Source organism: Xyrauchen texanus, chromosome 25 (assembly GCF_025860055.1).
Source record: "Xyrauchen texanus isolate HMW12.3.18 chromosome 25, RBS_HiC_50CHRs, whole genome shotgun sequence".
Taxonomy (NCBI): domain Eukaryota; kingdom Metazoa; phylum Chordata; class Actinopteri; order Cypriniformes; family Catostomidae; genus Xyrauchen; species Xyrauchen texanus.
In genome coordinates, this window is record NC_068300.1 from 26,343,953 (window position 1) to 26,416,041 (window position 72,089).

Below are 72,089 nucleotides of genomic sequence, written 5' to 3' on the forward strand. Positions count from 1 at the left end.
AGAAGCCTTGTCAGGAGGATGCAGTCGTCAGTGAATGAGAGTGAGAGATTGAGTCATTGATGAAAGCACACTGCTGGTTCAGTGAGGTGCAAACCAGTTTTATTTATGTTTAGGAAAGCTAAAATGAAAATTGTGTCAAAATGATTATTATTATTTTTAATAAGTTTACTGTATTATTATTCACCCTCATGTGTTTGTCTTTCCTGTAAAACAAAGTCTTAAGACTTGGCAGAATCCTCTGCCAGCTGGCTGCTTCTGTAGAGGGCGTAACTTTGCGCAAGCAGTGAGCGGTAAATGGTGAGCACTCACCAATAACCGTCCACGTTTTGTTCTCAGCAAATTAGTTTGGCCAAAGGCAGACAATATAAAGCCTCCAGGCATTAGTGCAAATGACACTGAGGTACTGACATTATGCAATCTACCTTAGGGAAGTTGTAAGCTTGTGAAAGTGTTTAGGAAAGGTCATATTTGAATAAGTGTTTTAAGCCTAAGAAAAAGTACACTTTAGGTAATTTGTTTTGATATTTTACAGATTAGAGTGCCTAATGACACAATTTTAGTCAAGCAGAAAGCAGACCGTAATGAAGATGATGACCAGGTGAGGATTGAAGATGACACTACAGTGCAGGTTAGCAAGAATGAGGATGAAATGTATGATTATAAAAAGCCATTTAAAACTGCGTGGTATTGTGAAAAGAAGCTGGCGAAATTTGAAGTGTTCCTAAACCCCTGGTTAAAACCATATATAAACATATATTTTATATATGTGTTTTGCATATATTGCCATAGCAGATTTCTGTGTTGGATAAATGAAATATCTAAAACTATAATGACTCTTGTCCAAACCTGTTTGAAGTGGTAGCATTATAAGAGCAGTGCACCTGGTGAGGCTGTTGAGGGGGACAGAGGAACGGTGTGGAAAAACAGACAGATGGTGGCAGAAATTCTTAGAGTGAGATAGATAAGAAGCCTTGGAGGGGGGATTGGAAAAACACCAGCTGTTTGGGGATGAAGAAAATGTACAACATGAGATCCTAAAATGACATTGCACAGTCTTTTCCTTATTTTTATATAGCTGATCTCACTCTTACAGTGAGATTGGAACTCTCGCACTCGCACTGTTATATTGCCATGGAAATACGCAGTGGCCCTTGTAAATTTTTGCTAAGGTATTGACCACCTCCTGGTACTGTTTCCATCATGGCTTAATCTGTTTGCTCAAGACTACTGATACTGATCTGGGATGACTGCAGGTCTTAAGGAGGGCAGCGGGTGTCTACATTAATTACTACGGCCCAGGACAACCTGAGCCAAGCAGCATGAAGGATGGATTGAGAGGAAAAGAGAAGGTTTGGATGGGGAGGTAGAGGGTTAGGGAGAAACAGAGGGAGAGAAAAAGAGGGATACATTGTGGAAGGAAAGGAATGAAGGATGAAGTGACTATAGATTTGAAAGACTAAAATCAGAGTGGTTACTTGAGCAGCTAGACCGTATCCCCATAGCACTAACTGGTTTCATTGGGCTTTGAACTGGTCTGCATTTTGATGACATTTAGGCCAATATATCTTACATTTTTGATTACATTAAGAAGCTGCATCTGTGAAAATGGAAGCATAGTGAAGGAAAGGTAAAAGGGATAGCAAAAAGAAAAGAGAAAACAAGAGAAAAGGAAGGGCAAGCTAGGATAACACAAACTAAATTGCCTCCCTTGACAGACAATGTAAAAAGGGCCATCGATTCCTTTTGTGTCCACTACGATGTATGAGAAAGAAAGGAATAGTTAAAGAGACTGGGGAGAAACAGACTCCTTTTAGATTTTGCTACTTTTAGAAAAACTGTTTTAAAACTATTTAGAAAGTCTAAACATGCTCTATGAAAAAAAAGATCAATATAAAATACTTCGTTAATGATACCAATGTTTAAAAACGTCATGTTACTGTTGTAACCTCCATTCCCAGATGGAAGGAACGAGACGTTGTGTCGATTGTAGTGACACAAGGGGTCTCTTCTGAGAGGTTTCCAGTCCACCTCGTGCACTGAGAACATGAACCATTCATAAAATGCCGCCTGTGTGTATTCGCAGCCCAGGCACATGAGGCAGTTTTTATGACCGTCATAAATGGAGAGAAATCGACTGCATCCAGGAATTACACAGAGGCGGAAAGGCATCTTGAAAAAGACGCGTCCTGAAAAGGACGTTCAACGCCTGCTGTGTATTGCTCTTTTATGAATGGAAACTCAAACTCTTTTAGAGGAAATAAACTCTTTTAGGAGGAGAAACCCTCTTTCAGACAATGAAAGCACTGTCGAAGCACTCAGTGGCATGGACTGCACAGCGTGCAGAGAGGAGAAAGCCGCTGGAATGCGCCGTAGATCCAACAGCAGTGCTTATCGCCAGTAGAGGTGAGTGGAACAGTGGTGAACTCAGCTTTGCAGTTGCACAACCGCTTGGCTCCGAAGAAAAAAATCTGTCTGACATTCGCTCCCCCGCTCCCCTTTATACCCCTATGTCCGGGGGCGGGGCATGCAAATTCTATCTGCCAAACTGACATTGGCCTTTTCTCAAGTTCAGAGGTATGCGAGGCTCTCAGAAGAGACCCCTTGTGTCACTACAATCGACACAACGTCGAGTGAGTGACAGAAGGGGAACCCTCGTTAGTTCATTGTGGGGCTGTCGCTATGAAGTGCCCAGGACAAATTTTATGGGTGGGTCCAGTGTCCATCTGGCCCAATGAGTAGGCGATATTAGTTCACGGGGCATCCGATCGCTGAAGTATCTTTTGGTGGCATGAGTTATGTTGTCATCATATAAAAATAGAAGGCTAAATGTACATAAATTTTTAGGTGTACATCTATAGTAATTCTCAGTATAGCTAAATTGCTGTTATAGAGGAAAAGAAACGGCAAAGAATGAATTGAATGAATACATGTTACATGAGTGCTGCGCTCCTTGATAGAGACAGTTTGTGTGTGCCACACTCACTCAAACATCAACGCTCTGAGTCTCTTTCACACCCGCTGAAAATGGTATAGCTGTAGGCAGAGCTCCAAAAAGGGGCGGGAGCTCCAAACCGACAGCAAAGATATAGGGAGCCCCTAATCCAACCCTTTCCCTAACCATAACCGTTTGTGGAAGCCCTGCACTTTTTTGGAGATTCAGCCTCCATTTGGAGATCTCCGGCCTGCAGTTATACCTACCTGAGTCAACGAGTGTTGGATAAGGTAACAAACCTGTTTCAAGAGCTCACCAAAAATATATGCCCGTTGGAATCAGTAATAATAGTTTTGTAAAAAAGTTTGGTTAACAATGTTGAAACGTCTTCTAAATGCTTCACTATGCCTATTAGTAATTTGTGTTACTAACCAACCAAACCCTAAATGAGGGTTTTCTTAGATAGAAATTATTTCAAAGTACACATTTTTTGAAAATGACAACAGAACAGAGCATATCTGCTTTGTATGGCAATCTTTTTTCTTTTTTTTTTTCATTTCTAGTGTGGGGCATTTTTGCTGCAGTATATGGCCTACTTGTAAAAGTGTGGATATTTGTGTCAAATAAAATAACATAATATATATATATATATATATATATATTAGTTGAAGACAGAAGTTTACATGCACATTAGCTACATATATTTAAGCTCAGTTTTTCACATTTCCTGGCATTTAATCGTAGAAAACATTCCCTGTCTTTATTTTAAGAATGTGAAATGTCAGAATAATAGAAGAGAATGATTTATTTCAGCTTTTATTTCTTTCATCACATTCCCAGTGGGTCAGAAGTTTACATACACTTTGTCAGTATTTGGTAGCATTGCCTTTGAATGCATTATTGACTTGTTGACAACTGAAGCATCTGTTGGTGTTGGGGGTATGGTTATATTCCCCGGTTATAACAATCCGACCCTGCCCATCCATGCAGCCATGCAGGGCTGTGTGTGTTTGTGTCTTTTGGTTTAAGTTCTTAATTAAATATTATTTATATTGTCAAGCCAGTTCTCGCCTCCTCCTTTCTCTTACAATATTATTTAGGTCACATGATCTACAGCTCTCCACAGGTTAACCAACGTCATAATAAACTAATTAATATGCATGAGCCACACCCCATTACACTTGCTCATTACCAAGAGAGTCACAAACCAAACATTGTGGGTAGCCTTCCACATGTTTCTCACAATATGTTACTGGAATTGTGGCCAATTCCTCCAGACAGAACTGGTGGCCTCCTTGCTCGCACATGCTTTTTCAGTTCTGCCCACAAATTTTCTATTGGATTGAGGTCAGGGCTTTGTGATGGCCACTCAAATACCTTGACTTTGTTGTCCTTTTTGCCACAAATTTGGAGGTATGCTTGTGGTCATTGTCCATTTGAAAGACCCATTTGCGACTGAGTTTTAACTTCCTGGCTGATGTCTTGAGATGTTGCTTCAATATATCCACATAAATTTCTTTCCTCATGATGGCATCTATTTTGTGAAATGTACCAGTCCCTCCTGTAGCAAAGCACCCCCACAACATGATGCTGGCACCCCCATGCTTCACGGTTGGGACGGTGTTCTTCGGCTTGCAAGCCTCTCCCTTTTTCCTCCAAACATAACAATGGTCATTATGGCCAAACAGTCAAATATTTGTTTAATCAGGCCAGAGGACATTTCTCAGAAAAGTAAGATCTTTGTCCCATGTGCACTTTTTATGGTGGTTTTGGAGCAGTGGCTTCCTCCTTGCTGGGCAACCTTTCAGGTTATGTCAATATAGGACTCGTTTTACTGTGGATATACTGTAGATATTTGTCAGCCTGTTTCCTCCAGCATCTTCACGCGGTCCTTTGCTGTTGTTCTAGGATTGATTTGCACTTTTCGCACTAAACTACGTTCATCTCTAGGAGACAGAATGCGTCTCCTTCGGTATGATGGCTGCATAGTCTCATGGTGTTTATACTTGCATAGTATTGTTAGTACAGATAAACGTGGTACCTTTAGGCATTTAGAAATTGCTCCCAAGGATGAACCGGACTTTGCTGATTTCTTTTGATTTTCCCATGATGTCAAGAAAAGAGGCACTGAGTTTGAAGGTAGGCCGTAAAATACATCCACAGGTACACCTCCAATTCAGTACACTTCATATCAGAAGCTAATTGGTTAATTGTTTAAAGGCTTGACATAATTTTCTGGAATTTTCCAAGCTGCTTAAAGGCACAGTTAACTTAGTTTATGTAAAATTTTGACCCACTGGAATTGTGATACAGTCAATTAAAAGTGAAACGATCTGTCTGTAAAACAAATTGTTGTAAAAATAAATTGTGTCATGCACAAAGTAGATGTCCTAAACGATTTGCCAAAACTATAGTTTGCTGAGATGATTTTCTTCTCACCACAATTGTACAGAGCGGTTATCTGAGTTACCATAGACATTGTCAGTTTGAACCAGCTTTGGCTGGTTTGAGTATTTCTGTAACTGCTGATCTTCGGGGATTTTCACACAAAACAGAATTTACTCAGAATGGTGCCTAAAACAAAAAACATCCAGTGAGTGGCAGTTCTGTGGATGGAAATGCCTTATTGATGAGAGAGAATCTTAATGCATGCTAAGAATTCTATTAGTCAACATCACCTTGCATTACAGGCGGTTGAAACAAGAGACAGAGCTGTGCATGCAGACCTCAACACTTGGTGCAAAAAAAAACAATGATGGTAACAATCAACCACTGATAGTATATATATATATATATATATATATATATATATATATATATATATATACACTCACCTAAAGGATTATTAGGAACACCTGTTCAATTTCTCATTAATGCAATTATCTAATCAACCAATCACATGGCAGTTGCTTCAATGCATTTAGGGGTGTAGTCCTGGTCAAGACAATCTCCTGAACTCCAAACTGAATGTCAGAATGGGAAAGAAAGGTGATTTAAGCAATTTTGAGCGTGGCATGATTGTTGGTGCCAGACGGGCCGGTCTGAGTATTTCACAATCTGCTCAGTTACTGGGATTTTCACGCACAACCATTTCTAGGGTTTACAAAGAATGGTGTGAAAAGGAAAAACATCCAGTATGCGGCAGTCCTGTGGGCTAAAAATGCCTTGTTGATGCTAGAGGTCAGAGGAGAATGGGCCGACTGATTCAAGCTGATAGAAGAGCAACTTTGCCTGAAATAACCACTGCTACAACCGAGGTATGCAGCAAAGCATTTGTGAAGCCACAACACGCACAACCTTGAGGCGGATGGGCTACAACAGCAGAAGACCCCACCGGTACCACTCATCTCCACTACAAATAGGAAAAAGAGGCTACAATTTGCAAGAGCTCACCAAAATTGGACAGTTGAAGACTGGAAAAATGTTGCCTGGTCTGATGAGTCTCGATTTCTGTTGAGACATTCAGATGGTAGAGTCAGAATTTGGCGTAAACAGAATGAGAACATGGATCCATCATGCCTTGTTACCACTGTGCAGGCTGGTGGTGGTGGTATAATGGTGTGGGGATGTTTTCTTGGCACACTTTAGGCCCCTTAGTGCCAATTGGGCATCGCTTAAATGCCACGGCCTACCTGAGCATTGTTTCTGACCATGTCCATCCCTTTATGGCCACCATGTACCCATCCTCTGATGGCTACTTCCAGCAGGATAATGCACCATGTCACAAAGCTCAAATCATTTCAAATTGGTTTCTTGAACATGACAATGAGTTCACTGTACTAAAATGGCCCCCACAGTCACCAGATCTCAGCCCAATAGAGCATCTTTGGGATGTGGTGGAACGGAGCTTCGTGCCCTGGATGTGCATCCCACAAATCTCCATCAACTGCAAGATGCTATCCTATCAATATGGGCCAACATTTCTAAAGAATGCTTTCAGCACCTTGTTGAATCAATGCCACGTAGAATTAAGGCAGTTCTGAAGGCTGAAAGGGGTCAAACACAGTATTAGTATGGTGTTCCTAATAATCCTTTAGGTGAGAGTGTGTGTGTGTGTATATGTGTGTGTGTGTATATATATATATATATATATATATATATATATATATATATATATATATATATATATATATATATATACATATATATATATATATATATATATATATATATATATATATACAGGGTTGGGAGGGTTTCTTTTGAAATATATTCCACTACAGATTACAGAATATATGCTGTAAAATGTCATTTGTAACGTATTCTGTTAGATTACTCAAGGTCAGTAACGTATTCTAAATACTTTGGATTACTTCTTCAGCACTGGTAGATTTTTTCACTTGTTTTGACTATACAAACTCTTGTTAATGTTGAAAATACATTATCTGAAAAACCTAAATATCTTATGCAGTGTTGTTTCTACAACAAGATAAATCAAATTGATCTTGTTTTAAGGATTTCTATATATTTTTACAGGAGAACCATACAAAAATATTATAAAGAATAAGATTATTGCCTTAATATCAAAGGTCTTATTAGAAAAAGAAATTATGATCTAAGGTTAATTTTCTTGATAATAAAATATGATTGTGTTTGGTAACGTGGATGTTTAATGTCTAGAAATAGCATTTTACGCTTACGCTTAGTGTAAAGCTGACAAATTACACAAGGTTTATTTCTATTTCTTCTGCTCCAAACTTACTTCAAACTTACTTCTCTGTCAGCTCGTATGAATGTAACACATCATAAGAAAGTGTTTCACCGCTGTTCAAATGCACTTTGGATCACATCATTTATATGGAGACATGTTTCCATCTGAAAGGACTAAATATTAAATTAATCAAATGACAATAAAATGCAAAGTAATCTCTTCAGTAATCAAAATACTTTTTGAATGTAACTGTATTCTAATTACCAATGATTTAAGTTGTAACTGTAGAGGAATTCAGTTACTTAAATTTTGTATTTTAAATACGTAATCCAATTACATGTATTCCGTTACTCCCCAACTCTGGCTAGTGTAACCCCTAACCCAAACCTAAACCTAACCATAAAGTCTAACCCCTTGCCCAAAGCCCAACCTTAATCCATTATTTGTATAGGGAAATAACTTTATCTACAACAGAAAAATAAGCTATCTGGGTTCAGAAATAGATGATGGAAACGTATTACATGTGTTTGACACACATCAGTCACAAATATGTGCTATACATCTCATAAAATTATTAGGAGTTGTCATGAAACTATGTTGGTATTTTCTATTTTATTGTCTGATTGATAAACACCAAGGCACACAACAGTGCAAACAATTGAACAGACTGTGCATCTATCCCTCACAACCTTGTTTTTGATTGCATACAATTAACATCTTTCCTGACCATACAGTAGAGGATGTTGGCGGGCACCCCTCATTACACCCACTGCAGAGGATGCTGTTTGTGTCCAGGCCATAGATGAAAGGAGTAAAACAGGTTCTTCTCTTGGAAATGTCATTACACTGCTCATTCATAACCAATTCTCTGAATACTGAACATTCTACAAAGCCTGTACCACGTAAAATGTAAGACCCACTGTCTCGAGAGCCTTCTCTTCTTGGAATAGGTAGTGTTTTTGAAAGAAAAATTAGAGACAAAAGAAAAATACTTTTGGCACTTCGATATCTAATAGAGGATTGCCTCTCTTTTAAGCTGCTTTTCTGAAGCGGAGACGTTTTTCTCGTTCTTGTTTCTCTGGCTCTGTGGCACTTCATGGTGATGTTCATTACTGGCAAAACAGCTGCACCAATCCATCTGTAACCCCCTCTCCCTCCCAGAGTAAATTCACTTTGGCTGGAACAAGGAGGGCCAAATATTTTGCCAATAACTCAAATCACATGAGAAAGAATGTACAGTGGAACTCAGAAGTCAGAGTACACTTGTGAAAATGCTTCAATATGGCAATTGTTCTCATTTAAGAAAACGTTTTACAAATTATGTCAGCATAACAATTTGAGTGAAAACTATTTAAACAACAGTATGTTTCTCTATTACCCTGCGATTTGTTTTTAATTTCTGCACAATTTCTTACCCTTTTCACATCCCATCAAAAAAAACACCCCTTTACAAAAATGATCAAATAGTTTTGTCCAACAGAAATTACATTAATTCTATAAATTTGAACAAATGTAAAATACATGCGAGACCTTGCCCCAATAAAAATGTGATATGTTCCACCATTTATTTAAAAAAAAAAAAAAAAAAGCACGATTAAATTTTAGTAAAATTTACCTGCATTGTTGAACCTTGTGTAAATGAAGAATACTAAATGCAGTTGTATTTTGTTTCCTTGTTTACCAAAGCACTATTACAAAAACATAATATTGGTATTTTAGTTTGGAGTATAAAATGTACTAGGTATTTAAAAAGTAGCATTCAAAACCACTGCTATAGAAAACAAGCATTTGTGTTCTTGGAATTTTGACCCCAGCATTTTATTTCTACACACAATTAGTGGTATTTTAGTGCCACCTATTGGAAAATGTTCCATCCATAAAACCATGACTTTATTTGACTGCACAAAATTGTAGGTCATTGAAAACATGAACAGCACAAAACTGGGTGAGGTAATAAGTAGGAATTTATTAATAAAAGTGCTTTGTGCATTGTCAGTTTACAGTTGGACAAAAAAAGATCATCAATAAATTAAGATGAAACTGAATGTCAGAGAAACCAATGTCACTCTTCATTATGATATAAACATTTTGGGATCAATATTAGCATGTCATGCATAATCTTGTTCTCCATGTTACAGTGAGCTAGGTGCAGTCTTTAGTCAAGCTGACCTAATAAGATTTATTGCATATAATGTATTCTAGTAAACAAAATTTATACTAAAGTAATTTAGTGAAATTCTTCACCAACATTTCAGCATTATTGCTATCAAAACAAATAGACTGCATGTGAAAAACAAATTTCAACTTCCTCATTTGACAGTCAAAGATGCTTTTGCGCACACACCCTTCAACCAACAGTTTCAAAAGGCATGCTTTTGATTGAAGAATTCACCCTAAAAAGGTTATAGAAAATGTGTTCAACTTCACTTAAAAAAAATTCAAATGATTCTTCTGTTTTACCAAGGCATTAATCTGTGTTACGTATTTAGATGGTTCTCTGGTGTCCATTAGTCAGATCTGTGAGAGGATAAAAAAAAAACATGTTGGCATGAAGTTCAGATCCGTTTTGATATGCGGGGACCCCCTCTTTGGATCTCCTGCATAATGGACTGGACCACCTCAGAGGTCGTGCCCTGACCTCCCAAGTCAGCTGTGTGCAACTGCAGGGATATAGTGAGTTATTCATACTGTATAATAAAAAAAAGGTATATAATATAAATCAAATACTTGAACACCATTTATATTGATAATGCATCATACCTGAGTTTCAGACAAAGTTTTCAGAACTGCATTTCGAATCATACTGGCATATGCATGAAGTCTAAAAACAGGAAAGATAGGTCAGAAATAAAAGCAAAACATGGATTTAACAAAAAGAGCCATTTGGAGAGGATGTGTGCACACTGTTCTGGTCCATTTAGTGTTGAAAATGCTTCCTGCAATGAAGTGAATGAAACAGAGTACAAACTTTTTATGCATGCATTATGTCCTACAATGCATTGGTGATACATTAAGAAGTGGAATTTCATAAGAACATATTTATACACGCACTTTAAGTGATCAAGCATCAGGCAGCTGGCCAGCAGTGTAGCGGTGGGGTTTGCAATATTTTTGTTTGCGATGCTTTTTCCAGTGTTCCTTGTGGCCTATAAAAGAGCAAAGGATGTGCTCTCTATTCAGCCTATCAGCGGTCATATTGTATAACTAATTTCTGCTCTTACTTACGGTCTCAAAAACAGAATAGTCCTTGCCGTAGTTTACTCCAGGTACCAAACCTGGACCTTCAACAAGTCCAGCACACACATTGCTCACTATGTTTCCATAGAGATTAGGCATCACCATAACATCAAACTGCTGGGGCTTAGAGACCAGCTATACAAACAGAAACATATAAAGTTTCTTTTTTTACAATGACTAATCCACTTTTAGCCCGTTTCTGTGGGCCATATGTGAAAATGTATCCCTAAATCCCTAGTGTTTACGACAGCATGAAATGTTCCTATACATAAAACAACTGTAGAGCAACATTCATACACCTGCATAGAGGTATTATCCACAATCATATTTTCAAATGTGATATCAGGATATCCAGCTGCCACCTCCTTACAGCATTGTAGGAAAAGACCATCACCAAGCTTCCTGTTTAAAATACATAACCAAGTGGTGATTTGCAAGTTATTACAAAAATGGCTAAGAGAAGTTAGTTCTACCAAAAGTTCTAGCATAATTTGTTTGCAGATGCCACTTGGTTTCAAAATAGTTTCGGTTTAAATGCATGTTATCTAATTGATCAAATTTTATAAAGTAATGTTTTGCCAGATGATTCAGTGCTTCAAATATAAAACAGGGGGAGTTTAAAGCCATTTATAAGTAAAGAGTTACTCACATGATGTTAGCTTTGTGCACAGCAGTGACCTTGCGGCGCCCTTCCTCCCTGGCTAAGTTAAAGGCGTATTCAGCAATCCGCAATGAATTCACACGAGTTATTATATTTAGACACTCCACCACCCCTGGAACATTCTGGAAGAGAGGAGACGAGATAAGACAAGTCCAGAAAAGATTATATTTATTCGAGCATAATTGGTGTCCTAAAACTGTAAGAGATACAAACACCCAGACCTCATGCTCCAAGCTGCTGTATTCTCCTTCAGTATTCTCCCTAATGATGATGATGTCAATGTCTTTGTGGTGGGTCGGGACTCCAGGAAGAGACTGACAATGCATCACATTAGCATACAGGTCCAAAGATGTTCTGTGGGAGTGCAAATTAAAACCATCAGGGTTACACGCCATTCAGAATTGAAATGAGATTGCCTTTTAAATTCCAGTTCAATTCCTATTTTTGAATTGAGGCAGCAAACAGAATTCTAGAAGAATTCAAATGGAATGAAATTTAAATACGTTCATATAGTGTTGTAAATTTCAATTTTCAGTATGAATTACCCATTAAAATGTTATCGTAAACAACAAATGGGACATTTCCAGACACATATAATAGTTAAATTAAGAATTTTGCCAAATGACCATGTTCAGGCATGCAACTTTGAATGACACAAGCTGATAAAATCTTTGAACTTGTTATCTGTTATCATATGTGAGCGAGCTGATTGGCTATGTCAAGCCAATCGGCTCACATGGTGTACGCTGGTAGGTCCTTCATCAGCTTGCTTTCTTTGAGTAATATGTAAATTGGTTGCACAGCAGTACGCTGCAAATTTTCTCTGAAACCCTCCACATGTCTAGAACTGCTACATGGGGATTGTATTAACAATATGTCTAATTGTGCAGCAGCATGTCTACATGCTTAATTTGTTTGTGTATGTTCTAGCAGCAGCATAGCAGACCTAGTCAGACAAGACATATATCCTATCAATATGCCATACCCACATTAACATGCTGAATCTTTCCTAAAGCCGTCATGACTGAACTCTGATTAATATGAATACACAGTCTGAATTGACCACAGATAATCAAAGCATCTTACCGAAGCACATGGTTCGTGGATTTATAAGATGGAGGAAGGTTGTGATTGGTCTCTGTTACCTGTAAAAACAGAGCTAGACTAATACCACATACATAAACATTTCTTTTGTTAACATTGACACAAATGCACTATATGCCCATGCCCACCCTTAAGTGCTACTCCATTCCGTTTGATTGCAGTAATAGCATACTTGATATCATCCTCTGTAGTAGTAGCTGAAGCTACCTTGACAATCTCAAAATTCACTGGGACACAGCAGAATCTGTGAATATCATTACATTCAGAACAAAAAGAACACTTTATTTTGACATTAAGGACAGAATACTTACAAAAGAGCTTTACAGAACACCTTATCTTCAAACCTGAAAAGTTCTCTGACGTGGTTCAGAAGTTCAGGCCCAATACCATCACCAGGGATCAAAGTCACAGTGTGTCTGCCTCCATATTTAGCAGGTGGCGGCTGATGAGCGGAAAGCAAATCAGAGACTTTACAAGAGAAATCCAAAGCTCTGATATAATGTATGGATAAATTTACATACTAGTGATTAGTTAATTGGGTTTTCAATTGTATGACATAATTGTCATACATATATTCAAGTTACCAGGCTGATCAGTGCATCAAAATGCATCTCTGCCATTTGATCTGATCCAAATACCTGAACATGATCTGCTTATTTATTTATTTTTTGTGACTGGCTAAGACTTTTTGTACTAAAACACCACAAATCTAACACACACGCTTTAAGCTCATATTACGCAGAAGCAGTACTCACAATAGTCTGGGCGTGGTTGGTTGTTGAGGTATGGGAGAATCAGAGAGAGTAAACAGGAGTAGAGAGTCAGTGAAAACCAATTTTGCTAGGCTAATGCTTACACAAATTAGCTTTTGTATTTAAGCAAGCAAAAGTAGAGAAGTTGTTGTAAACACAATGCTGAAAAAATGACATTACAAAAAACTGCTTGATAAGGAAATGTAGCCTTAATGCTAAACCTGTTAAACTACAATTTGATTGTGTAAGTTACACAATTTACAGAAACACTATACAGTAATAGTCCTTAAATTTGAAGAATTTCAGTTAGATGGACAGTTAATTTTAAGATAAGATAATAGGGTACCATGGGGCTAAAGGCACTTTTGATTTTGACACTGCAAAATATTCCAGATCCACGAGATTGTTGCGTGCAATGTCTAAAGTTTGATTTTAAGGTAATTTAATCTAATAATTTTTTTTTAAATGTTGAAAATACAGTATTTGTAGCTCATGAGAATCCCTGAAATGATCACATTTATTTTTAGACATAATACCTATTTGTCATTTTAAGTTTTGCTCAAGGTCATTAAATCAAACATTTTTAAAATGTTTCCAATAAATAGAAGGTAAAAAGCCCCACTGTTGCAGGAGCTAAAGGCCCCTATATAGATTTGTTATGAAGAATGTTCAGAGTGAGCTCACACGGAGTGATCCAATCACAATGAAGATTAATATGCATTTCTGGGTGGATTACTTGTGAATTTTAATTTGTAATCAGTACCTGGTTAGCTTTTGTAATCTAATCCAATTACTTTTGGATTACCTAATTACATTTTGTCAAAACCCTTTTCTGAAATGTTTATTTATTTGAATAAGCATTATGTACTACTGAAAAAGGCAACCTGCAGTCTCAAAAATATTTGCCTAAATCTTGCCCTATAACTTCTGTCCCTATATTTACACAATATCACTTTAAATGCCCAGTGGGCCTTTTACCCCAAATTAAAAACAATAAATAAATTATATAATAAAAACCTTCTGTTATTATTTCTTTTTAACTAATTATGTTGCTCCCTCATTCAGTGAAAAGGAGTATAGTATAATATATATATATACACTCACCTAAAGGATTATTAGGAACACCATACTAATACTGTGTTTGACCCCCTTTCGCCTTCAGAACTGCCTTAATTCTACGTGGCATTGATTCAACAAGGTGCTGAAAGCATTCTTTAGAAATGTTGGCCCATATTGATAGGATAGCATCTTGCAGTTGATGGAGATTTGTGGGATGCACATCCAGGGCACGCAAGCTCCCGTTCCACCACATCCCAAAGATGCTCTATTGGGTTGAGATCTGGTGACTGTGGGGGCCATTTTAGTACAGTGAACTCATTGTCATGTTCAAGAAACCAATTTGAAATGATTCGAGCTTTGTGACATGGTGCATTATCCTGCTGGAAGTAGCCATCAGAGGATGGGTACATGGTGGCCATAAAGGGATGGACATGGTCAGAAACAATGCTCAGGTAGGCCGTGGCATTTAAGCGATGCCCAATTGGCACTAAGGGGCCTAAAGTGTGCCAAGAAAACATCCCCCACACCATTACACCACCACCAGCCTGCACAGTGGTAACAAGGCATGATGGATCCATGTTCTCATTCTGTTTACGCCAAATTCTGACTCTACCATCTGAATGTCTCAACAGAAATCGAGACTCATCAGACCAGGCAACATTTTTCCAGTCTTCAACTGTCCAATTTTGGTGAGCTCTTGCAGATTGTAGCCTCTTTTTCCTATTTGTAGTGGAGATGAGTGGTACCCGGTGGGGTCTTCTGCTGTTGTAGCCCATCCGCCTCAAGGTTGTGCGTGTTGTGGCTTCACAAATACTTTGCTGCATACCTCGGTTGTAACGAGTGGTTATTTCAGGCAAAGTTGCTCTTCTATCAGCTTGAATCAGTTGGCCCATTCTCCTCTGACCTCTAGCATCAACAGGGCATTTTCGCCCACAGGACTGCCGCATACTGGATGTTTTTCCCTTTTCACACCATTCTTTGTAAACCCTAGAAATGGTTGTGCGTCAAAATCCCAGTAACTGAGAAGATTGTGAAATACTCAGACCGGCCCGTCTGGCACCAACAACCATGCCACGCTCAAAATTGCTTAAATCACCTTTCTTTCCCATTCTGACATTCAGTTTGGAGTTCAGGAGATTGTCTTGACCAGGACCACACCCTAAATTCATTGAAGCAACTGCCATGTGATTGGTTGATTAGATAATTGCATTAATGAGAAATTGAACAGGTGTTCCTAATAATCCTTTAGGTGAGTGTATATATATATATATATATATATATATATATATATATATATATATATATATATATATATATATATATATATATATATAAAATGTATTTATTTTTTCAATCATGATACACTTTGACCAGAAAGAAAAGCACATTTACCTTTAGATTTGCCATTAGCCCCAGTGTACCCCATAATAAAATGCTCCAAGCAGAGTGAAATTACAGTAATGGGTTGCAAGGAAGTATGTTATGCTTTAATTCGTGTTTAAGTTAATTAATGTTGAATGGGAATAAGAAACAAAATGATCATTAAGGAAGAGACTCCACATGTGTACAATGTCTGACTTCAGTACAAACTTACAGTATATGAAGACTTCTCCCTCTGGCAGCAAACTGCTGGTCTCATGAGCTGTCATTGTAACAGAAAAAGAAAATAAAAGCACTCATTCACAAAATAACACATTTTCAAAGTCCTTCTCAACTTGCATTAAATGAATCAATGTAATAAGCAGCTGTAGTACATTTAATGACAGTGATGGGCACAAATACATGAAAATATATTTAAAATAAAAATAAGAAATACCAAGATAAAATACCAAATACTGTGTGGAAACAATTTATCAAAATAAAATACAGTATTTTGTAAAATTGGCCATTCAATGAAGTATCACTATTAGGCTGAAATCTATCTGGACCTATTCTGAATGCAACAAACATTTAGACACTTTAGTTCTCTTTTCACCCACCTCTTCCCTTCCCCTGCCCAGTTGGAAATAAAAAAAATTATATATATTTTTTTTTCAAACATCTTTTTTATTGTGCTCTTTTACTCCATGTTAATGGCAGGCAAATCCGAATGATGTTCAATTTTAGCTTGCTAGCTAGCAATTTAGCAAACGATAGCTAGTCAACTCGTTAAATATAGTTAGACTAGCTCACTAGATGGCTGTTGACTAGTTTTGATTTCATTACTGTTTTGACACGCATTGCATTGGCTTGCAAAAATTATCCTAGTTACATTAATATTTGAATGGAAATCAAATAACAGTTCCCAGCAATTATTATGTTTTTTGCAACAAGTAGAATCCACCATCACATCTTCACCTTATCTTAAGAAAGGTGCACACTGATTTTGGCCACAATTCTGCTGTCTGGGACACATTTCTGGAATCCTAAAGGATTTCTGTCCTTGTAGGGCAAAACCTGCAATCATATAACATTTAGTGTGACATGCTCACCAACGCCCGATTAATAGCCTTTATGATGAACTTTAGCCTCTGACGAAGTTCTGTCAGTGTCAGAAATGTAGTATCGAGTTTGTATAGTGTGTTTATTTATAATAATTACTTGCTCATGTTTACACACTCTACTGATTGGTTAGGTTTAGATAAGGGGTTTGGGTAAGGGCATAATATCAACAAGCATGGCCTTAACGCTTCGTGCGTGAAAATCGTGCTTATTTCTGCATTACACATCCAGGTATTTGCATGAAAACGTTCAAATTTATACGAACAAACTCGTACGAAATAGCCAACTCGTAAAATATGTAGGAATTTTCATGAGACTGGGTTGGTTTTCAGAGAAACCCCGCCAACTATGCCCCTTGGGAAAAAAAACACACCATTCCGCTTGCATAAAAAAATTATAATAATATAAAGTAATTATGGGACGTTTTAATCCAAATCAGCAGATACAATTGGATACAATTATAGAAATCTATGTCATGTTTGTGCATTATCCATAGGGAATTTGCAAGCACAATATATTATTAGCCTGCATGAATTTTACAAATTTTGCATGGCCTAGGTTACTAATCTAAAAGAGGACAAAGAACCACTGATTCATAGATATAAAACTGGATTGCTCATGACGTCATAACAGTGAAGCCAATGTTATGCCCAAAGATTCCAATGCCCCTGTTGATTTAATAAGAAATCATCTCATTTCAGTGAGTAAACATTTGTCATCCAATCACCGATTTTATATCTGAAATTGGCATGTACATCACTAGAACGCAAACATCCCAACAAGCAATTATTTATTTAAAATCTGGAATTTTTCTTGAAAGCCTGAGCGAGTTATGTAAATAAAACAGTATCCACTAACAAACTTTATCGGCAAACAGATCAGCTGAATGTAAATACGTTCACTGAAACTGACGTAAGATACAAACAGACTTGTGATCATCGAAGTTAGATCAGAGTTACTTGTTTTATATTTTTATCAAAACGTTTTTCTTGCGGACACTTGAATAAGAGCGCCTATCCGTGCTTTCAGACCAGAAGCGGCAAGAGCGTCAAATCGACCGGAAGTCATTCATTTTCTATGACAGCCAGCGTCTCTCGGCTGCGACAGAGCCATATAAAGAGAGAGTTGCGACAACTCCATTGACTCCAATGGAACGTTTTTTTTTTATTTTACAGCAATGGCGGCTCGTGGAGCCTCTCAATAGTTCCCGGAAGTAGCAGCAAACACCGTAGAGATGCATCAGAACAAACCGTTTGCGACGCACTTTTAAAAGGTGAGACGTTTAAAGAATAATATTATCTTATTCTGTATATTATCAGTACATCTAAATAAAAATAACTTGTAAATTAAAACCTTATAGTTGAGTATTACTCATTAAATTAGGAGATAAGGGATGTTTTCGGATAACTAACAGATTAGGCAAGGATTGGAGCTGGATAAAGTTAGTAACGAACACCCTATTAACTGTAAAATCTTTGCAAATACCTCACACATTTTTTTGTTGTTGTAATTTTTATTTATATTTAGATTGCTCCTGCTGACTTGAGCCAACCATTTTTTTCTCCTCTCCATGTCAGTGGGGAAGCCATACATTCGCACACCTTTCTCTGAGCAGCACAGCAAACCATGGTGAAGACTATGCAACGACAACATGAAAGAAAGGACACATACAAAATGCTTGGCTTGCTATTTAATTTATTAGAAATGTATTCATGAATTGCTGTAAATAGTTATTGCATTTATTTGAATAAAAATACAAAAAAAGTAATATGGTAATATATTATTACAATTTAAAATAACTGTTTTATATTTTAATGCATTTTAAAATGTAATTTACTCCTGTGATGCCAAGCTGAATTTTCAGCCTCATTACTTTTGAACGGCGGTTTATATACGAGTATGCTTAAGTTGTTTTAAAGCTGAATATATTGTGTATATGAATAAGTATTGTAAGAATTATACATTAGATATATAATATTTATAATACATAAATAATTATATTACTATATATAGAATTGTAAGAATTGTAAACAATAAGCTTCATTTCACTAAATTTTACATTTACGTAACTGCTGCTAATAGTTAATAGTTAATTGACCCATTGTGCGGTGCGAGCTGGAAATCACCTGTCACCAGCCTATCTCTGTACTATCTGAAAAGTCATAAATATGACATTTGTTACCATGAGATTAGTGAAAACAATGAACATGAGGTAACATAAAAAGGCAACAGAAACCCTAGCCTGAAATAAGTTGAGGCAAATAACGGTAAGCGAACACTAATCCTCAAATATTAGCTGATTTGATCTTTAAAAAACAACATCGCTGTAACAACATACTCATGTATGTCGATGTGTTACATAAATATATAAAATAAATGCATTTATTGACTACTAATTACCAGAAATCGCAGTTCTGTCACTCTAGTTTGGAATGACCGCAAAAGCACTTCCTGGAACTATCTGAAGTCTACGTGAATCACGTGACGATCAAGCATTTAGAACTTCCGTTGTCGCAACTCTCTCTCTATATGGCTCTGGGCGGCGAGTCTGAGGGAGACAGGCCAACTTTAACAAAGTTGGTTAAAATTAAACTGATACGCTAGATTTAAAATGGCAAACAAACACATATTTATGAATGCTCTGACATCGCGATCCGCATATATCTTATCCCTCGTAAAGAATAGTATCCATAACAAGCTAATTACAAATTAAACATGACTGTCATTAAAGGGCGAAATGCAACTGTCATATAATGAAACGGGGGTGTTTTCGACTGTCAGTTATTGAGGCTCTATGGCAGTTTGGACATACCAAGATGGCCACTCGAATACTTCCGGTGGCTTCAACTCTTGCTGGCAGTTTAACGGTGCATCAGCAATCCAGTTCTATAGTTGTATATCAGTGACTATAACCCACCTTTTTGTTTTTCCTATGTGAATGCAGAACTTTGTCATTTTTCAGGCCACAAGTCTGTTTATTTCCACAATGAATCTTTGCTTGTGGTAGCTCATTATTACTGTAGGCTTCCTCCCCCACTTGCATTGATTCTCAACATATGTAATTTTCTGTATGTGATCAGGATATCTTATTATAGGCCTGTCTGTCAAAATCCATCTTTCTTTCATGTTATGGTCATGCTTGTATAGCAGGTTTTACTCTATATTTCCTTGCAGGAGCGCAGAAAATTAGCTCACCCAATTCTAAATGGAGTAGTTTTGAAAGTTGGTGTGGGGCCTGAACTATCTGATAGCCCAGTAAAGAAGTTGCCAGGCACAAAGTAAAAAGCGTTGAGTGGACGGTTAAAGCGCCGCCGCTTCAGCATCAGCCTACAAACATCATTAAATACCAACAGGCGTTCCACAATCAGCGGACACACAAATCAGAAACTAATTTGTGTCACAAAATGCTTTACTTCGGCGCCCTCTAGTGTCATGTATGTGTAGCTCTCATGGCCAATGTTCAATATTCAAAAGGCCTACTATATTGAACAGAATGGAAATAAATAAACATTTAGAGGGATAGTTCACCCAAAAATGTTAATTCTCTCATCATTTACCCACCCTCATGCCATCTCAGATGCGCATGACTTTCTTCAGCTGAACACAAATGAGGATTTTTAGAAGAATATCTCAGCTCTGTAGGTCCATACAATGCAAGTGAATGGTGACCAAACATTTAAAAATAATCAATATGACTGTAGTGTTTTAATCCATGTTTTCTGATGTGATCAAAACAGGGAACAGATCAAAATGTTACTTTTTCATTTTAAATCTTGACATCAGCAGTCTCCTTGAAGATAGGGATTTCAAGTTTCATTATGCATCAAGATGTAGAAACTGTAAGAGTTCATGATCGCCAAGGAGACTGCTGATGTCAAGATTTAAAATGAAAAAGGAGTAAAATTTTGATCTGTTCTCACCCAAAATCGATTAGATCGCTTCAGAAAACATTAATTTAACCACTGTAGTATTTTGGATTGCTTTTATGCTGCCTTTTTGTTTTTTTTGGAGTTTAAATGTTTTGGTCACCATTTACATGCATTGTACAGATCTACAGAGTTGAGATTATGTTCTGCAGAAGAAAGTTAGTCATTCAAATCTGAGATTGCATTACTAAACGCTCGGTGAGTAAATTCGATAATTTACATGTTTGGGAGAACTATCTTTTTAAATGTGCTTTGGGCTTTATAGCCACTTAGCATTGGTCAAAAGACATTCCACAGCTGAAAATTTCCCAAATTAATTTGAGTGATTTTCTTTTTAGAAAAGACACTACCACAGAAAAATCTGACACTGTAATGTTAAAAAACTGAATACTGTTTTCAATAATGAGACCCTCGGTCTTTATAGAATAAATACATTTATATAGCAACTTTTAAAAGTAGCTCCACAAGGCAATTTACATGATGAAAACAACAAGATATAAGAATAAAAAGCATGAAGCCATAATATTTACACATGTAAAAACGGAGTTAAAATTGGTATGAAAATGAATCAATTAAAAGCATTCCTGACATTATACGTACAGCCGTGGCCAAATGTATTGGCAGTGACATAAATTTTGTGTTTTGCAAAGTTTGTTGCGCCAGTATTTGTAGATAATTTTCACATGTTTCTATGGTATACTAGAAAACAATAAGCATTTGTTGCGTTTGAAAGGCTTTTATTGGCAAAAACACAAACATTTATGCAGAGTCAATATATACGGTGTTGACCCTTGTTCTTTATAACCTCTGCAATTCACTCTGGCATGCTGGATATCAGCTTCTATGCCAAATCCTGACTGATGGCGATCCATTCTTGACTTATTAGTGCTCGGAGTTGATCACAATTTGTGGGATTCTGCTTGTCCACTCGCCTTTCGAGGATTGACCACAGGTTCTTTATAGGATTAAGATCTGGGGGGTTGCCTGGCCACGGATCCAAAATTTCAATGTAATGATCTCCGAGCCGCTCACATTATCACTGCCTTGTGACATGGTGGTCCATCATGCTGGAAAATGCACGGATCGTCACAAATTTACTCCTGCATCATTGGGAGAAGTTGCTCTTGCAGGACATTTTGACACCATTCTTTAGTCATGGCAGTGTTTTTGGGCAGAATTGAGAGAGCCCACTCCCTTGGATGAAAAGAAACCCCACACACGGATGATCTCAGTATGCTTCACTGTTGACACGACACAGGACTCATGGTAGCATTCACCTTTTCTTCTCCGGACTATCGATTTTCCAGATGTCCCAAACAGTCGGAAGGGGGCTTTATCAGAGAAAATAACTTTGACCGGTCTTCTGATGTCCAATCCTTGTACTTCCTGCAGAATTTCAGTCTGTCCTTGATGTTTTTCTTGGAGAGAAGTGGCTTCTTTGCTGCCCTTATTGACACCAGGCCATTGTCCAAAAGTCTTTGCCTTACTGTGCGTGCAGATGCACTCACAACAACCTGCTGCCAATATTGAGCAAGCTCTGCACTGGTGGTGACAAGATTCTGTAGCTGACTCATCAGAAGGAGACGGTCCTGGTGTTTGCTGGACACTCTGGGACGTCCTGAAGCATTCTTTACTGCAGTTGAACCTCTCTCCTTGAAGTTCTTGTTGATCCGGTAAATGGTTCTTTCAGGTGCAATACAGATTTTGATATTGATTTGTGAAATAATGTTGGCTGGTCATTTTGTGCCAGGACCAAAAAACAGTGAAATTTGGGTTTTTGTGATAAAGTAAATTTTTTTTGGCCAAGGAAGCTTTTTGCAATTATTTAAAATGCATCTGATCACTCTGCACAATAATCTAGAAACAATGTGAATCAACACCACAACAACTGAAGCAGAAAAATTTGAGCAACACAAAATGTATGTCACTGCCAATACTTTTGGCCATGGCTGTATGTTTAAAGATATGATTTAAATAAACTCAGGGTCTGTACTTGTGTAATATCAGCTGGTAGTGAGTTCCACAGTTAAGCTTAGGAAGAAAAAGCCCTGTTACCCACAGAGCATAAAGAGTGTAAAAGACCAGATTTGGAGGAGCGGAGTTCATGTATTGGGGTATAAAAGTTCTGGCAAATACTTAGGAGCCAAAACATCCCAAGCCTTGTAGGTAAGCATGAGAATTTTAAAATCAGCAAGGAACCTGACAGGGAGCCAGTGCAAGGATTCCAAGATAGAAATGATGTTATCACATGTCATGGCACTTGTTGCATTTGGTTCAGGGAAGAGACATATCTAGAAGCTTGCACTACCAGTATATTGATTTAATTTGGTGGGAACTATACCTGTAGCAGTCCATAAATTGTGTTTTGAACAAAGTGAAAACTTCAGGGACTACACTTTCAATTTAGCTTTTATGACTGAATATACTAAACCATTTTTCCCCCTGTCAACTTTTGAATGAAACTTTCATTTAGCTTTAAGGTGCGTCGGGTATTTACCAGGATGTACTGGTAGTTGTAGTCTTTTATTCAACCTTCTAAATACCGTAGCAATCAGTAAATAAACTACACCCCCCAGAAATAGCGTCATCGCTCCTCCCACTTTCCTCTCCTCCCACTTTCTGTAGGCCCGCGGGGAAGTCGCAAGATGGCCGACGTCGCATGAAAGTATCTTCCTCTCCTCAACATGAAGTCGTGAGTGAGACAGAGAGCGAGGGCGACTACGTCGGGTTTTTGTTTTTTTTTTAGTTGTTTTACTTTATTTTTCCCTTAGATATTCATCTCATTCCGAATCGCAGCTGCACCCGATTTGTCTCGACTAGTTGACGCGTCAATCACGCCGGGATCTTGGCTAACTGGCGAAGTGCGCGAGCTAGTTTGTTAGCCACAAACTGTAGCTCTTATAACTGTTATCTAGTGAAGGAAAAACATACTGTATTCACTAAAACATAGAGCTAGTTTTAATCACCCAGCGAGCATATTGGTTTGTAACTGTATAGTCGGTGTTTAATTTGCATCTAGATGGGTAGTAAATAGGATTATATTTCGATGTTTCCAACATTGTCGACATAACTGTAGCGTGCGCGCCGTTATCCTCCATCGTTACATTGTAGACCGTGGTTACATTTTTTTCATGGTGCAATACTGGAATGAATCAAAACAAATAGTCGGTTGTTCGGATAATAATATTAGTGTACCACCGGAACACAGTGAGGAATGGACACACGAACAAATGTCAAAATATAGTCACATGCATTTGTAATATTACAAGGGGGTTGGTTGACAGTTGCATTTGTCGGATAGTTTACCAGACGCAACACATTGCAGACAATTAATGTTATTAGTTATTGAACTGTAACAGGCCAGATCTACTTCACAGACTCTGATTGAACGTATAACCTAGAAATCTACTTTTAAATAAGGTTCACATTTCTCGCGCTTTTAGACAGGTGTAAAGACAGGGCAAAACATGGGAGTTCAAGGGTTTCAAGAGTATTTGGAGAAACGCTGCCCCGGGGCGGCCGTTCCAGTAGACCTTCTAAAGCTCGCGCGAACAGTAGGCCGTCAGCCCCCACATCACCACCACCACTATCCCCATCATCCAAGCTCGCTGCCTCCGCCTCCCCCGCCAGCTCGCATTCTCGTTGACGCAGACTCTGGCCTTCAGCGGCTCTACGGGGGCTACCAGACCGACTGGGTGTGTGGAGGCGAGTGGAACGCTATGCTCGGCTATCTGGCGGCTCTCTCCCAGGCCTGTTTATATCAGGGCGGACTGGAGTTGGTGGTGGTTTTTAACGGCACACTTGGGAAGGATCGCTGGCCGGAGTGGGCGCGCCGGGCACAGGGGCAGCGGCAGACAGCACAGCTCATCGTCAACCACGTCGGCAGCAAGGCCACTCCCCCTCCCCGAGCCTGGTTCCTGCCCCCGGCCTGCCTGAGCCACTGTGTCCGCCTCGCCATGTTCCGATTCCGTGTGCGGGTGAGTGGCCTGCGGATCAGAGGATGCCCTCCTCAATAATCTGCTTGGGTTGGCTAAGAAATGTTAACATGTTGTGCATCGTTGTTGTAGCTACATAATTACAAAATAAGATATTAAAGGTGCACTCAATATACCCCCTTCCCTTTATTAAAAAGGTTTTCTTGTTAATAAATGAATAGCAATTTTGAAACATGCTTAAAATTATGACCACTGATATGAGATGAAGACTCCAGTCATTATAGTAACCTTATCAGTAAATATGTTTTATTCTACATGGAGAGGGTCCCCTCATGGGGGCTGCCATGTTAGAAACACTGCCAAATATTACTTGCATAATCTCAGCAAACGTCTTGTTCTTGTATACCTTTACACATGTATTAAATTAAATTATAGCATTGGTAACTAAGAACTATCAGGTGTGTTCGACTAAATGCACTCTACACAGATCAATCGGCGCAGGACTTGAAGTAGTGCATGTTTGTTTTAAATCTTGTCTGACTTTAGATGTGACATGTGCCATCAAAAACCACAAGAGGAGACCTGCTGGCTGGGTCAGGTGGTGCAGTTGCTCCAAAGTGGCTGCACAAGCTGTGACACAACTTTCTCGCGATTGACCAGACTCGCCAATTACAACGATGACATGGGCTGAGTTTGGAATGGCATACTATCCATACTACTCTTACTACTACTACCAAATCAGTTTACTAGTATGGCAGAAATAAAAATAAGTTTGAAAGGCATGAAAACACATATAGAAGATCAGCAAAAGTTACATTCAGCAACAATGCAGCACTGGCCCAAAATGGCAAGTGATATTTCCATCAAAAGGCCCGAAATTCTGTCACACTGGCATCAAACCAGCGGGTGATTTATTTATTTTTTTTATTGTTGAGCCCTGGATTCTTATTGTAAAGTGTAACCTATTTTTCTATATATAAGAAAAAGAAAAAATATTCTCTTTCCACTGTTTTCAAACTATAGGTGGTGCAGACCCTTGAGGACCATCATCAAGAGGTGCTATCCCTGTACAGAGACTGTGGCTTTCAGGGTCTGATTGCACAGGACTCAGAGTTTGCACTATGCAATGTTCCAGCCTATTTCAGCTCCCATGCCCTCAAGCTCTCCTGGAATGGCAAGAATCTGACCACTCACCAGTACTTGCTCTCAGAGGCTGCTCGCCAGCTTGGCCTCAAGACCCAGCACCTACCCATCTTTGCTACTCTTCTTGGTAAGAGAGTAACACATTTTTTGCTGTGTTTTGTTGATTTAGCTTTATTTTGTTCTTTGAATTAAACTGTTTCTCTCTAAATATGGGTCTTCAAAACAGGTAACCACATTCTTCCAGATGAAGACTTGGCTGCCTTTCACTGGAGTCTGTTAGGCCCAGAACACCCACTTGCTTCCCTCAAGGTGCGTAAAAATTAGAAAATTTTAAAGCGTAAAATTTTGCACAGTTTGAAATATTTCCCGTCTTCATTGACAGCAGTTTGTGATAGAATACAACTGACTTTAAATTAAAGTGTCTAATGTTGAAATACTTTTTTCATATCCCAGCTTAATATGTAGAGTCATCTCGATGCAAGCCATTTGTAGGTTGAATTGCCCATAAATTGTAAATCTACACCATTGTTGAAACATTGCTGTATTTGTTTGAGTGTCTAGACCAGCTCATCACATTGGCTCAACCAATGGTGTGAATTTGGGGTGGGAATATATTTTTGACCAATCAATGAAAGAATGGGGGAGTGTTTTTTAAAATCTGTTTGAAAAGAATCATTATTTTTTGAAATTCTGTTTGCTGTTATATGTATTCATATAACTTACCCTGATCATAACAGTTTTGTCTTCTCTCTCTATTCAGGTAAGGGCACACCAGTTAGTCCTCCCTCCCTGTGAGGTTGTTATCAAGGCTGTATCGGAGTATGTGGCATCAATCAAAGATCTTGGGAATTTGGATTTGGTGGCCAAGGATGTTTTCAAGCAGTCACAGGTAAAGCATGGCAGTGTAAATGCCCACAATATATTACATCCATCTGCTCCTTTATATACTACTTCTGTTCTGAACCGATTATATGCTTTTGTAACACTTAATCATTCCATGCGGAACTCTCCCCTTTTTCTCATTTCCAGTCTCGAACTGAAGATAAATTTGAGAGGTTCAAGAAGGCAGTGGAGTATTTTTCAGCGGCCAGTAAACCAAGACCTCTCTCCATGGGACCTTCTCCTTACCTTTGTAGGTATAATGTGGTGTTTGCTGACCATGCTATTCTGTATGTGAGCTATATCTAAACTTGGACAGGCAAATTATTTTGTTGGTGGTTCATCTTCTACTGTCTTTTGGATTAATTTGCAATATGCATTCTGTTGCAGTTCCAGGCTTTGGACCTGGTCAGTTCAGCGGATCTCCATGCCACATGGGGGCAATGCAGCCTGGTAAAGCTCAGGTAATTTTGGTCATAGAACCATTGGCGATTCTACTCACCAGTATTCTTTTACTAATTTTAAGTCTTATTTAACAGATTATATTTTATGATTGTTCTCAACAGTTTGGTCTACCCCAGGTGTCAGGTGTTAAGGTGCCTTATCCCGGTGGGCTCTATGGACCCAGCCCTGCCATTGGTCCTGCTCTTTTATGCCAGAACCCCTCTCGGCCTCTGCAGGACTGTAATGATTCACTAGTTGGAAAAATGGGCTTTGCTGATTGGTCTGCTCCATATGATTCCTCTCAAGGTGGCAGCCGACAGCCCAATCATCACACAGCTGCTCCCACAGGCCCTTCCCCCTCATCATCATCATCTTCAGATGGGGATGAACAAAATGACACCAGCACTAAGTGAGTCCACATGAAGCCTTTGCATGCACATGTAGACCTATTCTACACCATAATAATGTCAAGTTTTAATCATTTTATTAGCAATCTGATTTATATGATATTGTGAATATTATTATTTTGTTTTCAGTCATTTAGCTGACAAGTCTTCAAGATGGGAAGATCCAAGTGGACGGGGAGGGGGTGCTTCTGGGGATAGCCACCATGGTAATGGAAGTGGGCCGGCCATCCCATCACTGCTGTCCATGCCAACACGTAGTCACATGGACATCACAACTCCACCCCTTCCACAGATCAGTGCTGAGGTGCTGAGAGTGGCAGAGCACAGACACAAGAGAGGACTCATGTACCCACAGATCTACCACATCCTGACCAAGGTAGGTTTGTTTGTACTCTCCTAACCACTAGGGGTGTAATGATCCATCGATCTGGATCGATGCATTGATCCAATGACCAAAGATCCAATGTCATCAATACAACGCATAAATATCAATATAGAATTATTTTTAAGATGTACCTTTATTTTAATACTCTCAAGTCAGCCACATCCACATTTCCGTCAGGCGATGAAGCAACCTTATTACATTCATATCACTTTGAGCACTAAATATTCTTTTCATGTGGGTCTTTGAAGCCAAATTGTGCTCCGCTCTCCGTGTGGCGTGTGCACGCGTCAACCGGGCTTCCCACGAAATGCGAACTCCGTTGACCGGATCTGTACGAGCGCATCAACCGGGCAAAAACGCAGAGCCGGCTCACATGCTCGATTAATTTGGGCTTCCATCGATATCTTTGCACATGCAAACCATTTGAATTTTACATGAGAATTTGTTATTTTAAAGTACCATGGAGCAAGTTCAACCATTATTTGAAACGTCTTGACAACGCCGACATTCTGAACAGCACTAACAAGGGAAAGAGAAATCACCTGTTCAGCACTAGCATCAGTTATAAGATTTAACACATCTACACAGAATTTTTCATTTCAACTGTGGAAGTTTTTGCCAAGAAAACCACAGATATTTGGAAACAGTGTCTCATGGGTATGTATTTTGAAATGCACTAAACTGAAAAATTAGATGTCATCAAATGAGTGATGATCACTAGTGTTTGACTTTATTTTTATATTATTTATCTGTATTATTTTTTTTAGCACCTGAAGTACCATATTTTGTTGTGGATGTCCCAATGTGTATACATAGAGCTGAATAAATAATAAAATTATATTTTGGTTGCATTTGATGGCCAAAAATTTTTTTTAATTGATTGTGTATATATAGGCACATAATATCGCCTCTGAATCGACTCATATCATGGCAGACTTTGTATGCCATGAGAGGTGCATTTTTAAGACAACTAGTCCAACTAGATGTTATAAATGTTTCTCTAGACCCCTGGATTCTGCTCCATTCTATTGTTCTTTGTTTAGCTGGTTTTGAATTAGGGTCAGCTGAACCCAAACCTGCCTAATGTATGCAGGGCTTCCTATATTAGTTAAGTAGTCATTTAGGCAACTCACCAAATAGTTGATTTAAAAAAATATGTAGTGTTGCGATTTATGCATGGATATTTTCAGGATATTTTTTTTTACTTTTTTTGTCACTAACGTCACAACATGATACATTTTTCTACATCAGAATTTTGATATTACTTGATATAACAATTCATGGCACTAATGATGAGTTTATCTTTTTCCTGTTATTGAACAAAGTAGGGATGCACTGATACCACTTTTTCTTTTCCGATTCTGATGTCAGAAACCTCAGTATCGGCCGATCCCGATCCGATGCCAGTGTTGTTTTTTTGCATAATCAGTTTATAATATCTTTACATTATTGTGTGGAACTAATTGGGTGTGCTCTTTAATATATAAAGAAACACAAACCTCTAACTACACATTATTTCAATATAAATGTATAGCTTATTAAGAAACACTTTATTAACTAGTATACTGGATAATGTAGCAGCAAAATTAACAGTAATTCCAGTCTTCAAGTCTTCATTAGAAAAGAAACCAGTGTTTTATTTTTGCTTTTATTTTATTTATTGTTTTATAACTTGCAGCTGGACTTTAAAGGATTCAGAACTCTTTTTTTTGTTCAATTTAGTTGTAAGACATCAGTCCAATTTTCACACAGTTATTTTTTTGGAACTCATTCAACCTAAATATTGTTATTAATTGTAAACAAATATGAATGATGACAACAATAATAATACATTGTTATCAATATTATTATTATTGACCTTAGTAATATATTTAACCCTTTAAACCCTCACACCTTTATTTTGACATTCGAAACTCTCCAGAAAGTCCTGTATTTGTGTGTTTGTAGGCAAGTTCACAGTAGTTTAATTCGCTTCTTATTCGAAGTCTGGTAAAATGCACCTCCGGTGCCGTTCTAAATGCATATTATAAGTGAACCAAACTATTGAGCATCTACATCTGAGATGTTGTTTGTGAGTAGCGCTCAAATATTTCGCACCACTGTGAAGGCTAAAAATAGCCACGTGTGAATCACCATGGGATGTGTGTGCTTACGTGTTTGTCAACAGAGCAGCACCATTCACCTACGCACTGTGAGTGTGTACTATATTACTATAAAATATAAAATACTATTTACTTATTAAACGCCTATTGCGATTCACAGAGCTATCGCACGTCTTCAAGTGGCTTTGATTAAAATGCACTAGTCATATGAACAACTTTAATTGGATCGGGCTTGTCGGACCGATACCCGATCTGTTTAAAAATTTGAGTCATCTGAACCAACACTGATCCAGCTATCGGATTGGTGCATCCCTAGCTCAAAGCAGCTAATAATACCTGTTTTATATATGCTTTAATCTCTCACTTAATTTCTATTACTTACCACATCCTCTCTTTCTCTACTATCACTTATCAGGGGGAGATGAAGATGCCAGTGTGTATAGAGGACGAGTGCAACCCCGACCTGCCTCCTGCCTCTCTACTTTTCCGTTCTGCCCGCCAGTATGCCTACGGAGTGCTGTTCAGTTTGGCTGAGACCCAGCGAAGACTGGAGAGATTGGCTATGCGCAAGCGCAGTCCTGTTGACGGTGAGAGGAGTGGGGATAGCATAAATATTGGGTAGATGTGACTGTAGAGCTAGAATTAGAGATTCTGGCTGCTATAGTGTTTATACCACATTGTATCCGCTGCATAATTTAAAAAATCAGAAACTAAGCAATATATCAGTTCCTACTGTATAAATCCATGTAAACATCCACGTTAGGTGTAAATGTAATTTGCTCTGCCGATTGCGTGTTTGACTTCTGGAGAGCGAGATGAAGGTATCTAACGTACGTGCACAGCATTCATGCATTGGACAGATGCGGCGTATTTTTCTTATGGACAACAGAAAACAAGCTCTGACACAGAAGCTTTCAAACACAGAGATAAGTGAAGTCAAACTCTATTGATAGATAGACGACAGAAGTTGACCCAAAGTGCTTTGCAGAGTGATATAAAAATAGATTGATTTAAAGTTAAATATAAAACATAATAATTAAAGAAGATTTAAATATGCCTAGTGATGTAGCTGACCTCACATGGAAAGGGAGATTCTTCCATAGATTAGGACCTATCACAGAAAAGGCGCGGTCACTCGTAGATCTATAGCGGCAACGAGGAACCCTCAATAGGATTTAATCCCCACCAGAGTGCTCGTGTCCTCTGGAGTAAGGGAGGAGAAGGTCACTAATATATTGGGGCACGAGACCAGATAGTACCTTGATGACAAATATCTGAATTTTAAAATCGACCCTGAATTTCACAGGAGCCAGTGTAGAGATGCTAAAACCGGGGAAATGTGATCCCACTTTCTTGACCCTGTTAAAAGCATAGCTGCCGCATTAACTAGCATTAGGTGGGATGATGCAGTTTGGGGCAGACCAATTTACAATGAGTTACAATAGTCTAACCTTGATGTAATAAGTGAGTTGATCTCAATTTCCTAATCTTTATGGGAAAGTATTAAAATAAAGGTACATCTTAAAAAAAATTATATATTGAAATGTTTTATTTTAGCGATAGGTCTAAGGTGGAAAAAGCTACCTTTGACAACAACACTGATCTGCTTATTGAAAAGTAACGAGGAGTCTAAAATCACTTCAAGACTTCTCATATGATCTTGTACATTTGGCGACAGAGGACCTAATTGGGACATGGAGGAACCTAAAATCTGAACTTTGGTTTTGCTTTCATTTAAGTGTAAGAAATTGTTTGCCAGCCAAAGTTTAATATTTTTAAGCAATTAATGGCATTCTCAGATAAACTATTCTTGTCTACACTCACTGGGAAACAAAATTGGGAATCGTCAGCAAAACAGTGATATGATTTGAAAAACAGCTCAGAGGAAGCATATACAGGGAAAATAACAAGGGTCCTAAAATCGACCCTTGAAGGACACTGCACTGTAATTGAGCTGACGTAGAAGAAAAATGACCTAAATTTCCAGAGAACGTCCTTTCTTTTAGATAGGAGGAAAACCACTGAAGGGCCATACCCTGGATGCCAACCGTACACTCTAGACGATTGAGAAGAATATTGTGGTCGATAGTGTCGAACGCTGCACTGAGATCTAATAAAACTAAGACGACAGGTGAACCTGAATCCATGGAGAGAAAAATATCATTAGTGACCTTCAACCATGCAGATTCAGTGCTGTGCAAGGGTCTGAAATCAGACTGAAGTGCATCTAAAATGTTAAATGTATTTAGATAGGAGTAGAGCTGCGAATAAACAACTCTCTCCAAAATCTTGGAAATAAAAAGCAGTTTGGAGATTGGTCTGTAATTGTTGTGTATTGCTGGATCCAAAAACATTTTTTTAACAGAGGATGTAGAATTGAATACATTTAATGTTCTGTCATAATTTCCAAACCCTCATGTTGTTCCAAATCCATGTGACTTTCTGTATTTTGTGGAACCCAAAAGATGTTAGGGACTGATAGTCTCAGTCACTATTCCCTTTTACAACATGGAGGGGAAAAAAACGTGCAGTGAAAGTAAATGCAGACTAAGGATAACATTCTGTCTAGTGTCTCCTTTATTTTGTTCCATGGAAGAAAAAGTTTGAAACAACCTAGGGATGTATGATGATAATTTCCATTAATAAAGTAACAATAAGAATTATTATTATTTTTGTGTAATACATGTTACATGTGTATTATGCAATGGGATATTGGGGCGTAAACGTCCATTATGTTTTATGTGGAAGTAACGAGTTACCCGCTACTTGAGTATTCTTTTAATTGGATACTTTCTTACTCGAGTCATTTTTAACATTACTACTATTACTTCCATTTGAGTATTATTATTTTTTTAAGTAATTGTAGTTTTACTTAAGTAATGATTTTGGCTACTCTACCCACCTCTGGCCAGCTTGGCACATTATAGAATTCAGTGATGTGTGATCACATAATCATGCTTTTTTTACTACATTTTCAAACTAGACTCATTCAGTTTATCTGTTTGAGTTTTTTTAAATGGTGTTATAAGGTGTTTTCTCACTGATGCACTAAAAATCTTACATTTAGGCTCCAGTTTTTTTATGCGTTAAATATCATAGTTATGTTTGTTAATGGTAGGCCTAATAAGTTATTTTAAAGTGATATCTATGTTAAAGAAGAAATATGAAAACAGTTTTTACTTGATTCAATATGCCTTTGTGACATGTAACAGGTTGATAAATACACGCTTTACCCTTTTAACACACCTCTAAAGCATTATTGCAATGATGCTTAAATTATTGGTCCATGTACAGTAAATAATATGACATTCAATATTCAAACTCATTAACGGATTATTTAAATCAACCAAGGTACTTACTATGCTCAGTAAGCACTGTGGTGGCGAGACTGCCCATTCATACCGTTAGCTCTTCAATGGTGGTCTTGTTCATGTAAGCTCACCATTAGATCATATTTTGCCTCCGCAGTTGCACTTGGGAAACTAAAAACAGCCATTTTTGATCGGTGTTGGTTCGATAGCAGCTGGGGGGTAAGTGGGTCTTATGCGATAATAATGATTTTTGAATATTGAATGAAATAAAACATTCATGCCATATTCTTTATGTTGGCTACACCTCCAAAACAAGCTTGCAACAGTTAAGATGAATTACTTTAATGCTATTTTACACAGTCCTACCTACTTATTAACATGACAAAACAAAACCATTATCACATTTTTAGTCAATTTTACACCGATTTCAAGCAATGTGACAAACTCTCCCATTACAGTGACTGAAGCTGTCACTGACTGCAGGTTTATATAGTCCTGCAGTTCAGTGCGAGCTCACTGAAGCTCCAAACAGAGTTCTGCACTCTCGCAAATGCTCTCATTAAAGACAAAGCTGTCTAATCAGCATAATAAATCAGTTATTTACACTGTATCTATGCCTTGATTAGAACGTGAGCATTTTAGTTTTGTTGCATTTCTCGTTTGCAGTGTATGTACCATCTACATTCCAATCTAGCAGCGCATCATGCAATGAATCCAAAATAATTCTAAAGTGCTTATCGCTTTTGTTCTACAGTTTTTTTTCAGAGTGTCAGGTGATGTTTCTTCATTATTAATTTTCATGTGCCACCGCAAGCATAGGTGAAACAAAAAGCAAGACTGTTTAAAACTTGCGTATTAGGATTAGTTGTTATTACTGATAGGACGGGGGACTAATTTAAGCATCTCTGATTGGCCATTCCCATGTCATTGCTCAACGGACATGTCTGTGATTGTTTAGAATACTCAACCACTGCAAAAATGCGTTGAAGATAGAAGCCATTGACGCAACAGAAGCAGACTTAAATGAAAGGCTGTAACTGTCAGTTTTCACAATTACATAATCGTTCCATCTGTAATTGTAATTGCGAATCGTTTTTCGATTAATTGTGCAACCCCTGTAAATACCATTACTATGATACGATTTTGGTCATACCTTTCAACCCCTAGCCTGCTGTGTGCTCTGAGTGTGGGGAAGAGAATGTCTGAGGAAGATCAAGTATAATCTAACATTTCTCATTTATGTATGACTACACAGTGCCCCCGGTCATTGTAAAGGAGTGGTGTGCCAGTAAAGCTAAATCTGCCCTGACCCCTGAGCTCGTTCCAGCCTTGTGTTTTCGAGAGTGGACGTGTCCCAACCTGAGGCGTTTGTGGCTGGGCAGAGCTTCCGAGGACCGCAGCCGCCGCACTCGAGCCTTTCTGGCCTGCATGCGTTCTGACTGCCCTGCCCTGCTCAACCCGGCCTGTGTGCCATCTCACTTGCTGCTCATGTGCTGCGTACTCAGGTAGCCACACCCCTTTCTGTGTTGAGAAAATGGTAGACATTGTAAACTCTTTTCTTATTCACATTGGAATAGCTCTTAGTCCAATTTGGATACTTTAATCTCAGGTGTTTCCCATAGAATTATGTGGTACTGTGGTAGGTGGATCTCGGACCCTCTAGGGGGGTCCGGGGGCGTGTTCCCTGTGAAGTTAAATGCATCAATCTGGTGCACATTTTGAGCAAAATTAAGAGGCTAGATCTATGAAGACCATTGTGCACTTGTAAACAATTTTGTGCTCTAGTAGTAATTTAATCATGAACACATTGGTTGTATAGATATGAATTTGATGACATGGCAAAAAAGTAACATTCGCAAAGCATAAACTAGACAGAGTTTAATGCAGTTTACAAATGGTCTAAACACAAAATTGAGTAGAGCATACATTTGAGCCATCAAAAAAATTAAGCAAAAGTGTTTACCTGTGTTGAACTGGTTTATTTGTTTAGAAAATAAAAAATGTACAGGATGAGGAGGGCACATAGTCATTTCCCTGTTCAACTTTGTAGTAGAAACATTTTAGTTTGTAGACAAAAATAGAGCTAGTTATAGCTAGCTAGCTAACATGTTATATATGAGTTATATCTTCCCTTTGCCGAAGCAGCTGCGCAAACCACAATGTTAGAGATCTTTTATGTTATTATGAGAAGTGTAAAAATATTTTCAGTTCATTATGAAACTGTGGGCCTCCACAGTCTAGGTAATTAATGGTAAACACTGTTCTCAGTTTCTCTGCATGTATTGAACAGTGAGTATTGTGTTTATATCTAATTATATACAGGTATATGATGCAGTGGCCGGGAGGTCGCATTCTTCAGCGCCATGAGCTTGATGCCTTTTTGGCTCAAGCTGTGTCCAACCAGCTCTATGAGCCTGACCAACTGCAGGAACTCAAGGCAAGTCATGCGTCTCATTAATTCTGCATAATGGCACACTGACCATCCCATATGAATTTACAGTAGGATGAATTCCTTGGGCACGCATTCATTTTTATTAATGTGAAAAGATCCAACAAATATGTACTTTTATACTGTGATATTAAATAATAAGAGATAAATAGTAAATTATTGATATAACTGAATAATGATTCGTTTTGTAAATGTCATTTTCTTCAGAGGACAATTCAAAAACTATGTTTTGTAATCTTTAATTTAGTCCCCAAAGGTGTTTGCTATTCCCAGTCTTATGGTGTATGAGCCGTATTGCTCCTCAATAAATTTTGAAAATAATCCTTTTATGTCAACATGAAATCAACATTTTCTTTTTTTCAAATTCCTTGTCTAATTGTGAATGTGCATGCTTTTCCAAAGGAAAAAACATTGATAGTCTTCATGTTTCAAAGTTTAACGACTTTCTCAGCCTCTGAAACATCTTATTTCTTTACCTGACATCACCATGCCCTCTTATTTTTCCAACCACACCCCTTCAACCACCTTTTAAATACACATTTTCACCAATCAATTCCTGATGGATAAAGTCCAAACATACAGTTTTTCTTGTTGAATTTTCAGCTGACTTTGAAATGACACATTACAGAAGCTAAATGCATTGTAAACATGTTGACTCTTATATGCTGTGAATTACATAATTTTAAATAGGAAAATATTGTTTGGTTAAATCTTGATTATGATTCAATATATACTTGTGAAGTTTAATTGCTCAAATCACACAAAAAAAGAGCAGAGAGATAGATATGTTTGCATGTTCTTACACCGATCAGCCACAACATTAAAACCACCTGCCTAATATTGTGTAGGTCGCACATCACAAGCCGATATACCGAGCCAAATTTCATCTAAATAAAATACGTCTGCTACTCTCTCGCTGTTGCTGGTGTGCCAGTGATTACCCCTCCATGTGCCAATGCTGGCACGCGTGCCTGGTTGCCAATTTGCCATGGTCGAGAATTTCAAGGCAAAAAATTGTAAAAAAAAAAAGTAAAAAAATCTGTTTGGTAATTTTGAAAGAGCTCTGAGAAATATGAAATTACAAATTTCTGTGACATTTAAAAGGCTGATACCAATGTACCTCCTTGATCGTATTTCACCTCTTCTCCCAATAACAGGTGGAGAAGGTGGATAACCGTGGAGTGCAGCTGGCCTCTCTCTTCATGAGTGGAGTGGATACTGCCCTGTTTGTTAATGATGTATGTGGACAGCCCCTGCCGTGGGACCACTGCTGCCCTTGGGGCTTTTTTGATGGGAAGTTGTTCCAGATCAAACTAGCTAAAGCCACCAGAGACAGAGCATCTTTACTTGACATGTGTGAAGGCCAGGTAACAATTCTTTGCCATAAGATAATTTGCTGTTGATAATGTTATTTTGTAGAGTGTGGTTGAGGTGTAGATTTAATTGAAAATAAAGCAAATGTCTCTGACAAATGTCTCCTCATTTCAGGAGGAACTGGTTTCTAGAGTGGAGAAGATGCGCCAGGCCATTCTAGAAGGCATCAACCTCTCCCGACCTCCTCCCCCACCTCCACCACTGCCACCCCCTGCATTCCTACCCCCTACCATGGTGCCCCCTTTCTACACCATGCACCCTATGTACCCTCCTCGTCCGCTGGGCTCCATGCCACCTCATCCTCACCAGCACCGCCCAGGGCCTTCCCAGGTTGGATATTACTCTGTTTTTGTTCAGTGTGCTTGGTCAAGAAATGCAAATTTTCCCTATTTCACGTGGTTATTTTCTTTTAGGAATCCAGTCTATACCTCCCCAGGGTGGCAAGCTGGAAATAGCTGGCATGGTAGTTGGTCAGTGGGCTGGGAACAAACCATTTCGAGGCAGAGGGGGTTTCAACATGCAGGTGGTGTCAGTAGGAGGGAAAGGGTGAGTCCATTCTTTGTCATTACATAGCAGCCATTTGGATGACTGATTCTTTACTGTCATGCGCATTTTACAGTCCTTTTCTATGAATGTTGACAATGTGCCACATTGAATTGTTTTTATTTGACAGTTGCATCATTTGTTATTTTGTTTGCATATATCAGCACTTTTATTATTATTATATCAGCCACATTAGTGAGTATCAAGCCTTACACTCAATTCAAACTGTGTGCCTTTTCTGTGTATGTATGTATGTCGTGCCTGATTTATAATATCAGCAGCAGTCATATTGGTTATTGCCCTTTACGAAAAAATGATTGGCTCTCAGTATTGGCCGAAATATCAGTGCATCCGTAACGCAGTCATATCTAATTCTTTTTCAGCATCCTATCTTTTTCTACTATTTTTGTACTGTTGTTCTTTTTCCCAGAAGGGGTAAAGAAGTGATTTTGAAAGGAAGGGGAGGGAAGAAAGTGACCACCAATAGAACACAGGTAAATCCAACGTATAACTTTCTTAAGAATACACAGTATTCATCCCATCCTGTTCACATTAGGGCTGGGCGATAGAACGATATTATCGGATATTGACGATGTCTCACAAATATCCCAATGCCAATTTCGACCCTCATTGACAGACGATGATCAACAATATTGATAAATGGCACAACCTTGGATCTGGTCACCAGACATATTAAACAGTAGCCCAGGGTGTGAAATTTGCATCCGCCAGATGCAACAAGGCTAAATCTAGCTCTTTATTCTCAAGCTCCTCGTCCAAATGCATGTATTTCATGAGCGGGGAAGTTTGCTGATCTACCCGCAACAGTTGTGTGCGATTTGTAAGACGTGTTGAAGTAACACATGATAAGAAATGCTGTTAAACACAAAGACACGTGCTTGAAGAATCACACTTTATTATATTTTTAAGAAAAGGCAAAAGAAAAGAGTTCAATGCCCTTGTCTGATGCGCTGTTTGTTCAGAGGCATACAGCACGAGCCTGTCTCGTGGAACCTGTGCATGTAAAGTTATCACTCTTCTCTGTTTCAGTCATCTGAAAACTGTTTGCAAGAATTGTTATGAGAATGTTGCAAATGGCCGAAGACCATCTCAGGGGGTGCTTGAAGTTTAGTTCGCTTTATTTCAACGTAGTTCACGCTTAACATGCGTTGTGAATAGAAAGCTCTGCAGCTTTGCTTAAATATATCTTTGTATTAATGAAATAAAGACAAAAGTGATTTGTTCACTATTTTCATCAGGCAGCAATAACTGTATTAACGAAATGCAATACAAACACAAATTCGATAAGAACGCCTATTTGGCAGCATTATTTTAGGAACACAAGAGAATATTATACTGTAATATGTTGAACATCCTGTAGGTAATGGTTTATTTTAATTTTCTTTATATTATTATTATTATTATAATTAATATTATCATCTTTACATTTTTTATTGTCTTTAGTTCTTAATGTTTAGGCTATTAGTAATTTCCCACCTGTTGTTGTAGATGAATACTTGCATGATGGCAAATGAGAGGGTAAATTTGGAGAGGGTATCTTTTTCACTTAAAGTGCTATTTGAATTAAAAATAAATAAAATACAAATATATATATATATATATATATATATATATATATATATATATATATCATTTTTTTCTCAATGTAATTTTTTAAAGCAAAATCAATTAAGCTAAAATATTCAATGACCTTCAGCAGTGGGTTGACAATATTTTCGGATATTGCAGTATTTTTTAAGGTGATTTTCGATCAAATATTTTTTACATATTGCCCAGCCCTAGCTCACATATTACACTGCACACATTGGCATTGATAAGAGATTGTTTTTTTTTTCCCTCCCTCAATGTTTCTCATAGACTCTGTCCTCCTCACCTCCCTCCACCAGCCCCCCAAAGCTCACTGAAGATCCTAAAGTAGTGGGGCGGCCCGCTGGACCCACAGAGGGAACAGTGACTGTGTCGCAGCAGCTGAACGGCAGCTCTTCAGCTGGTCAAGCCCTTGACCTGCCACCACTGGCCCAGTCAATCCAGTGTGCCTTAGCCAGCAGAGACAACCAGTCAGGAGATGGGGTAGAGGTAGAGGCCATTTGTTGCCTTGATGACTGCCCATCAGATGGTGCACTACAGAAAGAGGAGTAATTACATCCCATAATGTAATATGAATGAGTGAGAGGGAATGATCTAAGGTCGACTGCCTTTTCCTTGCAAATTTTAATATTTAGGGCACAGTAGCCACTTTGTGTTGTCATGATATAATTTATGATGCTACAGATGGACAGGGACAGGAATGCGGTCTATTTGTCACCTTAATAGCCGGTTCTGGTTTAAAACTGTGCGAGTTTAAATTACAAACTTCGATTTCACATCGCCCTGAATCTTCGGATTCTGGACCTCATCCTTTCCACTGGCCCATCAGTGTTGTAGCATTGTGAATAGCGTTCTAGTCGTTTTATTTTGAGACCTTTTATGTCAGTGGTGACACTGATATAAAGAATCATACATATGTATGATTGCCTAATATGGCTATAAAAGGCCCTTATTGCCCAAAGCATAATTTAAAATGTACCTGTTTAAAACACTGTTGCATCGTGTCAAGTAGCACAGCAACATCTGACTCTAAAGTTTCCGCCACACAGCATAGAAACGCACTACTTTAACTGTTGCTGTTTATGCAGTGCGCCATTGTGGAGGATTCAAAGACAACACTGCCCTAAATACAGTAGATGAGTGGAAACTGATGGAAAACACGGGTTGTATTTGTATGTCACAGTGTGCTTTAACACACATGGTAGTCCCTTTTTTTTTGGCCATTATCGTAGGGTGAAGTGCATGTGGAAATGTTCCCATTGTATTCAGGCTCAGAAAGAATTTAAAGAGATGTGCTGAGAGGTGTGTATGAGTGAGGATGAACAGGGGGAATTAAAGAGTCCAAGAGAGTCGTTCGGATTGCACTCAACATCGCTTAGCTTGCTCAACTTTGTTCCTTTATCTCACATGTAAACTTGTGACAATCTTGTCAGATTCTTTTGAGCTTACACCCCCGTTAGGATAAGGAGATCCTAATCCCAAACCTACAGCTACTGAAATAGTTATAAATGTAATTTTTAAAGCACTTTTTTTTTTAAACCTTATGTCCCAGGTTATATCGATATGCAAGCCCCTCTCCTCCACAGAGGAAGAAATGCCCTTGGAAATTTATTGTATTCTAACATAAAGCACTTAAATTGTTGTTTATAAGAAGATAGTACTGTGATATATAGATGCCCATAATTTGGTTAATTTCCTACTAATGAGCTGGTTGGTAGCCTAGTAACCTTCATTCCTAGACAGTTAAACTGTCTATGTAAGCTTTTACCTTGCGTGTTGTTTACCAGTATGGCGTACAAATTAGCACCAACCCATTTGAATGTGAGAACGGAGTGCGTAGTAATCTGCACTTTTAATATGAATGAAACACACTGGGTTTGTCCTTGTACCAGGATAAAGAAACATTGAGACCTCTGCCAGAGTAAGAGAAAATATAAAACTGTGTTTTCAAATGGAACCCTGATACTGTTTGACATCCCAGATGTTTGTATATACACCCAAATGTACATGATGTTAGGGTAATGATTTTATCAGTGGTCGAGAATGCACACAGTCCTTAGACATACTTAAAGACCTGCCATTTGGCATCTCTCAGCTTCAAAATGATTTTAAACATTTATTTTAAAAACTGCTTTTTTTTTTAGCAGTTCAACTTTTCCCACACCCTGGTCGTTCACATCTCCTCTGTGCCTTGTGCACGTGTGCCATGTGGATGGTGTTTTGTGCATGTGCGTTCTCCCACCATAGCTAAAATCATTGACATTTTTTAGCACTCAAAATAATTAAAAGCAATCATTGAACAAAGCTTAGGATCACTTTATATTGTGACAAAAAAAATCTGAGTCTGTACTTCTCCAGACCGTTTTTGAAAATAATCTGTCTTGTCTTGTTTTGTGACAGTCCTATGAACTCATGCACTTCTGTTACAGATAGCACTTCTATTTAGGCAAATGGGCTTTAAAAAAATCTAAACAAAAATGAAATACCTTAAAGATTAAAGCCCCATTTGCCAATATATTGACGGTTTCACATCAAACGGTAGGATATAATTTTACTTGAGTGTTAATGTTTTAAATCCATTTTAAAAACATTTAAATTCATGTTTTGAACTGATGATTCATTGGACGTAATGAATGAGAATTTAAATTTAAATGTAAGAATAACTTATACACTCGAGAGAGCCTATTTCATTTAATCGTCATAGTTTAGAATCTGTACAATTGACATTGTCAATATGCCATTACAGCTTTCTATGAAGTCATAAGATGCACCTTATTTTAGTAAGATAAGAAGTTGATCAATAATATTAGATTTAGGGCCACTAAAAGTATATTAAGACACTGAAAGACACCAATTATAGTTAAGTCTTTATGTATATTCTGCAAATGGTCACTCTTGAGGAGTCCAGACAGTTACCCGTCAACATGAAAACATTCAAAGGCCTTCAGAAATCTCACAGTGACCTGAAGCATGCATTTTGAATGCATTTACTACGGATAAGTAGTGACACAAAATTAATTTAAAATGTTTATTTCCCAAAGGACAGTGAGATATCAAAATTACTGGATATACTGGACAGACTTTTAACAAAGAATAAATAAGTAATCTTGACAGTACCATGACAGGTATTATTCTTGAACTAATAAGGTACAATGTCATGCATGCTAGAGCATTTTAAAACTCAACCTTAGGTTGTCACATTTTATTATGAGTCAAGTACAGTAGTGCTAGTTTTCAAGAGGATCTCCAGTATGTTATAGTGCATACAGAGACATACCCTTTAATGTACACACAACGTTGACATTTCCGTTGCCGCCGAATAACTATAGATCCTTATAAAAACATTAAATTCTGTTTCCATCTGTGATAAAAGCAGTTTCAGTTAGTTTTTATTTTCAGTGTGTTTGTTGTCATAGAATATCAGTAACTTGTTCACATTTAGTTTTAAGTGTAGTCTAAGAATGGAACAGCATAAACCGAAATATACAGACATACCAAATAAAGATAATCAATATCTCTCACACTCACTATACCTTTGTAATACCTGTAGAGATCAGCGCTGCCTTTCCCAAAAGCATCGTAACCTTAAGTTGTTCGTAGAGACTTTGAGTTTTTGCGCCAGTGGGCTCTACGAACAACTTGAGCGCCAATGGTCTCTACGAACATTTTAAACTTGCGATGCTTTTGGGAAGCGCAGCCCAGTTTAGTATGAGGGAGAAAATAATAGTAAAACATCTGCATGCTCAAACTGTGTATTTTCCAGAGTGCTGTTAATTTGTTATATAATTATTTGAAGACTTAACTAGCAATTTCAGACGCTTTGTTCCAAAGTTACCCTCTCCAAAGCTTTGCTCTGTTCTAGAACGCTGCTTAAACACTCATACTTTCAGCATTTATGGAGACGTATGAGGGTGAAATATAGAGTCAAATCAGATATATAAATATATATAAATATATATACTCAAGAGAATGATATTTTAATTATATCAGAGGGATGCACTGGAGATTGATTGGTCTAGCCATTGTCTTTAGAATGGCACAATTTAGCTCCAGATGTTGGCCCCGGTCTTGATAAAACCAACCCGATAACATACAGAATTGGTAACTAATAAAAATTTTGTATTTTTGTCCCCCAACCCCCCCCCCCCCCTTTTTTTTTTTTTTTTTTTTTTTTACAAAAGGTTCAAATGTGCAAGCATTTGTCTTTTCTATATCCATAGTTTGCCCGGATGGCAATGTCTCCCTCTTTTTAACTCTTCTGTTTTTCTTGCCTTTGTTAACCGTGCAACGACTCTCTGTACCTCTTCATACTAACAGTGAGAGAATTTAACTTTTCTAATTAGTCTAATAATCTGTCTGTAAAGTAATCTTAGACAAAAGTTGGTAACATTTTCAACAGTGAACAAAGAAATCTAACCTTACCATCTTTAGTTTCAATCTGTTGTGAAATTGTTTTTTTTCTCTTTGTTTTCTTAATGTTATTACAACTACTTCTCCTTTGACCGTTGCTACATTTAGTATTAAAATTTGCTTAGCGGAGCTAGATATTTTTTAACTGTAATGATTGCAATTTTCCTCACCTGTATTTTGTATGGTATTGTTTATACCACTTCACCATTATGATGTAATTGTCGCTTACAAAAATAACCCTTTAGGGTTTTTTAAATGATTGATTTGGCTATTTAAAATCCAAAGCTGAGTGTACGTCTTGTTGCTTTTTTGCACAAAACAGACACATTTTCCTCTGATTAATTTTCAACCAAAACAAAATACTGTAAAATATTATATACAGTTAAATATTTTCAGCAATTATGATATAAGAATACTTAAAGGATCGATAATCTGATACTAAAATGAAGAAAATGTGGTGTTTACATCTTTTTGGTGAACAGTGGCTAAATCTTGTATCGTCCAGTTTCATAGCTACAATGAAGATATTTTTTTCCTTAAGTGGAGCCTTGGACTCCGCTCTTGATACAGATTAACCTTAGAACACTTCATCAGCTCTCATGCACATGTATTGTCCCTCTGAAATATGTAGCTTCAATGTCATTGATAGGTTAAGTGTTAACATACTGTAACCATGCACACACACACAATCGCTATTTTGGTAAAGAGTTTTGCCTGTGCATTCCTGTAGTTTTGTGTCAGGACCTCAGATCTGGCTCTTGCTTTAAACCTGTTACCCCGTATCCTGGCTCTGTAGCCCTTCACTCCACAGGACCACATGTATTCTCTTTACTGGTGTTGTCAGGTTTCAACCCTTGTCTGATAACAGAAATGTGTTGTGTACAGTGGCCCACTGACATCCTTCACTTTCTGGAAGAACCCTCTATATATTGTTACCATTGCTTTATAGCATGTGCCCCCCCCCCATAGCACCAAGACTGTCAAGTCTAGGCCCATCCATTTGTAGGCAACACATTCTGTCGTCTGTTCTTGGAAAACTGATTCATTCATCATCAACACAAACGCATTGATGCATGCATCAAGATCTCCAAAAGCTCCAAACAACTTGTGAAGTGAAGGGTAAAGTTAATTATTATTATTGATGTTATGGTTATGATCGTTATTAACAATTTCTCATTTTTAGTATAAAGAAAGCACCTGATTGTTTTGAAAAGAAACTTTTTAATTTGTCTTGCTGTTGTGGTCTTATTTCACAATGGATTGGGGAGAAAGCCAAAAGGCTGAGATGGAGAAAGAGAGATTCCAAGTTGGCAGTCATGTTTGTATGGTTGGGAAATGACTTACAGTGCTGAAATAAAATTTATTCTTTTAGTAAAAAGAGTTTTGGTTTTATTTTCTTGTTTATTTGGTAGACTTTCACTCTTTTTGGTGTCACCTAGTCATAAAGAAACCATTAAAAGCATGAGATTGAGCAAACTGTCAAATATTTGGAGATTCATTTAAAAATTAGAAATTATTATTAAGAAAGGCATAATATAAACAATGTATTAGCTTCATCATTACACATTTTCACACATCTGCATACAAAATTATTTAAAAATGTTTTTTTAATCACAAGCTAGAAACATTGCACTTGGCACACAGCTAGAGGTCAACCAATAGTGGATTTAGCTGATCCCAATAATTGATTAGTTGAACCAAAGGATTAAAATCGATTCATAGAATGTAATAAAAAAAAGTTAGTACTTTTTTGACAGGGACATAAACAGACAATAAGAGTCCAAAAGAAATACAATTCAGATGCAGTTTGTTTAACCAAAATCCCAATAATAACCAGGAAGATTTGGTGAATAATGTGGGACTTATTAAAAAAAAAAAAAAAAAAAAAACATCCCTGAAACACTTATTAAACTCTTATTTTGGAATTATAGATACTTGGCCCTGTAAAAACGCTCTATATTAAATAACCAAATATTGTTTTTTATAGCCTAGATATTAACCAGATTAAGTTTTACCAAATGAGGTTAAATAAGGAACCAGGTTTATTATTCACAAGATATGAAGTTGGAGACACGATGTGCTGACTGGGCACATTTCCATATGGTCACATTTTTCTTTGAATGCACTCGCAATTGTCAATGTTGACAGATTTAGTGTCATCAAATCCCCACAAGCTGTAGGTGCTTGTTTTTATTTCACTTCTTGAGGCCACTTTTAGACTGTAGAATCCATTGCCAGGAACGGAGGGGAATAACAAATATCTGCATAGAGTTTTTGCCAATAACCGATATTTCCAAGAAGCAACTATTGGCACCGATTTATCTGTAGCACTGATATATACTGGTCTATCTCTACACACCGCATACATTCATAAACTATTGGGTCCCATGACCAGTATTGGGTGTAATCTTATTGCAAAGTTATTAGTTGCTGTAATCCAATACGTTTTTAAACACAAAAATAGTGTAACACAGTACATTACAATTTAATTTCTTGTAATCAGATTACAGTTACTGATTTATAGTTAAATGTATTACTTTTAAGTGCATTACTTGGGTTACACATTTCAGCTGTTTTATGTAGAATACATTTAAAGCATGAATTATGGTTGTGTACCTCTCTGTGTTTCCGTGACAGATATAGGAGCAACGTGAACAAGGAGGGAATAGAATAACATTTCAAATTTGCTGTGGAACTTCTGTAAAAAAATTGAGGAATTAAAATAATTATGATTACTTTTAAGCATGAAGTTATCTGATTACATTTTTACAATATATAGTGGATTACTATTTTTGAGTAATTTATCCAACACTGCCCATTACTGTACAATAGAGGCACAAAAACCATGTTTCCTTTGGCAAGTTTTTCATTCACAACATTCGAATAATGCCATATATTTTTCTAGTTATAAACTGCACATTTTGCAGTAACTCGCCACTCAACTAATTACCAACTGAATGGAAGAAAGATCGGATCACTCAAGGGACAGGTCAACCCAGGGGTAGATCTGTGTGCCTGCAGCGTATATATCTGGATTCTTGCTGGTGATGTAAGATGGCGGTATTATGGACAGTCGCGGTCTCAGGTGAGCGAAAAACCATGTTCCTTCCTTGAATTGACATTGCCGCAAAGTCGCTATGAACAAGACCGTTACTTTTTATTCTGTCTAGCATTTACATATAACATTTTCAGTTTAATCTGATGCGTAGGCTTGTTTTACAATGCTATGTATTGCTGTTCATACTACTGGGTGCATTAGTGAGGCAACCGCCATTTTTCGTATATGATCATAATATCAGGGGAAAACCTGAAAGTAGATTTTGCTTGCAAGTGTATTCTATACTCTTTCAAATATTGACAAACAATACTTATTTTAGTTAAGTCAATCTACGTTAGGGTGTCAATCTGATTTGTAAAGCTGGAATATCATGTGAAAACAGATTTGATAATCGCACTCTGCTTGCCATGATGAACGGCCAGACAGTGCACAGTTCAGTATAAACACGTCTTGTGTCTCGAACACACCAGATTGACATTGCATTATGTCTTTGCCTGCATGCAGCCAGCTGTTGATTCCAGATACGAGTACTGAGTTATAAAGCTATACTTCTTTGCCCCTGTTAATGCCACAGTAATAGAGAGCACATCTGAACATTTAGTGCACGAAAATAATTTTCATTCAGGGCTGTTTGAGACTCATTCTGCTTTTTACAGTAAAACGACAGACCACTACAGAGACAGTATGTATGTTTGTGTATAAATGGTATTGTGTAAAGTGAATATGTGATTAAACCGAAACATTGTTAGATAGTAATTTACTTTTTACTCAAAAGTGCATCCTAATGCATCACAAGTACAGCACTGCATAATGGACTTAACCAGGGGTTTCATCAAATTGTAATGCATGTTGCTATATATAATATATAATTCTATATTATTGTGATTATTTAATAAGCAGTCCATGTGTTCATTAACTTTTACCATTGCACTGATTCTTCTTCATTATTCTCCAATGAGTATATTATACATTTTACAGTAGCATTGCATTAAACACATCACATACTGCAGAGCAGCAACACCAGATTCCGACAGACACTTTGCGTAATCTCTTTTGTGCATGGTATCATGACTCATATATGAAAACATGAAAATCTGCCCACACTCTGCAGAGTGGTTGTTTGAGCAAGGTTAATGCTGGGTTAAGACTTAACGACACCCATTTCTCTCTGTGGGATTTATGAAAATAAATGAGCAATTGCAAAGGTGGCTCGTTAAATTTAGAGTAAAAACAGAGCAAAATAAACAATTTATTGATAGCACTGACATGTATTTCTGCCTCTTATCTCCTCTCTTAGAATGCCAAAAAGGGGACTGCCACATTGGGAGCTGTGAAATGAGGTAGTAGTTTGTATAGTTTGGGATCACACCAGATCTGGGAGATAACTATACAGCCTACTGTCTTTCTCACAGCTGCTCCTTCACATCAGATACTGTGGTGACATAGCTTCAGAGATATGACTGAGAAAGGATTGATTGACACCTGGATTTGTGCATTAGTCTTTGTATTGTGTATTGTTTCTGAGTGTGTAAATTTACTAGAGATAACTTTTCATCTTACTGCCTGTCATATGTCCACAAGGACTTGCTTTCTGAATCTAAAGATTCAAATTGAGATGTTCTTAATGTAATTCCTGCAGCCTTCAAATTGTTACAGTAATGTAAATGATTAGTGGTCACTGATCAGAATTCCAGACTCCTCTGTACCCACTGTAGACTTCAGACAATACCATTACAAGGTTGTTAAGAGATATATATATATATATTAAAGATGTCATAACATGAGTAAATACATTTACTTTTAGCTTTTGAGAGGTCTCTATAAGAGGTCAATAATATGAACATAGGTCCTACGGTAAGTTTTAGAACTGAAAACTACTAGTTTTCTACTTCCACATTGTGATGTCAGACTGTGGTAGCATTTGCATCTGACCGCCTCCACAACAACGCATACTTTACATTATCACTTCTGTAGCCTGTCCAGTAGTAGTGATATGGCAAGAATAAAGGATTGTTCAAGATGCCAAATGCCTCGCCTTGAAGGTAGATGAGAGTAGGCGGCTGCAGTCAGGGGAGAAGTGAATTAAGAGCTGTCAAGTCAAAAATGCCTTTCTTCTTGGCGGATTGCAACTTAGTGATTACTGCACCTGCTGTTACTGATAAAGTAGGTACATTTTATATTCAATAAAATGAAAATAAATATGATGAAAAAGACACTCAATGAAAATGTTATTTAATTTCCCCCATAAGACATGTCTTTTCATAAATCTTTTGTTTAATAAAGACATGTATTTGAGATGTTTCAGAAATATAACAATCACATACCCCATACTGAGATCACAATGTCAAGAGTGTTAGGAATATTCACATATCATTTATACACATAAAACATGATATTAAAGATAAAAAACCTAATAAAATGTATACTGGTAATTGTATAGCACTTTGCTGTTAATGATTAAAGTAAATTGAAAAGAATATGTAGATTTTGCCATCTTGTCCTTTAAGCCATTTTATCAGTGTTAATTCACAGTTTAAAGGGATAGTTCACCTGAAAATGATCTCATTATTTACTCACCCTCATGCCATCCCAGATGTGTGACTTTCTTCTGCTGAACACAAATGAAGAGTTTCAGAATAATAGCTCCGCTCTGTAGGTCCATAGATTGCTAATAAATGGTGGCCAAGCCTTTCAAGCTAAAAAAAAAAAAAATCCCATAAAGGGAGCATACAAGTAATCCATACGACTGCAGTGGTTTAATCCATGCCTTTTGATGTGATATAAGTGTGGGTGAAAGTGAACTTTTGAAACACTCCACTTGTGAAAGTGGAGATTTATAGTAAAAAAAAAAAAAAAAGAGGACTTAAATTTGTATCTGTTTCACACCCACACTTATCACTTCAAAAGTAATATGGATACTTTTATGCTGTCTTTATGTGAGTTTTGTAGCTTGAAAGGCCTGGTCACCATTCATTTGCATTGTGAGGACCTACAGAGCTGAGATGTTCTTCTAAAAATCTTCGTTTGTGTTTAACAGAAGAAAGAAAGTCATACACATCTGGGATGGCGTGAAAGTGAGTAAATGGTGAGTGAATTTTCATTTTAGGGTAAACTAACCCTTTAAGTTTAAATTCCTTTAGTTTGTAGTAAAACGCCTGTGATGATATATATTTAAAACAAACGAAATATTACCTTAATATATTTTGTCAAGAGGTATTTAAGGAGTTTACATGGGCAACAAAATGTGCTTTATTAAATAAATTTGGTACATATTGCATATTAAAATTTTAACAATGTTTATGAATGGTCAAGGTGTCTAAATATTACGTGCTAGCAAAGGTATAAGTGTAATTATTGGTGGCGCAGGACTTCCTGTAAAGTTGTCAATCAAATCATCTATAGCCAATCGCCTGAAAGGGCGCTGTGTTCTCTGTATTTCTGATTGGACTGGTGCGTTCTTACGTCGCGATATGACGTCGCTTCTGATTCCCAATTTGCGTGTGAATATGGCGAACATCAGAAGCGTCAAGGTGAGAGAACTGAATGAAGTCGTGGAAATGTGTTCTAAGTCTAAAGCATTCCATACTTTTGGTAAAATTTTAAACGCGCGCTTTACCTTTTCAATCTTTGTATAGTTTATTCAGCATTTTATTATCATATTTTGAAGTTATAGCCATTGTGCTAGTTAGTTATATGAACTTTGGAGTCACAAGTTTAATTGACAGATAAACATCAGAAACAATGGCCACTATCAGCTTCGCTCTTTATTGTTAATGTCAGCCAGTCCTCAAAGTCGGGTCATACACTTCAGTTTTCCTACTATGTAGCATATTACAGTTCAACCATGATTGTATTGTGTTTGTTGTATATTTAAACATCCCCAGGCTCTATGCGGGCTATGTGTCTTTGCTGAGTATATCCATTGTTACCCCATGCATTCTGCTTATCACAAGTTTTTAATATGTTATGCTTTTCTCTTCATCCACCTCTTTGACTCTATGTGACAGGGTATGGTAGGTCTGGTGACTGGAGGGGCTTCTGGTTTGGGGAGAGCTACTGTAGAGAGGCTCATCAACCAGGGGGCCAGTGCTGTGATCCTAGACCTCCCCAGTTCTGATGGACACAAGCTGGCTGCTGCTTTTGGGGACCGCTGTGCATTCGCTCCTGCTGATGTGAATGACACTTATTGTATTTAACCTCTCTTAACGTCTTTCATTATGACTTAAACTTTTTTGATTAGTCAGCACGCTCATCCTGTTCTGTTAGACAATGACGAAAGTGTTCAAAAATGGTATATTTTGGGAGATTAGATTGCATAAAGATTTGCAATGACAATACGTATTTGGCTTTTGTTTTCAAATTCAGGTCACATCGGAGTCAGATGTGAGATCGGCTGTGGATTTGGCTAAACAGTAAAGTATGGCAAGCTAGACTTGACTGTGAACTGTGCAGGAATTGCAGTGGCTGTGAAAACATACAACTTAAAAAAAGACCTTCCCCACAGCCTGGAAGACTTCACACGTGTTATTACCGTAAGTCTCACTGCATTAACTGTGGCTCATCCCTAATGCTGCTGATCTCTACAGCTCATGATGGTTCTAGACCATGCTAAATACAGTGTTGTGAAAAAGTATTTGCCCCCATCCTGATTTCTTTTTTTGTTGTGTGTGTATATCTCACAGTAAATAGTTAAAAAAAATCAAACAAAATCTAAAATAAAACAAAGGCAATCTGAGTGAACACAAAACACAGTTTTTAAATGATAACGTTATTTATTGAGGCAAAAACATTATACAGTACCATCTGGACTGGTATGAAAAAGTATTTGCCCCCTTAGTTACTAATTCCCCAAATCTATTAATTTAGTATTTAATGGGTTTCAGCTGGACTAGACACACCCTGGCCTGATTACTGCCAGCCCTGTTCAATCAAATCAACACCTAAATATAACTTTTGCATCAGCATGAAGTTAGCTAAAAGGTCTCACCCAGTAGCACACTATGCCAAGGTTGAAAGAAATTCCAGAAATAATGAGGAAAAAGTTTATTGAAATACATCAGTTTGGTAAGGGTTACAAAGCTATTTCTGTGGGACTCCAAATGGAGACAACTTGGCACAGTAGTGAACCTTCCCAGAAGTGGCCGACCTTCCAAAATTCCTCCAAGACCACAGCAATGACCCGTCCAGGAATCACAAAAAAGCCAATGTCAACATCCAAGGAACTACAGGCCTCTCTCACATCAATAAATGTCACTGTTCATTAGAGCTGTCAAATAAAATGTTTATTTTTTCTTAGAATTTTGAAAAATACGCTAAAACTGTTCATTTGAATTTTGGATGTAAACCAAGCACTGGACTTCAGACCATTCGCATTCTTGCGCTAAAAAAGGCTACATGAAGTGCAAAATACAGTTTAACAGAAACCAGGTGTCTTGAGATGCGTTTTAAAGTTCTTTTTAACTTGACACATCTAAAAGAAACATTGCTGCATGGGACACTGAATAAACATAAAGCGAAACAAAGATGTTCGTCTAGCACGTTTACAAAGAAAAACTAATGTTAAACTGGATGTTTGCAAAAGCCTTCTGTGTGAACAGCCCATTAGAGTAGTTGGAGGTCTTTGGCTGTTGTGTCTTGCACTCTTATCAGCATTTCACAGATTAAGCAATGGGTGTGTCTGTAAAGAAGTTAAAGTTGGAAATATGTGTCTCTAGATCCTAGCGATCTGTTGTGCTCCATCTGTTTGAACAGTCCCTGACCAGGGATCATGAGCCGCTTTACCACGAGTTCAGCAGAATACCACTGCTATTTAAGGGGGCAGTTCGTTTTTCACATGGGTGATATACAGTGATCAGCCACAACATTAACCACTGACAGGTGAAGTAAATAACATTATCTTGTTAAAATGGCACCTGTCAAGGGGTGGGATATATTAGGCTGCAAGTGAACAGTCAGTGAAAGGATCTGAATGACTTTGACAAAGGCCAAATTGTGATGGCTAGACGACTGGGTCAGAGCATCTCCAAAAATCTTGTGGAGTGTTCCAGGTATGCAGTGGTTAGTACCTACCAAAAGTGGTCCAAGGAAGGACAACCGGTGAACTGGCGACAGGGTCTTGGGCAGCCAAGGCTCATTGATGTGTGTGGGGAGCAAAGGCTAGCCCATCTGAACCTTTCCCACAGAAGAGCTACTGCAGCACAAATTGCTGAAAAACTTCATGCTGGCCATGATGGGGGGCCTGGGTAGCTCAGCAAGCATTGATGCTGACTACCACCCCTGGAGTCATGAGTTCGAGTCCAGGGCGTGCTGAATGACTCCAGCCAGATCTCCTAAGCAACCAAATTGGCCCGGTAGAGGGTAGATTCTCATGGGGTAACATCCTCGTGGTCGCTATAATGTGTGGTTCTAGCTCTCGGTGGGTGCGTGATGTGGATGCTGCGGCGAATGGCGTGAATCCTCCACACGCGCCAAGTCTCCGTGGTAACGCGCACAGCAAGCCATGTGATGAGATGCATGGATTGATGTCTCAGACACAATCGCAACTGAGATATGTACTCCGCCACCCAGATTTAGGCAAGTCATTGCACCATCACGAGGACTTTGAGCGCATTGCCAATTGGGCATTCAAAATTGTTTAGAAAAGGGTAGAAACATTTTGGCCATGATAGAAAGGTGTCAGAACACACAGTGCATCATAGCTTGCTGCGTATGGGGCTGTGTAGCAACAGACCAGTCAGAGTGCCCATGCCCCCTGTCCACACCAAAAGCGTCTACAATAGGCACGTGAGCATCAGAACTGGACCATGGAGCAATGGAAGAAGGTGGCCGGGTCTGATGAATCACTTTTTCTTTTAGATCATGTGGACAGTCGGGCGTGTGTGTGTCGTTTTCCTGGGGAAGATATGGCAGCAGGATGTACCATGGGAGGAAGGCAGGCCAGCATAGGCAGTGTGATGCTCTGGACAATGTTCTACTGAGAAACCATGTGTGCTCATTCTAGTGGATGTTATTTTGACATGTACCACCTACCTAAAGATTGTTTCAGACCACGTACACCCCTTCAAGGCAACGGTATTCCCTGATGGCAGTGGCCTCTTTCAGCAGGATAATGCACACTGCCCCACTGCAAAAATTGTTCAGAAATGGTTTAAGGAACATGACAGATAGTTCAAGGTGTTGACTTGGCCTCCAAATTCACCAGATTTAAATTCAACTGAGCATCTATGGGATTTGCTGGACCAACAAGTCCGATCCATGGAGGCCCAACCTCGCAACTTGCAGGGCTTAAAGAATCTGCTGCTACTGTCTTGGTGCCAGATATGACGGGACCCCTTCAGAGGTCTTGTTCTATCTCTTTTTAAGATCTTTTAGTATGAGAAAAATAGAAGAAATCAGGTAGGGGCAAATACTTTTACCACAGCACTGTATATATTGTTGTGTGTTAATTATTGAACCATATACTGTCACTGAGAACTTTATTAGGAACACTATAAAAATACTGGGTAGGGTCTCATTTTGCTCTCATAACAGCCTCAATTCTTCATGACATGGATGTTGGAAGCATTCCTTTTAGATTCTGGTCCATGTTGACATGATTGCATCACGCAATTTCTGCAGATTTGTCAGCTGCACATTCATGTGGCGAATCTCCCGTTCTACCACATCCCAAAGGTGTTTTATTGGATTCCAATCCGGTGACTGGGAAGGCATTTGAAGAACTCTGAACTCATTGTCATGTTCATGAGACTTTTGATTTGTGACATGGTGCATTATCATGCTGGAAGTAGCCATTAGTAGATGGGTAAATTGTGGCCATGAAGGGATGCACATGGTCCACAACAATACTCAAATAGGCTGTGGCATTTAAGCGATGATTGATTGTTATTAACCGGACCAAAGTGTGTCAAGGAAACATTTCCCAGACCGTTACATCACAGCCACCAGCCTGGATAGTTGACACAAGACAGGGTCCATGAATTCATGCTGTTCGTGCCAAATTCTGACCCTACCATCTGTGTGCCTCAGCAGAAATCAAGATTAATCAGACCAGACTATGTTTTTCCAGTCTTCAACTGTCCAGTTTTGGTGAGCCTGTGCCCACTGCAGCCTCAGCTTTCTGTTCTTGGCTGACAGAAGTGGAACCGGACGTGGTCTTCTGCTGTTGTAGCCCATCCGCCTCAAGGTTCGACGTGTTGTGCATTCTGAGATGCTATTCTGCTCCCTACAATTGTACAGAGTGGTTATCTGATTTACTGTAGCCTTTCAGCTCAAACCAGTCTGGCCTTTCTCCTTTGAACTTTATCATCAACAAGGCATTTCTGTCTAAAGAACTGCCACACAGTGGATGTTTTTTGTTTTTGGCACCATTCCAAGTAAACTCTAGAGACTGTTGTGTGTGAAAATCCCAGGAGATCAGCAGTTACAGAAATACTCAAACCAGCCTGTCTGGCACCAACAATCATGCCAGTGTCGAAATCGCTGAGATCAAATTTTTCCCCCATTCTGTTTATGTGAACATTAGCTGAAGCTTCTGACCATATCTGCATGATTTTATGCATTGCACTTGTTGGAACACTTTTAAAGTTTGGTGTACTGTAATTCTCTCTAGAGGGTGTATATGCATTTAGGTGAAACATAAGGAAGCCAAGAAGGTGTTTAGCATTTTGACCATTAACGTGACCAAGTCACGGATGGGTAATTTTTTGAAGTGAAGATACAGATGTGTACTTGGGAAATAAATGCTTGTAAAAAAACGAATTGACAGTAAATGGATTGGCATATACAAATTTATTTGAACGGTATGGACATTTATGTTTGTTTCTGAGTTATCATTTCAAGGCTGCAAGCACGTGTCAAAAACAACAAGCCAACTGGAGCAAGCATGTATCTCTTCAGCACTGCTGCCACACAATTGGCTGATTAGATAATTGCATGAATAATTGGGTATACCTAATAAATTGCTCCGTGAATTTATATATTTTTATTCATCACTGATTTCTTCTGAACATATACCATATTCAGAGCAGCAGCATCTTTGATTTTTGACAGGCTTAAGTCTCTTCAATGTGTTGTACTGTTGCTTAAGTTTTTTTGGATCGTTCGAGTGATGAAACATTGAAAAAGTGTCTTTCCAAGAAATTTGAGTAGACAAACTATCCCTCACAGCCTCATTTTCATAGCAAAAGTACTAATGAATCAGTAAGTCTAATTGTTTATATATATATATATATATATATTAGGGCTGTCAATCGATAACAAATTCTAATCGAATGAATTACATGGTTTCCGATTAATTAATCGCATATACAAATATTTGCAGAGAAAGCCCCTCATATAACAATAACTCAATATATAATGATGAAATAATTATACATGGTTATCTTTAAATATTACTAATATATATATATATATATATATATATATATATATAATTTCAGATAATTAAAATGCATTACATTCTTGTGGCAGAAGAGTTCATAAGACCATTCAAAAAGCAGCTTTAAAATACAATGTATTGTTTACTACCATATTATTGATCATAAGTCAATCATTGGCATACAGTTCACAGCAATCCATTTCACAAGTGAATTTGTCAATCAGTTGGAGATTTATTATGAGAGCTTGTTTAAGGACCCGTCAATGAACACCTGCGTCAGACATATTTTTTTTTTTTAGACAGGGGTATACATAGTACACAATACTACAGATATATTTTACAATAATGCGAAGACATTATATTCTTTACATAGTGCAATGGTTTTCAATGATTTGGAGTTGTTGGAGGTACAAAGTGTATTTAAATAATATTTCAAGTCTTCACAAAAAAGTTCAAATAGGGGCTTTATAGACATAAATTTACACTTATGTATAAAAAAACTTGGCAAGAAAAATAAACAGATTAATCAGAAAATATTAATTTGTCAAATCTGTGAAAACCAAATAAAACGTATTTTTACAAAGCAAAAAAAAAAAATTGTTAAAATAGAGGTACGTACAAACAAAATGTTCTCCAAAATACTACAGCATGGACACATTCCCAAAAAAGATGAGGGGGCAGATTCATCTACAGCATTACAGGAGCAAAGTGGATCTATTTCAGGGAGCATGTTTCTTAAATAAAGATTGACTGGGTAAAAAACGGTGTAACAGTTTAAAGGACACCTCCTTAACCTTGTTGGTAATTAAATATTTGTGAGGTAAAGGCCATACGACCTGCGTCAGACATGCTTGTGTCGCGTCTCGGGTGTGTTGCATCATAAATGCAAAATGTTTAGGTCACTGTGTCAAGTTAAATATATATATAATTTTTTTTTTTATAAAGGTGAACATCGCTGGGACATTTAATGTGATCAGACTGGCTGTAGGAGAGATGGGAAAAAATGAGCCTGATGCAGATGGACACAGAGGCTGTATCATCAACACAGCCAGTGTTGCTGCTTTTGATGGGTAGGTATGCCATAAATCCTCCTCGCCATATAGCCATAAATTATTTTGCCGTCCTTATTGTTTTATAACACTATTGCACAATATGGTTTTCTTAAGTGTGTTTTTGAACTATTTTCTGTCGTTTTAAGGTGGGCCAGTCTGCATACTCTGCCTCTAAGGGTGGGATTGTGGGCATGACTCTACCCATTGCACGGGACCTTGCACCAATGGGGATACGTGTAGTAACTATTGCCCCTGGTCAGTGATCCTGAGATGTGATATTTGTGTGTACACAAAACGAACCAGGAAACTATTCATATTTGGTTCCCATCATATTTATTCATTTTCGGCTGCCCCTTTAGCTCCCAATCAGATTGTCTTATACATTTAATAGAGATTTATGCACTTCTTGTGCCTTTTTTTTTTTTATGAATAAGTACAATTTACTTTTTCTTAAAGCATGTTCCTGGTCTTTTATGAAAATAAATTTCAGTGCACATATTCCAAATATAACATTCCAATCAAAATGTAATAACTTGAGGTTCTCCCTCTTAAATAACTTCCCTTTTCTACTTGCGTCACATTGAGCTGTTAGATAATGTTAACCGATAGCCAAAAAGCTATTTAGGCATTGTTCTAGCAAATGCAAATTCGGGTCTTGCTTTATCCCTGTAAGTAACGACCACTTTTCTCGATCCAATCAAGTCCTGCCAAATGTTTTTTCCTCGTATAAATGTATAGGACAATTTCCTGTTTCACTCTTAAATATGCCACACTGTAGAAGTAAACTGGATTACTTTAATTGTATCCTTTTCATGCTTTTGCCATGTCTCTTTATTTTTGTCCTCATCTTTCCCTACAGGTCTGTTCTCCACACCACTGCTAGCAGGATTACCTGAGAAAGTGCGAAACTTCCTGGCCCGGCAGGTGCCCTTCCCTTCACGTTTGGGAGATCCAGCTGAGTTTGCACACCTTGTGACTGGTAGCACAAGAGCAGAAAACCCAATGATCAACGGCGAGGTGATTCGCTTGGACGGAGCCATCCGCATGCAACCTTGAAGGAAGAATTGGGGGAAAAAGGGAACAGAGTAGAGGCTCCAGTTGTTGTTTTTTGGTAACATTGAAATACCCAAAACCAGTTTGTGACAAAAGACCTGATATGTATTCAGGATTTTCAGTATACTGCTGGAAAAAATGGCAGGTTACGTTTTATTTGAAAGGAAGTTTTTACGCTTTGAAGCATTAATGTACTGACCCATATGTGCTTCTGAGGTACTGTGGTCTTCACTAATGACTGCTCACAAGCAGATTATGTCCCCATAGTAAATACTGGCTTGAAGACCTAGACCAGACCTTTAGACTAGACTAGACTTGAAATATGTCTGAAGTGTATTTATACTATCATATATTCTGTATATTCTGAGTGACAGTTCTAGTCATTTATGTTGAATGTTTCTGTGTCTACTGAATGTCTTGTCATTTTGTGTAAAATAAAGTATGAACAGCACAACAGGATGGGTTATAAAATAACTAATTATTTTCAGTTGTATACAAGCTCAGGGATAACTGTAGTGAACTGAAACAAAGCTCCAGGCAAGATGATGAATGAGAAATGATGGATTTGCCACCATATTGTCAACTATCAAACCTTCTGTTCCCTTTTTTCCTTGATGTAAAATAAAATATTTCTGATTATGGACTAATAGTCATTCGTTTTTTAAAGAATAAACTTAATTTGAACTGAGCAATTTTATTTAATCTTCAAACTAAAGTCAATAAGTTGACCAATAGATGGCAGAATTGAGATTATTTTGATGTCTTGACATCGAATACAAGGACATTTCACATATGGCCTTGTGCTTGAATATTATGCATTAAATGAGACTGACTATGAAATGAAGTCAGGGTCAAAGGTCATTATGATAATTTATGGTATTTAATGTCCTGCTATATCCTTTGTTGAACAGATTGAGAATAATCAAAGTCCAGATTGATCTCAGTAAATCTGCCTTAAGCACTCAAATTGCTTCTGGATTCCATAGCATGGTAGTTCAGCTCACTGTAGTCTGCTTTATTTCAGTCCATCCTGAAAGCTTTGCAGGGCATGCTAATATAATCTAGAATCGGTGGTTACAGATTTAGATACATTAACAATTACTGCCGTTACATAAGTGGATAGCTCAGTCAAAAGAGAAAACTGTCATAAGTTTCTAACCCTTGTTTTTCCGAACCCATATGACTTTCCTTCTTCCATTGAACATGGAAAAAATGTCAGGCAGAATGTAATACTCAGTCACCATTTACTGTCATTGTATGGGAAAGATCAATGTCAATATTATGTTGGGTTGACAAAGCCAACAAACTGTTATGCTACAGACATGGTTTAGGGGTCTTCCAAAATCCCTATACCAAGACCAAAATTATCAATTGTAACTAGGGCTGGGTGATACGGCTACAAACATTATATCTCAATATTTTTAATCACTTTCATTTATATGCACTTTTATATTTATATTAAAATACAATGATACATAGTAGCTTAATAAAAGCATTATTTACCTTTAGATATTTTTTACAAAACAATGTTTTGAGAAGGAACAAATTGAAAAAACACTTATTTGGAACCCAGTTGAATATTGCATAATGCTAAATTCTTACTGTTAGACCCAATGAAGTTGAATTGAAATCGAGATGAGTTGAAGTTGAAATTAATTATTATTATTTAATTATATAATGTAACTGAATTGTCATTATTATTTTGATTAGATTTGTTTTACATAAAAGTAATATATTTCTGTCCATTTTAATTCAACACCTGGAGCTTTTATTTTGACACTGAAAGTGGTAGTTTAGATTACAATGGTCCGTTTTCACACTTCCGCATTCACAAAGCAGAAGTCGTCATAGTTGGGTAAACACTTTGGCCGCTGCTGAGGTGTTTGTGTTTTCACAGTCCTTAAAAATGTGCCTGCATTTATGTTTGGAAATTCATGGAAACACAAATCAGGACGTTTCTTTTAGAATTCATGCGATATGAACTCTGTGGTGGCACTGGTGACTGTTCTTCCCGAACTCCGCCATAGTTTACCCAACTATACGCTTTGCGAATGCGGAAGTGTTAAATGGGTCCATGTTCCGCATCTGGTGAAACTGGGTCACCTCCTCCTCTTCTGTTATAATGTGCCGCCTTTGAAGATTTGTATAACTTGTAGCGATTACTAATGTTTGGAATTCCACAAATGCTTAAATCTGCAGTACTTTCCTTTCACAATGCATGTGAACTGCTCTAAAAGCACTAAAACACAAGCCCATTAACCCCATTTATTCTGATGTGCACACAGACCATGTTTATCTGTCTTTAATTACAGCCTTTTGTAGTTTAATAATCACATATGACCATATCACCGTTTTGATTAATCGTGAAGCCTTGAAGGATCGTGAAATTAGTCTGACTCGGGTACTTTTTTGCAAAACGGATGATGGAAATCACAAACCATATGATATGGCTCAAACTAGCATAACATTTTTCTCCTTAACCTAGCAACAGAGTGTGATAAAACAGAATAATGTTAGATCAAACCGAGGGACACCATGCAGAGTGAATTTTAAATAATCTATGATGTGATTTAGTGTCACTGTATTGTCTCACTCCTCAGATGTGTTGCCTAATGTCTGCTCCATCATGTCACGGATCTTTTAGGGTACTGTGGGTTAGGACATCTTAGCTTTGATGGACACTTGCTGTCAACCCATAGATCAGGAAAATCACTTTCAATATTAACAGTGGAGTGCTTCCTTCCACAGAGGTCAAACATCAAAGACTGTGCAGAGACAAGGTTAAACACCATGGGGGTGCTGGAAAGGGATGAACTGCCACTTCTTTCCAAAGGAACCACAACATTTAGACTAAACAATCACCTAGAGGCTTTCATCATCAAATCTTTCAGAAGCAGACTAACAGGCTGATTAATCAATATGCATTATTTATGTGCTTGGAAGAATTTGAGCCTCCCTGTCTTTTTAAGTATCTAAGTCTGGGAATGATGGAGCATAAGGCAACTGCATCTTCTACCTCCAGGGGGCAGGATGTACAAACAGTCTACCACTTAATCAATGTTTAGAGGAATGTACATTGACAACGTGCATCATTTCGATAACAAGCTGTCTCTAGAAATCCCCCAAGATATAGAAAACACGTCTGAGCTTCATGTTGATTATATGAGTGTAGATCCTTATGAAGTAATTTCTCTGCTGTTTTGCGCTATTTGAAGTGGTCCAAAGATAAAAAGAAGTAAGAAGAGCGGGGACTCTTTTGGAGATGGGGACAGATGCAGAAAAGAGGAGGAGAGAAAGTGAGCTGGTTGTCATTTATCTAGGTCAACAAAACCGACCTCTTTTCTCAACTAAAGCGTAAACTTGCACATAGCCTACGTGTATCAATTCTGACATCAGTTAGATATAAAAGAGAAATATAACTCCTGATACTTTGACTTTTAATATCTTTTTAACTATATTCATATGGGTGAATCTCACAAAATCTGTAATGAACATATCCAGGTCACCCCAAATTGGATGGATATATACAGTATATACTATAGATAGATAGATAGATAGATAGATAGATAGATAGATAGATAGATAGATAGATAGATAGATAGATAGATCATATTTCCCATGATTAAAATGAAGCTTATTTTTATAATTAAGATTTTCTGCATTTTGACAAATTTAATGCCAACTGGGCCCATATTTTCTATACAGTAAAAATGTACTGGAATATCAAGGTTTTAATTGTATTTAAATCAGTATGAATTAAAGGTGCACTCTGTAACTTTTGTCTTTGTGTCGTCTTGGACTAAACACTGACATCTGGCAGCTTGGATGCAGCGTAATTTAAAATCAATAGTTTTCAGTTTCAGATGCCATCATAGAAATTTTGTATTCACAGTCAGCCATGATTACTTTAATCAATGAGTGAAAGTGTCAAATAACAGGACAGTTACTGAGATTAAGTGAGAAGTATTCTGCTGGTCGTGTGATTGTAACATGGCAGCCCCCATGTGCGAACCCTCTCCATGTGGAATAAAACAGCTTTAATAAGGTTACCTCTATGACGGAAGTCTTCATTTTAATGTGAGTGCTCATGATTTCCTACATATATTGCAGAATACAATGTATTTCTTTAGGAGTTAAACTTTTTTAATGAGGAAAAAAATACTGAGTGTACCTTTAAAGGACGTACAACCAAAACTAGAACACGTACATTACCGCAATGAGAAATTCCAAACCTTACTGTATTAAAATGACTAACATTACTGTAAAAATTTTTTTGGAGGATTTGGGAGAATTTGTCCTCTGTTGCCATGAAAATATTGTCACAATGCAAAAAATCTTGATATATGTCGTATACAATACACTTCATTTTATTTATGCAATTGATCATCTTTTTCTTTAGATTTTAGTGTGAAATGTGATCTGGACATGTTCTTAACAGGCTTTGTGAGATTTAATCGGATAGGAGAGCTATACTTGGTTAGATTCAGAATCATTTGTGGGCAAAGAAGATGTATAAACAGATCCCAGCCTTCTGAACTGGGTGTTTGTTATTAAATACAAGACAGCAGCATCCCGCTGATGTGTTCAATCCTTAATCTAAAGAGAATTTCACTAGAAAAATACTTGAGGAAATTCTCTAAAAAACGGTAACCTTCGAGGGACGACTGTATCCGCTGAAGAATGGTGGAAAGATGGTGATTTTTCCCAGTCATCCAATTAAAAGAGTACCAGTGATCTCAGAGGTTCAGGGCCATTGAATGGTTTGAATATGAGAATTATCATTCGATTCCACATTTACAATGCCTTTCACATCCAACAATACCATAACCCTGCCTGACACTGCTCATCTACTTTGTATCCTTCATGAAAACAAATACATTTGTCTGAAATGTTGGATATGCTGTCTTTCTGGGACCTATTAGAGGTATTGTCCTGGTTTTATCTGTTGAGTGCAGGCTAGAGTAACAGTCTTTGTCTCAGGGAGGATAATCCTGTATCTGTGTGTATTTGTGCCTGCTCAAGGGTTTGTTAGAGACAGAGGAGGGAATCCACTAATGCTGCCAGAGTTTGAGAAAACAAATAAACACAGCATGCCTCTAAACTAGCCATGGCAGCACAAATATTCCCACAACATTCAGTCTTTACAAGCGTACACTCAAATAAAGCTATTATTCATGTCTATGATGACATAGACATGTTCTTTTATGGCCCGTTGTAAACTTGCTGATTCAAATGCAGAATTTAGCATGTAGCTTACAGGATAACATAAGCGTACATCAACAATGGGGGGGCACATACATAAATAGTCATCTCTTTTGACATTAAAGGTATAGTTCTCTAAAAAATGAAAATTCTATTGTCATTTACTCACCGTTATGCTGTTCAAACCCATATGGCTTACTTTCTTCAGTGGAACACAAAAGGAGATATTAGGCAGAATGTTATGGTATGACAGTCACAATTTACTTTCATTTTATTGAAAAAAGATGAAAAAATAAAAGGTGACAGCGGCTAAAATTCTGACTTTTCCTTTCGTGTTCCACAGAAGAAAGAGAGACATATAGGTTTGGAACGACACGAGAATGAGTAAATTATGGCATAATTCACGTTTTGGGGGTGTGAGCTATCCCTTTAATACCACACTGCCATGTTGCCTGCAAAGGGGGCAACATGATATTTGATATTTACAGCATGTTCAATAAACCATAAAGGGCCATTTGTGTTTCTGAGAGGCTAGTGTGTGTGTGTATATATATATATATATATATATATATATATATATATATATATATATATATATATATACATTAATAGATGGCCTTTGAAATAGCCTGTAATCATAGCTTTGAGTGTGATGAAGATACAGCACCCCTGTACACACATGCACGCACACATGCATGAACGCACACACATAAAATCAGACTTCAAACTAACATCTGATCTCATCCACCACTTCATTGTAGCATTGCCATAAAGCTGATAGAGCTTATCCGATTTTATCAGACACCACAGTTAAATAGTGACAGCCCCTCATAAGGGTCAGAACACTTGCTGAAAAAGCTTTGCATCAGAAGAATGCATCCCTTAACATGCATGAATAATCTTTTAGGATGTCAACATTGCAACAGCACCATATTGGGGTAATTTCTTTAAAACCCACTTTCAGACAAAGCAATAAAAACTGTAGGAAATCATAGAAATATTGTTATCAGGTTATGCACCACAATTACATAAGCACTTCAAAATGAGTGATAACTTGGAATTTTATTCTTTTCTCATTTGGAGGATCTTATCTACCGTAATCTGTGTCAGGCCCAAATCCCTGTTAACACACTGGCCGACCAGCCAATCTGTTGACAGGTCTACTGGGAGAGAGATGTCAGCTCTTGCAACAATTTACTGTTGGCTTTGGGAGAACATGAGAGAAAGCTAAACAGAGAAAACAGAAACAATTATTAGACTTTTTAAGGCATATCACATGAACCATCAAATCAAAAGCAAAGATCTGCGATTACATACACAGGCTTAAAAATGCTTCATGAAGGTTTTGGAATATGCTCCTATAGGGTCTTTCTTTTTAAAATCACAATTAAATTAAAAACAAACAAGTACTATAATAATGCCAAGTTGTTTTGACATGTGGCAGTTAACAAATAATGTTAACTTTACACATACACTGTAAACCCTAATGCATACTGTATATATATATATACACACACTCACCGGCCAGTTTATTAGGAACACCTGTACACCTACTTATTCATGCATTTATCTAATCAGCGAATCGTGTGGCAGCAGTATTATGTACAAAATCATTCAGATATGGGTCAGGAGCTGCAGTTAATGTCCACATCAACCATTAGAATGGGGAAAAAAATGTCAGTGATTTAGTCCGTGGCATGATTGTTGGTGCTACAACAGCAGATGACCACGTTGAGTTCCACTTCTGTTAGCCAAGAACAGAAAGCTGAGGCTGCAGTGGGCCTACCATTTGTGTACCTCAGCAGAAATCCAGATTTGTCAGACCAGGTGATGTATTTCCAATCGTCTACTGTCCAGTTTTGGTAAGCCTGTGCAATCTGCAGCCTCAGTTTCCTGTTCTAAGCTGACAGCAGTGGTAGCTGGAGGGTTCTACTGCTTCTAGCCCATCCGCCTCAATGTTTGGCGGGTGTTCAGTAATTATTTTCTTAATAGCACTGTTGTAACGTTTGTTTATTTGGGTTACTGCCACATTTCTGTCAGCTTGGACCAGTCTGGCCATTCTTCTCAGGCCTCTGTAATTAACTACCTGTATTCGTCCACAGAACTGCAGCTCGCTGGATGTTTTTTGTTTTTCTCACCATTCTCTTTACACTCTTGAGACTGTTGAGCTTGAAAATCCCATAAGATCAGCAGTTACAGAAATACTACACAGTCTGAATCACTGAGATCACATTTCTTCCCCTTTCTGATGGTTGATGTGAACATGAGATGTTCCCCATTTATCTTGTTATCCCATGTGTGTATATATATATATACACCATCATGTTCCTTGTTTGGTGCTTGTTTGTATGTGTGTGTGTAAAGAAGCCAATGGAAAGGAGGCGAGAACCGGCTTTTCAATATAAATAATAGTTTAATATAAAACTTAAACAGAAGACACAAACACACATGATGGACATGTCCGTAAACTATCTCTCTCTCCCGCACAATCCTCCGCAGTCAGCCTTTATCCCTCTAGGAGGCTTGATTAGCCTGATAAGGGACTGGGTGTGTATAATCACAACCCGGCCCCGCCCTCCGCCCTGCCACAGTGTTATTTACCAGCACACTGCTGTTGAGTTGTGTTATCATCATCATTGTTTCCTCTTATGTTGTTTAATATTAAAGGTCAGCATTTGGATCCTCACTCTCTTGTCTCATCCCTGCACAAACCCTGACACCTGCGGTGACCAATTCATTTTTAAAAGTAGCCTACAAATATTCCATGTCGTCTCTCAATAATGAGGTCACAAAAGCAGAATGCATAAATTAACAAAATGCTGTTTTACAGGGGTTTTTTTATCGGTTTGGTACCATTTTCACATTCAAGTGGTGATTTTCAAAACTAATAGTACAAAATATCAAACTGATCACACTTGTAACAACACTAGTTTTTCTTTCAAAACCTCTTAACATGCTTTCATCACTGTTATAATCCCTTTTTCAGAACAAGTTTATTGTGACATGTAATGAGAACATATGGTTTAATCAACCAAACACTAAAGAATGATCTTCTTTCAATTTAGTCATTAATCTGTTCTAATCTGTTCATTCTGTAGTACAGTGCTAGATATATGTTTCAAATTATCCTTAAAGATGTTAAATCATTTTACAACATTTAACAGATATAGAGTCACATTACGAAATACACTTACATTGCCTGACCAAATTGACCTTACTGTAAACTCATAATGCCTGCAACATCAACCCAATGTGCAATCAAAAGATTGAAAGATGAAGAGACAGTATGATGACGGGCTGACATTCTCTGTCAATTCTAACAGTACAGAATATGTTGTCAATATGTGATACTGTATAAATTGTGTAACAAGTGCAGTAATGTACACTTTAATGTAATTTAATGTACCATACTGTTCTGTACTCTTACTGTACTCTCATGAATTACAGTTTACCTTTTCAGAATTGGATGAGTAATTAAATTAACTGTACTTTTAGCAGACACTTTTATAGTAAACAAATTGACTTACAAATGAGAGAGACTCACAAATTTGTCACATTCTTGTAATTTGATCTACAGTAGTTAGGCCTTTGTTTACTGAATCTCATAGTGGACATACTGTAGATGGCCCATATAGGGTTGCCACTTTTGAAGTTTTAATAAAAGTTTAATACCCTAATCCTTATATGCTGAAATTATCCTAAACCCTGACTTAAAAAACATAAATCTTTTATATGTTAAAAATATATTTATTTTTATCTGTTCAATTATTTGTTTCCTTTATCTTATTTATGTTTACATTTTCCCTGTTTTTTTTTTCTTTCTTCACCTGTACTTGTCTTTATGACTCTGTGATTGATTTCATAAATTGTTTTATCTTATTGAAAATATATATAGAAAAAAGAAATCTGGAAAGATTTCACCATGATGCCATCTGACCAGCTTAAATATGGGACAAGTCGTGTCTCGTATTGATTCGATACCAGACACATAACTTTATCTTGTATTTTACAGGATGAGTGGCAACTCTAGGCCCAGATGTCACTGGGCTTACCAGTTCCTGCTCTCCTCCTCCCTCTGATGCCCACCTCTGTGACCTCTCAGACTGGCCTCCAGAAAACAAATTCATTGTTTGGCTCCTCTTCCTTGCAGTCTATCCTGCACCATGTTGACAAATTACAAATGCTCATACACACACTCTGAATGCATATGGTACATACTGTAAACAATAGTGGTTATGTATGATATAAATTGTGATTAATTCATTATGTTTGGTTTTCCTGTTCTGAACATGTCATTTATTGTAGATGTTAATATTTTACAAACACATAAAATAGTAAAACCAGTTGAAAATCTATAGATATACCAAATGCCAACTGATTAAGTGATGAGATAATACTTAAATGTATTCAAATGAATGAGAACAGATGCAAAATAAAAGTTTGATTTCACAGTAATAGTATGCGTCTATTACTTTCGGTGGACTGGGCGTCTTTTAAATTTTCAGACTGAAAATTCACTACCTGCAAATTAATCACCTTGAACATTTAATTACCATGTACATCTGGAGAACGAGCAGTGTGTTATGCAATAGCAAAGCATTCCTATATATTACTGTTTGTTGTGTGTATGCTTGGTTTATATGTTGCATGATTATACTTTGCATTTTAAAGTAACCTTGGGATCTCAAAAAGTGTTATCTAAAAAAAACAGTATCATTATATACAGACACATGTATGTGGGACATTAAATGAATCCATAAAGCCTTTTTGTCTACTGCACTCAGTCTTGTCAAACCAAAGCAATCATTTTCAGTCTGAACATTCACTACATGCAAAATAATCACCTTGAACATTTAATTACCGTGTACATCTGGAGAACGAGCAGAGAAAATCATGACTTTGTTAACAAGAACATATCAACATAAAATGTCTAAATGCATTTACTGAAGTGCATTTTTAATTTCAGTGACTATTCTACTCTTTGGACTTTTGCAGAAAATCATACAGCATACAAACCAACATCCCCAGCAGAGAGACACTGGAACATGTACCATCTTTATCCATTCATAGAAGCCTCAGTCCAATTGCTTAGCATTTCAAAGACATCATCATTACCACAGTAGGCTCACTGATAGTCTGAGATGTAGACAGCAAACTTAATTAGCAAAGCAGTTTCATCTAGAGTCAGAACCCAAAGGAGAGCCCCAGACGCTGCCAAATTCAGCCTGTCATTCCATTCTTACAGCTGGGTGCAGTGCTCCTAAACTTCCCCTCAAGTGCATGACACTTGGGCTGTAAGAGCAGCTAATAAATGCATTATGGCTGGTCTGTTCTATAATGTAATACCAAAATCCTGGAATTGATTGTTGCACTAATGTGGAATGTGACCTTTATAATTGTTTTTTTTGACACAATCTATTTTTCTAAGTTAAGGGGCACCCCATAAAAAGAAGGAAAGTTATTTTTCTTCTTAAATGTAAGAAATATGATAGTTTCTTCAAGAAACACATCTTTCCCTGCAGGAAGCTGAAAAATTTGGGAAGATATGGGGTGAGCATGTTTTCTTTAGTGCTGGCTCAAGTAACAGCAGGGGAGTCATGACACTAAGTAAGCATCTACAATTCAAATACCTCAAACAGATTAAAGATCAATTAGGAAGAGTCATTATTGTTTTAGCAGAATTGCAGGGAAAAGTTTGATTTTGGCTAATATTTACGCATCTAACGCTGATGATATGGGCTTTTTTTTTTATAGGTCTTGAAGCTGCTGGCACCCCTCATTATATAATATTGGGAGGAGATTTTAATATATTGATGGACTCAGTCCTTGGTCATAGTGAAACAAAAGTGTGTAAGCACCCTAGATCAGAGATTTTCAATCGGTGAGGCGCGCTTGGAGGCACCAGAGGGCCGTGGAAGGCTCAGAAGATGGGGCCGAGGAAGGCTGAGGAGAAAGGGCCGTGGATGGCTCAGGAGACGGGGCCGTGGAAGGCTCAGGAGACGGGGCCGTGGAAGGCTCAGGAGACGGGGGCGTGGAAGGCTCAGGAGACAGGGGCCGTTTAAGGCTCAGGAGACAGGGGCTGTGGAATGCTCAGGAGACAGGGGCGTGGAATTCTCAGGAGACAGGGGCGTGGAATGCTCAGGAGACAGGGGCCGTGGAAGGCTCAGGAGACAGGGGCTGTGGAAGGCTCAGGAGACAGGGGCCGTGGAAGGCTCAGGAGACAGGGGCCGTGGAAGGCTCAGGAGACAGGGGCCGTGGAAGGCTCAGGAGACAGGGGCCGTGGAAGGCTCAGGAGACAGGGGCGTGGAAGGCTGAGGAGACAGGGGACCTAGCACAGAGCATAACAAAACATGCAAGAACTGACAAACTATCTGGGGAAAACAAGGGCTTAAATATACAAGGGAACAAACAAGGGAATGAGGAAAACCTGGGGAAACAATCAGGGATGAGAAATAATCAGGGAGAACCAATCAAGGAATAGAACTACAAAACAGGAACTAAACAAGAATTTCAACATAAAAGTACAAAAACAAAAGACAACAGGAAATATGACAAAGTCTATGAAGTGACGTCACACCAAAGTGTTTCGCACACACGTTTTTGCTTCACCAATAATATCTTTGAGATACTAAGCAACAAGAAATATTTAAAAACTGTCCAAATTTGTGGAGAAATTGAATTTCTCAGAATTTTCATTAAATATTACCTTATCGTTTACGAATATCAGAGACCCCAGTTATTGAACTAATTTAAATTCACCAAGAAAACTCTTCAACCTAAACATAAACAAGTCCTTTTGTTACTTTCTGCTATCAAAACAACTGAAAGCTTGTATTCTCTCTCTTCCAAATACATGTTTTCAATGTTTACTGTGCACTTCTCCCACTTTTTTTACATGGCAAACTCGTAAAATTGCCCCTCTGTGACGCTTTCTACAACTCTTGTCATGTGGAGGGCAATGCGGCGCTTGATACTGGGTTCAGCTTCCAGAACCAAATTAAAACTGCCACGAGAAGTCGTCTGTCTGAGGCAAAGATGCAAAATCTAATGACAATTGCCTCACTTGATGTGTTTTTTTTTTGCATAGCCGAATTTCAAACATTACAAGTAAACACGCTACTAAGACGGACAGAAAACATGGACAAGTTCTTGAAAGGGAAAAATATTGATGATGGTTAGCCTATGTGGGATAGTGGTGTGCCGTAGAATTCTTTAGTCGTAAAAAGTGTGCAATGGAAGAAAAAAGATTGGTAAACACTGGCTTAAGAAGCCTAAAATCTCCAAAATAGCTCTTATTCAATTGAGATATCGTTAGTAGCCTGTGGCTGTAAATGAACATGTTTCCAGTTGAGTTATTTGACCGTAGAGGGTTATCTGTTCAGTGATCAGAAAATAGAGCTGTCCATCATGCTCATGTGTAAAAAATCTTGGTCTTACAGATATTTGGAGAGTTTTGAACCCATCCATTTTGTCGCAGAAGGTGGAGTTTTGGGCGTTCAGAGCATGACAGTCATTCTTTGAGTCGGGGACAAAACAGGAAAGCTTTTGGTTAGATATATAAAGAAGAGAGAGTTTTTCCTACCATTCCCTCAGTAAAATCTGCTGGTGGTGAAATTTTTACCTCAGACATTAATATTAATAATGCTTTTAAAGAATTCTTGATCTCTATAGCACCACGTCTTCGTCTACTGATGAAGATATTAGAAACTTTGTGGAACCATTAGAGCTTCCTAAACTGATGACTGAGAAAAACAATTATCTTGATTCTGAGAAAACCTTGGAGGAGCTTGGAAAATGAAGGTAAGGCTCTGGGGCCAGACGACTATGCCGCTGAATTGTTTGGAACTTATGCTTCAGAATTGGCTCCACTTTTGTTAGAAGTTTATACAGAATCATTAAAGAATGGAAAGCCCAGACACAAGCCCAGATCAGTCTGGTTCTTAAAAAGGACAAAGATCCAAGCAAGTGTAAGAGTTACTGTCCAATTGCCCTGATCCAGCTAGATATTAAAATATTGTCAACAATTCTGGCTAACCGATTAAGTAAAGTTATGACATCTCTTAAACATATAGATCAGGAGGGGTTTATTCGGGGGTGGCAGCTCTTCTGACAACATTAGGCGTTTCTTCAATATTATGTCGTTAGTGGCAAATGATCAGACTCCGGTTGCTGCCATCTCACTTGATGCTGAAATGGCATTAGATATGGTAGAATGGGAGGGGTAATAGAGGGGGTTAAATGTTGAGTCAATGCATATATGTTATGTTTTTCTTTGTTATATATCTACGAATCAATAAAATAATATAAAATAATTTTGACTGTCCACGACTGCATAAAGCTCAGCCAAAGAGTTATTTTTTTGAGTGTATGGAAGAATTAAAATAAGTTTCTCTTAGGTTCTGGTGCTACTTTTACATACAGCTATTTTTAACTTTAAGACAGTAACCACAGTGCACACAACACAATATGTGCTGTATGTGTATTGTGCTGTAAAACACAATACAGACGGTGTACATCACTGACGTGCACAGAACGGTTCAGAAATCTAAAGGTGC

The 72,089-nt window shown here is 37.8% G+C and overlaps 2 protein-coding genes and 1 pseudogene across 2 annotated transcripts; 2 read left to right on the top strand and 1 right to left on the bottom strand.

Annotated features, from left to right (window-relative positions):
• Positions 1–9,574: 9,574 nt before the first annotated feature.
• LOC127618429 (isocitrate dehydrogenase [NAD] subunit gamma, mitochondrial-like) lies at positions 9,575–13,205 on the bottom strand. The gene is made up of 11 exons (XM_052090863.1): positions 13,170–13,205; positions 12,930–13,027; positions 12,697–12,829; positions 12,568–12,626; positions 11,703–11,835; positions 11,470–11,603; positions 11,120–11,222; positions 10,809–10,955; positions 10,635–10,729; positions 10,344–10,404; positions 9,575–10,243 (listed from the first exon to the last, which is right to left on the bottom strand). Exons 1-11 carry the CDS (start codon positions 13,203–13,205, stop codon positions 10,139–10,141), a joined length of 1,104 nt encoding a protein of 367 aa, XP_051946823.1. The 3' UTR covers positions 9,575–10,138.
• Positions 13,206–23,440: 10,235 nt separating this feature from the next.
• On the top strand, positions 23,441–45,164 carry LOC127618414 (constitutive coactivator of PPAR-gamma-like protein 2). Its single transcript, XM_052090846.1, is given in 17 exon segments — positions 23,441–24,780; positions 25,762–26,008; positions 26,108–26,190; positions 26,642–26,770; positions 26,911–27,013; positions 27,151–27,224; positions 27,327–27,613; positions 27,741–27,987; positions 30,514–30,685; positions 34,665–34,914; positions 35,732–35,846; positions 37,016–37,225; positions 37,347–37,542; positions 37,545–37,562; positions 37,646–37,778; positions 38,206–38,269; positions 39,654–45,164. Coding segments are annotated over 17 exon segments (3,120 nt in total). The 5' UTR covers positions 23,441–24,270; the 3' UTR covers positions 39,936–45,164.
• Positions 45,165–50,357: 5,193 nt separating this feature from the next.
• LOC127618418 (3-hydroxyacyl-CoA dehydrogenase type-2-like) lies at positions 50,358–58,963 on the top strand (annotated as a pseudogene).
• Positions 58,964–72,089: the final 13,126 nt, after the last annotated feature.

Coding starts and splice junctions, on each gene's coding strand:
- LOC127618429 (XM_052090863.1), bottom strand. CDS start 13,205: ATGGCAGAGATGCATTTTGATGCACTGATCAGCCTG. Junction 11,604..11,702: donor ACAGCAGCTTGGAGCATGAG/GTCTGGGTGTTT, acceptor CCTCTCTTCCAG/AATGTTCCAGGGGTGGTGGA. Junction 10,956..11,119: donor TGGATAATACCTCTATGCAG/GTGTATGAATGT, acceptor CTGTTTGTATAG/CTGGTCTCTAAGCCCCAGCA.